Below are 72,089 nucleotides of genomic sequence, written 5' to 3'. Positions count from 1 at the left end.
CAGTTCCGGTAAAAGTAACAGGAGAGGCTTGTGAACAAAGATCATATCTGAGTCCAGTTCCATCACACAGAAACACAAACTCCAAAGTAGGGCCAACTGACATGGCACCGAACTCCATCTGCCATGACCATATAACCTGTGGGTCTCTGTAGACCTCAGAAGAACCAATACCTGGGGTTGTATCTACTTTATCTGCTCAGCCCTTTGACACCACCTCTAGTTCACTGCTTCACTAATTTTAACATGCAAAATAATTGTTCAACTGCAGATTATGCTTTAGTGTTCAGGGCAGGCCCTGAGAATCTGCATTCCCATAAGCTCCCAAATGGTACTGACACAATTGGTGAGGAATAACACTGACTATAAAGCTTTCATCTATACTGTCAGCAAGCTATCCAGGTATTTCTGATCTAGTGAGATTTTGTTTTGTCTTACTGAGTAGATTGGCTTATTGACCTGGAAAATTATAAAAACATTTTTTTGTGTGTTTTACAGTAAACTTCAGTCAAACCATTTTGCTAAATATTCTTAAGAAAATAATATTGTTGAAAAACGCAATTTAAAAAAAAGTAGGGTAACTTAGGCTGGGTTCTAAAATATTTTTAGAACATTCCTAGTAGGCTACTTGAGCCCAGTCACATTCCAAGCACAGGAAGAAAATGAAACCAATAATCTAAGGTACCAGTCATTATAATGTTCATAATCAGTCATGTACGAAACTCCAGTTAAAAATACAATATAAATATAATTACATTGTGTAGTTTAGATGATAATTATGAGTTTTCCTGGAAAGAAGTTTATGAGTAATTAATCACTTAAGGGGTAATTTAGGAAGAGTTTCAGACTCAGGCCAGACCTGGAAGTATGGAAATTAGAGATGTGTGGAAGAGAAGACAGAACAGGGGTAACTTAGAAGACAAAACAGGTTGAGTAAAGTTTAGAAGTAATCAGATGGCAGTGCCTCCTTTTTGAAAAAGGGAATTTCTGTGCAGGAATGGTGCTAAACAAATCTGACATAGAGATTGTGATTAGAGTACATAAAGGCTCAAAATCTGAAAGACAAATGAACACCTCTTTTGCTCAGGAAAAGTCTCATTAGACCAAGCAGGGCTGAGGGCTCAGAACCTGTGACTTTAACTTGCACCCAACTTGACTCATACAACATGATTCTATGAGGTTTTTGAGCAGAAACATGACACAAGGATGAAGATATTTAGAGTATAGCAGTTGTCATTAATTACTGACTGGGTGTGGAAATTGATCTTTCCATAATTACCATCAGATATGAAGTTGGTGAAAATCATAAGTTATTCCTCATGTGGTTAATATGAGTTATTGAGAATGTCAGCACAGCCCCTTTCCCCTTCTCCAAATGAATTTCTTATGTGATTATATACGGGAAAGTTACTGTAGATCTGATAAGGGCTTGAAGTCAGAAAGCAAACTTGTCAAAGAGATTCTGAAAATAGAATCAATTGAGTTAAAAATTAGACAGTAGAGATAGTTCAACTTTGAAAAAAAATGCAAAGGAGAGCATGTACTATCTCCATTTGTGAAGTCATAAGACAAAGCATCCATAAGTTCCTAAATAAGGCAAAAAACAAACAAACAAACAAACCCCTCCTTGTCATGCATCTTAAAGAGTTAGTGCACATCTCTAGCAAGATAAATAATTGTAGGAAACTACTGCTGTTACATGTCAGTAACTTCAAAGACATGTTTATCATCTTTCAAATGCTGACTTGGTTCTGTGCCTTCTTTGTTGAGACTCAAGACCATATACCACCCTGCAACGCTCTGGGTGGATTCTGTGGCTGCCTTGAACCAACTCCCAAATTGTGAGCTCACGAATAAGCTGTTACTACTTTGCTATTTAGTGTGGCCTATTTCTTTTTTTTTTGGTCCTAAATGCCCATCAAACTTTGGTGGAACTGATTCCATTGGTTCATGATCAGTCACAGAGAAGAAACAATTCAGCATAAAAATGTTTGTTTTAATTCACATAAAGTCAGAACTATGTAAAAATATCCTGTGTTCATTTCATTTAACCAATTTTTATAGCAGACTCCTAGGTGTCATATCATGCCCTTTAAATTGGATTATTTGACTCAGTTCTCATGGATCATAATGGGAAATGGCAATATTCAAAGCCTACACTCTTTCCATTATGTCTTGCTGAACTGGTGTCAATAAAATCCACATAGAAATCCTATGTCAAAAACAAGGAATGGTCAAAAACAAGCATAGATAAAATGAAATCACAGGATGACCTCGACTGTACTCATTCATGGAGACTACATAGGAAAGTGACAATATTCTACACTGATGCACTTCTTAGAACAAATAGAACAAAATGCACTTTTTTACTTCTTAGAACAGAATTTCTAGCAAAGTATGCCTTGGATAAGGGGCAGGAGCACTTTGATCTGCCCAATCATGAATGTAAATGGAAGAAAGATGGCAGAACACTGAACTTACAGGACAGCATGTTGAGGTTCCAGGTCTGCCTACTGGGTCCAGGCATGCAGAGGATTTCTCTTCTAGACAACTGAAATGACAATGCATCTTAGGCCACCTGCAAGCTTTCCCTGCAACTGGCTCCAAGCTCTCCCCTCCCAGGGAGAAATCCTCTCTGCCATTCAAACCCACAATGAGCACTGGTCTGTCTTGCTCCTTTGCTTTATCTGCTCCCAAGACCTTATGTGCCTTTACTTGTATTTTGTGAGATAACAAAAAGCATGGGGTAAGGAGTTTGTCTGTCTGGCTTATCCCTCTTTAACTAGCACCTAACACAGTTTCTTCACATAATAGATGGGTCTCAACTGAATGCATAAATATTTAGTTTCGAGCCTCTTAAGCAATTTCTTTGTGTAGAATTAGTGAATTCATAATCAGGACAACTTTAATGTGTCAATTGTTCCTTTACAAAACTTTTAAATCTTTCCTTTGGCTGTTGATTTTTTTTTCCTTGTAGCATATTCTGCTAGCTAATATATATAATTATCAGTTAAGCTAATGGAAGTACAGAGGGATCCACCTTATATACATTTGAAAAGATGAGACATGGATTTATCATAATGGTAAATTGTTTGAGACTTAGTGTCAAAACTTTTAAGCTTCTTTGCTTCTAATTTATATCCTCAGTTTTCTCATTTGTAAAATAGTGGTAAGTATATCTGACTTACTTTTCTCACCGTGATGTTGTGATGAAAAAATAAGATAGCATATCCAAAATGCTTTATGGCTTTGCAGACATTATAAAAATAATAAAAACGAAATTATTGCAGAATTGTTATGAAAATAAGTTGACAGGTGTGTTTCTTGAGGTTATTTATTTAGAAATTTGTATTTATTAGCTGCCTTAATTATATTTGGAAAAATGCAGTGTCATGATGTTTAGGTCTTACCTTTATACTGATAAATTATTTCCACCTCCTGGAAGAAGAGGCTATTTTTCTTAAATATTTGCATCATTCTGAATTAAGATCAGGTTCAAAAAGTGATGCCAGATTCCACAGATTTGGAAGAGTAAATATTTGCTGTGCAACAGTACTTGTAATTGTTCCCCAGTCCCCAAAGCAATTTAAAGTTGGAGTAAAAGGTATGTGGAATGGAGAAACTTCTTGATGCTCCAGGGACAGTGTCCACAGACCTAATTATGAGTGGCATTGAAAATAAATTGTGCTGAATAAGAGTTCAAAAACACAATACAAAATTCACCTGCCCATGTGACTTTTAGAAATAATGCAAATATTTACCAAACTAATGTTAGGAAATACGAAAATATTCAAATTCAGAATATATTTACCAATCCTAATTAATTAAACGTATTGCATAATAAATCAAATGATAATTTAAAAAGTCAAATGCTGAAATTGAGAAATCATCTAGATACAATAAATGAAATAAAACACGATATTGCTTTAATTATGATGATTTTCTTTTAACTTTTTTGTGGACTTCATCTACCATGATTTTAAGCAGATAAGTTCATGCAGGAAACAAACACAACATTTTGGAATGAAAAGAAATACAGAGAAGACATAAAATTTAAAAGTCTGTAAGACAACAATGAATCGATAATTTTCAGGCACACAAAAAATTAAGAATCTGGCCCTTAATTCAAATAGGTATTGCATATTATTGTGGTAAAGTGTTTTAGAAAAGCCTATTTAATATATCAACACTTAGGTTCTGACTCTAATACCCATAGAGATGACATGTTTCTCTGTAAAATTTGGCTTCTGAAAAAAACAACTTAAGAAAGGAGTCTTATTTAGGCATCCTCCTAGATATTCACACAAATACCCCAAACCTACTAGGTTTGCATCAAAATACAAATGGAAATATGCCTGATATACCTGCTTTTTATATTATAAAGTCATGGATGTTTAGAGCTGTGAAATTCTTTACTAATTATATAGTGAGCCATACCTTTCTATAGATGGGTACATTGAGGTGTGAAGAGTTGAAATATGGTTTCAAAGTGACACAGTAATATTGAATAAGTAACTATTGCAAATGTCTAATTATCTGAATGAGAAAACAGAAACTTTCTTTATTATCTCTCCAATTTGTCTGCAAATTGAAAATAACTCCAAAAGAAAGTCATTCAAAAGAATACAATTAGTCATGCCTGGCGGGATTATGTTTTATATTTTTAAAATCTCAGTGTCATTAAAGTTAAGAGTTGAAAACACTGTAGAAATTAACTAAGATTCCACTTTCAATAGGTGAGAAAGTATTCAGGGATAGAGTAATGAAATAATGTTCAAAGGATACAGAGTCCCTTAATATTTTCATTAGTAATTTCTACAAAGTCTACTATTATAGATGACAAAAAATTATTTTAAAACAACTTCTTATATTTGGAAACAGGGTTTGTTATATTTTAAAACTGAAAAATTTTATTCTGCTTAGTAGATTAATTTGAAAATGAATAGATGGGTGTTTACTGAGAACCCCTATGTGTCAGATATTACAATATCACACTGACATTACAAAAAGAAATGAGTGCTGGAAAAAGTGACTTAAATATACATAACATAATAGCCAAATTATATAAATTATAAAATAATTAATACTTCTCACAAACTCTCACAGTAGCAACATTTTATTTCAAATCAACATGGTTTTTAAGAAATGTTAGAGATTCCCATTACTTTGAGGGAAGTTTTACATGAACATTTTATGAACAAATATGACATTTGAAATAAAGTCTTAGATAATTCTCAATATAACACTGTAAAATTGAAATTGAAGTGAGTTGTATTATTACATTTTTTTTCCTTTTTCTTCCTCAAGGAGAAAATACAGTGTTTTTTATAAAAATACCAGTGAAATTTCATTGATTTATCTCTGCCAAGTTTATATGAACCTTAAGAGATAATTTTAATGAAATGGTAGTTTTATCTTTATATCCCATGCTATTCTTCTTTTTTAAATTCTTCTTTAATAGTAACAACTGACACAATAGCGTTCATAAAATCTGTTCCTATCCATTAGTGCATATAAGCAACATTACTGAATATCTCACATTGCAAGAGAATGGAGTTGTTACAATCACTGTCTTAAAGAGATCTGAACATAGTGAGATAAGTAGACCTGCAGAGTAATGAATGTAAGACAATTTGAAGGTTACCAGGCCATTAGTAAACTTGCCTGGATTCTGTTGTAGTTTTCCATGAATTTAATTTTAAGGTTCCATAATATTGAGACTCGGAGACATCCAAAAGATCTTCTATATTCCAGGAACACACTTCTTTATCTCCTCCAATAAAAAGGACAAATCATCCCAGGCTGTACTGTAACTCCCTTCATTGCCTATTGATTCAGAGGCATGAGCAGCTCAGAGTGGCTGGGTGGTCATTTTTTTTTTTATTGACTTTGTAATAATATTACATTAAAAATATATATGTGAGGTCTCATTCAACCCCACCCCCCCTCCCCACCTCTCCCCCCCCCCCCCCCCAGCAACACTCCCTCCCATCATCATGACACATCCATTGGATTTGGTAAGTACATCTTTGGGCACCTCTGCACCTCATAGTCAATGGTCCGCATCATGGCCCATACTCTCCCCCATTCCATCCAGTGGGCCCTGTGAGGATATACAATGTCCGGTGATTGCCCCTGAAGCACCATCCAGGGCAGCTCCATGTCCCAAAGACGCCTCCACCTCTCATCTCTTCCTGCCTTTCCCCATACCCATCAGCCACCATGTCCACTTTTCCCAATACAATGCCACCTCTTCTATGTGGACATTGGATTGGTTGTGTCCATTGCACCTCTATGTCAAGAGGAGGCTCAGATTCCACATGGATGCTGGATGCAATCCTCCCACTTTCAGTTGTAATCACTCTAGGCTCCATGGTGTGGTGGTTGTCCTTCTTCAACTCCATCTTAGCTGAGTGTGGTAAGTCCAATAAAACAGATTGTAGGTGCTGGAGTCTGTTGAGGCTCAGGACCTGGTTATCACATTGTCAGTCCAGAGATTCAAATCCCCTAAATATATCTTAAACCCCAACATTAACTCACCTCCAGCAAATTAGCATGAAAGTCTTATGAAGGGAGATCCCATCTGAGTCCAGATTCATCACACATAAACACCATTTCCAAAGAGGGGCCATCTCAACAGTGGGCTCTTGATACTAATGGCTACACTTTTGAGCCTATGCACCTGCAATAAGAACAAGGCCTAGAGTAGCATTGTGCCTGGGGGTTTCCTCCTGACAGCCTTCATGTTACTCAAATGTGGCCACTCTCACAGCCAAACTCAGCGTGTAGATGTGATGCATTCCCCCCAGCGTGGGACACGACACCCGGGGATGAGCCTCCCTGGCACCGAGGGATCACTACCACATACCAGCTGAAGAAGCAACTAGAAAATGACCTTGAATTAAAGATTCAATGCGGAACAGCAGAATATACCTGTCTACATATAATAACATGACTTCGGGAAGCAGTTTGACCTAATGTAAGGGGGAAATGGAAAGGAGAAATGAGATTATAAGGCTGTGAGTCTCTAAAAAAGAGTCTGGAGGTTGTCAGAAGGAATACCCCTATGTACAACTGAACAGAGTCTAAGAGACAGATAAGGTAGATACAACCCCAGGTATTGGTTCTTTTGAGGGATAAAGAGACCTACGGGTTCTATGGTCATGGCAGAAGGGGTTCACTGCCATGACAGATGGCCCTTCTTTGGAGCTGGTGTTTCTGCGTGATGGAAATGGACTCAGAGGGGATCTCTTTTCACAAGACTTGCATGCTACTTTATTGGAATTGTAGTTGGTGCTGAGTTTAAGATATATGTAGGGGATTTGAATCTCTGGACTGATAATATGACACCCAGGCCCAGAGCCTCAACAGACTTCAGCTCCTACACTTTGACTTATTGGACTTACTCCACTCAGCTAACATGGAGTTGAAGAAGGTCAACCACCACAACATGGAGCCTAGAGTGTCTACAACTAGAAGCGGGAAGAGTGCATCCAGTACCCATGTGGAATCTAAGCCCTCACTTGACATAGGTGTGCAATGGACACAACCAATCCAATGTCCACAGAGGAAATGTGAAATGGGTGTGGGAACGGTAGCCATGGGGGCTGCTGGGTGTGGGGAACGGGAGGAAGAGATGAGATGTGGAGGCGTTTTCGGGACGTGGAGTTGTCCTGGATAGTGCTTCACGGACAATTACGGGACACTGTAGATCCCCCCAGGGCCCACTGGATGGAACGTGAGAGAGTCTGGGCTATGATGTGGACCATTGACTATGGGGTGCAGTGATGCTCAGAGATGAACTTACCAGGTGCAATGGATGTATCACGATGATGGGAGAGAGTGTTGCTGTGGGGGGAGTGGGGGGCGGGGGCGGTGGGGTTGAATGGGACCTCATATATATTTTTTAATGTAATTAAAAAATAATAATAATAAATAAATATTTAAAAAAACAAAAAAAACAAAAAAAAACAAAGAGGGGCCATCTGACCTGGTAGTTAACCCCATCGGCCATGACCATAACTCCCATGGGTCTCTTTAGCCCTCAAAGGAACCAATATCTGGGGGTTGTATCTGCTTTATCTGTCTCTCTGACTCTGCTCAGTTGTGCATAAGGGCAATCCTTCTGCCAGCCTCCAGACTCTTTAGTAGAAACTCGTAGCCATATAAACTCATTTCTCCTTTCCATTTCCCCCTTACTTTAGGTCAAACAGCATTTTAAAGTCATGTTATTTTATGTAGACAGGGATATTCTGCTGATCCGCATTGAACCTTCCGTATAAGGTCATTTTCCAGTTGCATCATCAGTTGGTAGTTGATAGTGGTCCCTCGGTGCCAGGGAGGCTCATCCCCGGGTGTCATGTCCCATGCTGGGGGGAAGGCATTGCATTTACATGCTGAGTTTGGCTTCGAGACTGGCCACATTTGAGTAACGTGAAGGCTGACAGGAGGAAATTCCCAGGCACAATGTTGCTCTAGGCCTTGTTCTTATTTTAGGCTTATCAGCTCACAAGCATAGTCATTAGCATCAGGGGCTCACTGTTGAACCCTCACTCCCTCCCGGTTCCCGCCGCTGTACCTGGGAGACTGTCACTGCTCCCCTAGGGACCACGACAGAGCACCACTGGCCAGGAACCCAGTACCCCCCCTGCTGTGGTTTTTAATTGTTACCACTATGAGTATATCCAAACATTACCATGCACCCTGGACATATGTTCTGTACAGCTCCCTGTCAGCCATATATCACCTGTCAATGGCATCCCATACCAGTATCCCTCCATTGCCATTGTTGAAACACTCTGTGATCCAGAACTCCCCGAAATTTGAAGCCCAATATAATGTCATGGTCCCTTACTAGGGAATGGCATATAGCGATGGGTTTAAAGGATAGATAAAGAACTTGGATAAAGTTAGATAAAGAACTTAGATAAAGAATGTTGACTTGAAAAAATTCCACATCCTATCCTTTCCCCCCCCCCCCTAATTATTCAGCGTTTCTTTGTAGGAGTCCTAGACCACAGCAATGCATATATATAATATACAACACTCCCATACATTCACCACAACACCTTTTTCCTTCCACAGCGATACTCTTACACCCTATTCACATCATATTTACTTAAGGTGATGTACAGAGTCTGAGATATTAGCTTTCTAACATGGTAATATCTGTGCTTACATTATGGTGCATACTTTAGGATACACAGTTCTTTACATTTTTAGTTCTCCTATGTTTTACATTATGGTTTACATTATCAGTCTGTCGTCTCCTATATGTTATGGTGTAATATTACATGTTTTATATCCATCCTTGTGTACTCTCAAGAAACTCCTCCCTTGCCCCCCATTTACTTTGGTTCCACACATTTAACGTCCATTTTCCCTTCCACCTTGGTGCCCACAGTGACAGTCAACCTCCGTTTCCTGAGGAGCCACTTCCAGAGATAGATGGAATAGTGTTTAGGGCCTAACTTGCTCATCTGCCCCAATGCCCTGGGAGCCACCCTTTCTCTTGAGGGATAGAGTTCCCTCTATTTGGTGGCATTAGTCCTCCCCAGGATGTGGGTCCACCCCCACTCTCACTACTTGGGATTCTACCCCATGGTGTCACCCACTCTGGCAGAATGAGCATTTAGACATTCCCCAGGAGCCCGTCCTGCATCAGACCCTCCCCTCCGAGCATTCTAAACAGGTAACCCTCTTTATCAGACCCTCTCCTGTGTTCGTATGCTACCCCTCCCTCCCCCCACTTTTGGGCAATGTTACCCATCCGTCCCTCCCCAGCCACCCTCAAACCCGCAAAGCCCCAACCAAAGGCAACCCCTTGCCCCCCTTTTATCTCTTCTTTGTGTTCATACTTACCACCATCTCGTCTTAAATTCCACCCCTGCAGACATTGGCTCACATCCTTCCTCCACCCTCCAATTTCCTGTAAGCCTATCGTTCAGTCTCTTGCTATCTAGGGCAGCTTGGTTATTTCATATCATTGAGGTCATGTAGTATTTGTCCTTCAATGTCTGGGTTGCTTCACTCAACATAAGGTTCTCAAGATTCATCCATGTTATCACATGTGTTTGTAGTGTGTTTGTTCTTACAGCCGAGTAGTATTCCATTGTGTGTATATACCACATTTTATTGATCCACTCATCTGTTGATGGGCATTTGGGTTGATTCCAACTTTTGGCAATAGTGAACAATGCTGCTATGAACATTGGTGTACATATATCGGTTTGTGTCCTTGTTTTCAGTTCTGCTGGGTATATACCCAGCAGTGGTATTGCTGGGTCATATGGCAAATCTATGGCTAGTTTTTTGAGAAACCGCCATACTGTCCTCCAGAATGGTTGGATCCTTCCGCATTCCCACCAGCAGTGGATGAGTGTTCCCCTTCCTTCACATCCTCTCCAGCACTTGTATTCTTCTGTTTTTTTCATAGCTGCCAATCTTATGGGTGTAAGATGGTATCTCATTGTAGTTTTGATTTGCATTTCCCTGATAGCTAGAGATTTGGAACATTTTTTCATGTGCTTTCTTGCCATTTGTATTTCTTCTTCGGAGAAGTGTCTGTTTAAGTCTTTTTCCCATTTTTTAAATGGGTTGTTTATCTTTTTATTTTCAAGATATAGGAGTTCTTTATATATGCAAGCTATAAGTTTCTTATCAGATATATGATTGCCAAATATTTTCTCCCACTGTGTGGGCTCCCTTTTTACTTTCTTGACAAACTCCTTTGAGGTGCAGAAGGCTTTAATTTTGATGAAGTCCCATTTATCTATTAGTTCTTTTGCTGCTCGTGCTTTTGGTGAGATATTCATAAATCCATTTCCTATTACAAGGTCCTGTAGATGTTTCCCTACACTGCTTTCTAAGGTTTTAATGGTCTTGGCTCTTATATTTAGGTCTTTGATCCATCTTGAGTTGATCTTTGTATAAGGTGTGAGATGGTAATCTTCTTTCATTCTTCTACATATGGCTATCCAGTTCTCCAGGCACCATTTGTTGAATAGGCCACTCTCTCCCAATTGAGAGGGTTTGGTGGCTTTATCGAATATTATGTGGCTGTATATGTGAGGTTCTATATCAGAGCTTTCAATTCGATTCCATTGGTCTATGTGTCTTTCCTTATGCCAATACCATGCTGTTTTCACCACCGTAGCTTTATAGTATGTTTTGAAGTCAGGTAGTGTGATTCCTCCAATTTCGTTTTTCTTTTTCAGTATGTCTTTGGCTATTCGGGGTCTCTTTCCTTTCCAAATAAATTTCATAGTTAGTTTTTCTAGTTCCTTAAAGAAGGCTGCGTTGATTTTTATTGGGATTGCATTGAATGTGTAGATCAGTTTTGGTAGGATAGACATCTTAATAATGTTCAGTCTTCCTATCCATGAACAAGGAATAGTCTTCCATTTATTCAGGTCTTCTTTGATTTCCTTGAACAATCTTGTATAGTTCTCGTTGTATAAGTTCTTTACCTCTTTAGTTAAATTTATTCCTAAGTATTTGATTTTTTTATTTACTATTGTGAATGGTATTTGTTTCTTGATTTCCTCCTGATCTTGCTCATTCTTGGTGTACAGAAATGCTACTGATTTTTGCGCATTGATCTTATAACCTGCGACTTTACTAAACTCATTTATGAGTTCTAGAATCTTCGTTGTAGATCTCTCAGGGTTTTCTATATATAGGATCATGTCATCTGCAAATAATGAAATTTTGACTTCTTCCTTTCCAATTTGAATGCCTTTTATTTCTGGTTCTTGCCTCAGTGCTCGAGCAAGTACTTCTAAGACAATGTTAAATAGGAGTGGAGACAGTCGGCATCCTTGTCTTGTTCCTGAGTTTAGAGGGAAGAAGTCTAGGATTTCTCCATTGTAAACAATATTAGCTTTAGGTTTTTCATATATACTCTTTATCATGTTCAAAAAATTTCCTTGTATTCCAATCTTTTGGAGTGTTTTTATCAAGAAAGGGTGCTGTATTTTGTCAAATGCTTTTTCTGCATCAATAGATATAATCATGTGATTTTTTTCCTTCAATCTGTTTATATGGTGTATTACGTTGATCGATTTTCTTATGTTGAACCATCCTTGCATACCTGGGATGAATCCCACTTGGTCGTGGTGTATAATACGTTTAATGTGTTGTTGAATACGATTAGCAAGTATTTTGTTAAGCATTTTTGCGTCTAGGTTCATTAGAGAAATTGGTCTGTAATTTTCCTTTCTTGTGATGTCTTTGTTTGGCTTTGGTACTAGGGTAATGTTGGCATCATAGAAGGAATTGGGTAATGTTCTTTCTGTTTCGATGGTTTGGAATAGTTTCAGCAGGATTGGTGTCAGTTCTTTCCGGAATGTTTTATAGAATTCACCTGTGAAGCCATCTGGCCCTGGGCTCTTCTTAGTTGGGAGATTTTTAATAACTGATTCTATCTCTCTGCTTGTGATTGGTTTGTTAAGATCATCAATTTCTTCTTTTGTCAATATGGGCTGTTTATGTGTTTCTAGGAATTTGTCCATTTCCTCTAGATTGTCATTTTTGTTGGAATATAGTTTTTCAAAATATCCTCTTATGATAGTCTTTATTTCTGTGGGGTCAGTGGTGATATTGCCTTTCTCATTTCTTATTTTGTGTATTTGCATCTTCTCTCTTTTTTTCTTTGTTAGTGTCGCTAAAGGTTTGTCAATTTTGTTAATCTTTTCAAAAAACCAGCTCTTGGTCTTGTTTATCTGTTCAAGTGCTTTCTTATTTTCTATTTCATTTAGTTCTGCTCTTATCTTTGTTATTTCCTTCCTTCTTCCTGTTGGGTTACTTTGTTGTTGTTTTTCTAATTCCTTCAAATGTACAGTTAGTTCTTCAATTTTTGCTCTTTCTTCTTTTTTGATATATGAATTTATGGCTATAAACTTCCCTCTCAGTACTGCTTTTGCTGCATCCCATAAATTTTGGTATGTTGTGTTATTATTATCATTTGTTTCAAGGTAGTCATTGATTTCTTTTGAGATTTCCTCTTTAACCCACTGTTTTTCTAAGAGTGTGCTGTTTAATTTCCAAATCGTGGTGTGAAATCTGGGCTTCTGTCCCTTGCAAATCTCCAGCTTGACTCCACTGTGGTCAGAGATAATGTTTTGTATGATTTCAATCTTTCTGAATTCGTTCAGCCTTTCTTTGTGGCCTAGCATATGATCTATCTTGGAGAATGATCCATGTGCGCTTGAGAAAAATGTATATCCTGCTGTGTTTGGGTGTAGCAATCTATATATGTCTATTAGATCCAGCTCCTCTAATATACTATTCAGATGTTTTGTTTCTTTGGTGATTCTCTTTTGAGATGTTCTGTCCAGAGTTGATAGTGGTGTATTAAAATCCCCCACTATAATTGTAGATGTATCTATTCTTTCACTTAGTTTTTCCAGCGTTTGCCTGACATATTTAGAGGCACCCTTGTTAGGGGCATAAATATTTATGATTGTTCGATCTTCTTGACAGATTTTCCCTTTCACTAAAATGTAGTATCCTTCTTTGTCTCTCAGAATTGTTTCACATTTAAAGTCTATTTTGTCTGATATTAATATAGCTACTCCTGCCTTTTTTTGGTTATTGTTAGCTTGTATGATTGTTTTCCAGCCATTCACTTTCAATCTCCATGCGTCTCTGGGTCTAAGATGTGTCTCTTGTAGACAGCATACGGATGGGTCATATTTCCTTATCCAATGTCCCAGTCTGAATCTTTTGATAGGTGAGTTTAATCCGTTGACATTCAGTGTTATTACTATCAAGGAATTATTTGTGTTAGCCATATTTTGATTGGATTTGTGTTTGTCATATTTTGTTTGTATATTTTTTTGTCTTTTTTTGTTGTTGTTGTTGGTCTTATACTCTCCTCCAACTCTGCCTTTCCTGTTTTTTCCTTTCTTCCTGCAGAACTCCCTTTAGAATTTCTTGAAGGGGAGGTTTCTTGTTGGTATACTCTTTCAGTTTCTGTTTGTCTGCGAATATTTTGAACTCTCCATCATGTTTGAATGCTAGTTTAGCTGGATAGAGTATTCTTGGTTGGAAATTTTTTTCCTTTAGTACCTTGACTATATCATACCACTGCCTTCTTGCCTCCATGGTTTCAGAAGAGAAATCAGCACTTAATCTAATTGAGCTTCCCTTGTATGTGATGGTTTTCTTTTCTCTTGCTGCTTTTAGGATTTTCTCTTTGTCTTGAGCATTGGATAATTTGACAAGTATATGTCTTGGAGTGGGCCTGTTGGGGTTTATGACTAGTGGAGTGCGCTGTGCTTCTTGGATATGTACATCTGTCTCTTTCAGTAGATTTGGGAAGTTTTCAGCCATTATTTCCTGCAACACTCTTTCTGACCCCTTTCCCTTCTCTTCACCTTCTGGAATGCCTATAGTACGTATGTTTGAGCATTTTGCATTGTCATTCAGGTCCCTAAGTCCTAACTGGATTTTTTCTATCTTCTTATTGACCCCTTCTACTATCTGTTTGATTTCTGATGTACTGTCTTCCACATCACTAATTCTCTGCTCTGTCTCTTCTAGTCTCTGATATTTGCTGCAAGTGTATTTTTGATTTCTTGAACTGTGGTGTTCATTCCCATCATATCTGTTATGTTTTTGCGTATGTCTGCAATTTCCCCTCCAAGTGATGTCTTCATGTTGTTAACCTCTTTCATTACTTCGTCAAATTTGTTGGTGATAAATGTTCTGAGATCTTTCATTGCTTGTGCCAGGTTTTGCTCCCCTTCGTGATTATTGGTTTGTTGATTGGATTCAGCCATGTTTTCCTGATTACTGGTTTGGTTTGTAGATTTTTGTTGCTTTCTGGTCATCTCTTTATCTTGACGGATTTAATCAGTTCCTTAGCTTCTTTGTCTGCTCTTGGAGGTTAATTAGCTGTTATTTTTGCATAGGTGTTATATCTTCTCTTTGTCACTTTTTTCTTCTTATTTTAGTTTCTTGTTGTTGGTTAAGTTCACTTTAAAGGAAAGTATTAGTGTTGGGGGAAGGCAATTGTGTAAGCAAGGGAAAAGTGTAAAGTAGTATTGGTGATATATGTTAACAAAGCAAGAATATGAGATCTGGGAGGATGGAGGTTAGATTCATGTAAATTGTGTAGAGTTATAGCAGTAGGTAGAGTACCTATTATGAGGTAGATGATTGAATATGGGAGGAATATGGTATGAACCGAAAAGCTATTGATTTCATGAGAGAGGGAAAGAGAAAAGAAAGGTAATAGTTTCAAGAGTGGATAACAGACAGAAAACAAAACATAGGTATTAGAAATTAAGACTTAGACCCTTCGTGGATCGAAGAAAGGGAGGTGGGAGGTGGAATATAGGAGAGCCAGTAGATGGTGACGGATATCAAGATGTAGGGGAAAGAGGATAGTGTAGGTACCCTAAATCAGTTCACACAGAAATGAGGCAGTGAAGGATGAGAAAACCCAGCGAATGTGAGGTGTTTCCTGCCGCACCTATTGTATAATTGAGTTAAAATAAACTAAGTAGAATATGAGGGACAAGAGGGAGAGAGACAACAGAAAAAAAAGGGAGAGAAAAAAAGGGGGGGGAGGAAGGGACGAGAGGAAGAAAGGAAAAGAGGGTGTGCAAGGGGTGGGGAACAGGTAGGGAAAAGAAAAAAAAAAACAAAACAGATATACACGAACCAGAATTAAAACACCCACTACACAGCACCTACCACACACACAAAAAAAAACCTTAAATAACTGAGTAAAAAAAGACTTTGGGGGATACGCTGTGAGAGAAGACTAGGGGATAATGCGGTGTTAGCAATCAGGAAATTGAAAAAAGTAAAGAATAAGTCAAAATGAAAATAAAAACAAAACAAAATGAAACGATAAAGAAAAAACGCCAACGTTGAAGGCTAGGGCATTTAAGGACCTCAGATGGACCTCAGTGCGTGATGGATTCAGGGATGGAAAGTCTGAGATATTGAGGACTCAAGAGGTGTGAGTCTCTGTAGTGTGAGCCACCAGAATTTAGGGAATTCAGACCTGGTAGCCTCCAATCTGGTCAACAGGAAGCCTGGGAGCCCCTCAGTGTAACACAGCCCTCAGGGATCCCCACAGCTGGGTGCCAACCCTATGGGGGAGGTCAGATCCGCAAACTCTATATTGTGATTGAACCCTGCAATTCACTTACTTTGCTGGACTCATTGGTACGTTATCTTTCACTTCAGCTTTTGGACAGCTCCCATCCTGTGATTCCAAACCACTACCACTAGAGGGCGCCTCTACACCGCAGCCACTTTACTAGTACAGATCCGAAGCCCGGCCTGTGACGCCGAAAACAGATTCGAAAACCGGAATTCTCAAACTTCGCAGAATATTCCCTAATCAGCTTCTAGACGTGTCCCCCCCCTTGCCGCAGCCTAGAACAATTTTCCAATTACTTCTCTTTATTGCCTACAGCCTATTTGGGTTGGAGAACGGTTGCCGGGCTTTTGGGGGTGGGGCTTCAGGCGGAAGCGCTATTGTTTATTTCTCACTCAAAAGTTTCTCCCGCTTCACAACAAAACACCGTCTATCTTCCCAAATCGATCCACAAAGGCGATCTGTCACATCAATCTGTCAACAGCTTGCCCAGAGCTCGCGAACTCCTTAGCCCTTCAGAGCCATCCAAAAGTGGAACCCCAGGACAGGACCGCGGTTCCCCCCACCCCCAACAGGGAGGAGCCCGTGCGCGGGTCTCACCTGCGGGCAATAGAACCCAAATTATATCTACTAGACCAATCCTCTCCGTTACCTTTCCACCCAATCGATGTCCCGGTACTTCTGCCCTGCAAAAATCCGGAAAAAGCCTCGCCTTGGAGAACCTGCCGCTGCGCCCAGCCGTCTCTTCCCGGGACAGACCACAAAGGCAAGTTCACTCAGCGACCATCTTGTCTCCTCTCCCTGGGTGGTCATTTTAACTTCCAGTTCAATGGAATCATTGTTGTGTCTCTTGGTGCAGGCACTCCTACCTTTGAAACTAAGACCTCAAGACCAGAGAAGCATAAGGTCACAAGAACAAGAAAGAAAAATTTTTCTAGTGGCTCACTAGGAGGTTTAGTGTGCGGTACCACTCCTGCTTCCATCCCTTGATTCCTGGACCTATGAATAATGGCTATGAAAGATAAAGCACCAGTAGATTGGACACTGATTTGGAACATATACTATTTCCTGTAGAACATTGCCCCAGCCCTGCAAGACACTGCCATCCAGTAGATTCCATCATTGAATCCTTAAATCGTTTAAGGTCATGCCACTATTCTATCAATCCACTTGCTTCAGGATGGTGGGAAAAATGGCAGGACCAGTAAATAAAAGTGGTATGGATACAGTGCCACACTTCATTAACTGTGGAGCAATGCTGCTTGGGAAACCATGACAGTGGAGAAGGCATGCTGTAAGTTCATGGGTGGTAGTTTTGGAAGAAGCTGCATGTGCAGGAAAGAAATTGATATCCAAAATTGTGTCTATTCCAGTAAGAACCAAACAGTGCCCCTTCCATGATGGAAGTGGTCTCAAGTAATCTGTCTGCCACAAGTGGCAGATCGAGCAACTTTAGGAATGGTGCAATTAGAGGAATGAATGATGGTCTCGGCAGTGGGCAGGTTGGGCACTCAGCAATGGCAGAAGTCAGGTGGGTCTTGGTGAGTGAAAGTCCATACTGCTGTCGCCATGGATAAAGTCCATCTTTACCACCATGGCCAATTTGTTATTGAGTACATTGGGCATAAACGGACTGGCTGGGGAAAGAGGCTGACTTGGAACATTCTTTCCACTGGGTTATGAAAATCCTCCTCTCATGAGGTCACCTTCTGATGACCATTCACATGGGACACATCTATCTTCTTTATTGTTGACCTTTCAGAAAGTCTATCCACATATTGCTAGCACGGATTTCTTTGTCACAATTTTTCCAATAATTTTCCTTCCAAGTCCCTGAACACACAGCCAAACCCTTGGCCACAGGCCACAATTCAGTACAGAGATGCACCTTCAGCAGTTTCTCTATCTGAAAAACGAACCTCAGGTGCAAGGCTAGAAGTATTGCCAGCTGGAAAGATGTTCCTTCACCACTGTCCTACAGGGGTGTCTGCAGTACTAGAACTGCAGCTGTCCAGTTTCCGGTGGTACCTCCATACTATACAGAACTGAGTTTTACCTTCTTTAAGAAATGATTATAGGGAATTCCCGAGGAGTTTATACCTGAAGGCTGGGAAAGAGAATGCAATGTGGCAGGAAGGGAGCCATGGGCATGTGTGCCATTTTGTCATTCAACTTGCTTGTGCTTCATGGCCTGCTCAAGCCAAATCTCATATATGCCATTTCCATTTGATGATGAAATGCTGCACACACAACTTTATGGCTTGGTGGGATAAACAACAGTCAGTTCATGAGGGAAAGTCAAGAACTCTTGGTATGTAGGTGGCCTATGGTTAAGTGTTCAGTCTTTACTAAGGCCCAATAGTAGGCTGAAAGCTGTAACTCAAAGAGAAATTTATCTGCAGAGAATGCCGTAGCATTGCTACAAAATCCACTGTGAAGTTCCAATAAGGTTCTGCCAAAGGCTCCATACAGGATTTCGATTTGCCACTGACACTTTAACACCATTGGATCTTCTGGATCACATGGCTGAAATGGCAGAGAAGCTTGCATCGGAGCCTAGAATTGCTAGAAAATATCCTTTTTCTGGTCCCAACTAAGTCCACTAACATTTAGTTTCTCTGTAAATGGGCTGGAAGAGCATACCGCAATAAAGAATATATTGTCTAAACTCCAAAGAAATCAATTAGAAGTTGTGCCTTCTTTTTGTTTGTAGGAAGGATGTAAGGCAACAGTTTATCCTTCACCTTAGCAGGGATATTGTGACATTCCTTATCTTGCCTTTGGTGATTATGTATTGTCACTTGGTTCTGCCAGTCCAGGTTCTCAGCTGCCACATTGTGTTTAAGGATCCACGTTTAGTAGCAGCAGACCCCATGGTAATATCTGACCTACAGAAAGGAACAAACACAGACTCTTCAGGGATGATGGAACTACTATGACAAATTTATTCTTCACAGTCATGGTGAAAGGTGTGCCTTCATACATTTCTCTGGTGGGTGAGAAGATCTTACATAATAAATTCCCTCTATCATTCCAATCTCACTAAGCCTTTGAATACATTTGTCTACAGTATATGATAGCAGTGCTGGAATTTCAAATTCCCTCAGTGTAGGGCACCTTTTGTCTGTTTCGGCCAACTAACAAGCTGAAAGAGACATTTCTAACACCTCAAGCTGTAACATTGTATCTAGTATCTCTGCTTCGGTGGCCCACATCAGTAGATTCAGTATTTCACAATGATACATCCTGTCTACTGTTATCCCATACCCTAAATATCCACTCTCACACATAGCCTTCTGGCATCTGCATGTATAAATTTGAAAAATCATGTAGTTCTTTTGGAATGTAGACTCCTCATGGACTCCTCATGGGTCACACTATGCACCTTCCGTTTTGGGACTTGTCAGGACTTCTATCTAGTTATGGGTCTGGAAGTAAAGAAGCGTTGTGGGGTGGGTCCAGAAAGAAATTAGCAAAGTCTTTCAGACTCACTGCCTGAGGGGAATACATTTAGAGTTCATCTGGTGAAACAAGGTTAATCTCTTCAAATGGAGGCTGTTTCCTTAGAGAAGGCAATTACAGGTTTATCAGGCAAAGAGCCTTTATCTCTTCCAATGGATTTGGGATTACTGATTGCTCAGCACAGACCATTACAGATTTATCTGGCAAAGAACACACAGGAGAATTCAAGGTTTTCAATTTACCTCCTCCTTATCATGTTCAGTCCATATGTTTCCCTTCCAGTTTCCAGGATTACTTCCCTTCCCAAGCTGTGCCCTAACTTTTACAGCAGATACCCTGCAATGTTGGGAATGCAGTTTGTGTTGTAATACAGTTATTTGCATCATGAAACTGCATTTTGTTTTCAGAAATCTAGGGATCAGGCCTCATTATCGAAATACACTGTCCAACTAAAGAAACCAAGGAAATATGATGAATCCTAGGACTTGAGATAAAAAGGTACAAATGAGCTTCTGTTAGAAAGTAAGGAAGTTTTCCAACAGGAAACAGAATCTAGGTTGAAGAAGATGCCAATGAGAAAACCTGGGGGGAAATGAGCATTAAAATTAATCATTGTAGATCCAAGGTGGCAGAATAGGAAATAGCACGTGCATGCATCCACCAGAAATGTCAAGAAGAGAGGCAAGCTTGCTGGGGCCACAGGAAGCAGTGTGGGTGGCTTGTGAAGGAGGCTTTGCTGGAGACAGGGAAAAAAGCAGGGGAAGCAGCACAAATGATCTGTGAGAGAGGTCTTGCCAGGCACAGGGGCAGCAGTACAGATGGCCTATGAGAGATCTTTCTGGGTGCCAGGGAAGCAGCTGGGGAATAAGGGAGGTGGCACAGGTGGCTCATGAGGGAGGACTTGCCAGACACAGGTGAAAGTGGTACACACAGCTTGTGAGGGAGGCCTCACTAAGCATAGGTGGCCATTGGTGGGAGCAGGGGGAAAGGGGATGATGGTGCTTGGACCTCAGAGACCAGAGGACCATGGTACAACACCCAGAAAGGAGCAAGATAGGAAGACTGGGAGAGGTCACTGCAGAGGAACTGGCTCTTTGTAACTGGTCTTTGTCCTCTTTATGGGTCCCTGGCCTGGTTTGACCATTTGAACATAGAAAATTCTAAAGATTTAGAATAACCTGTACCAAGTGTCAAAGAAGAGCATTAACACAAAGGCAAAGAACAATAAAACCCTAGGCAAGTAGAGAAACTGGCCATTAGAGTAAACCCATCCAGATAATCAGACACCTATATATCAGCAAAAAATTACACTCCATACTAAGAAATGGCAAGATACGGCATAGTCCAAGGAGCAAATTAAAAAGTCAGAGGAGATGCAGAATTAGAATGACTAATTAAAGACATCCAAACAAATCTCCTAGATCAATTCAAGGAAGTGAAGGAAGGGATAAAGGATATTGAGTCACTGTATGAGTGTACAGAAGAAAGAGTAACAACATAAAAAAAAAAAAAAACAACAACAACAATAAAAAAAATAGGACGCTGGTGGGACCTGTACCAGCCTCTCTGTGTAAATTGCACATATATTTAGCTGGCATGGACTGAATAGTCAGACACCTGGGGCTCCTTCCCTGTACCCCTAATAAGATAGGAGAAGATATGTGTTTCCTCAGCCCTCTAGGCAACTATAGGCACTTTCAGCCCACAAAAATTGGTTTGGTGACTGCCTTCAATTCCAACTCCACCTCTCCAGCCCTATAGAATAGGAGGGAACTGTGGTTTCTTCAGCCTTTCTGGGAAACTGAAGACACTTTCAGCCCACACAGACTTGATACATGGGCACCTATAGCTCCATCCCCACCCCCACCCCATAGGATGAGGGGAGCTGTATTTCTTCAGCCCCTCTGGGTAACTGCAGGTGATTTCAGCCCACACAGACTGAACAGACAGACAACTATAGCTCCATTCCTGCCCCCAAGTAAGGAAGAAGGCAAGTTGAGTTGCCTCAGACTTTCCAGCAATAGGAGGTACTTTTGGGCTTCATAGTCTGAACTAGTGGGTAGTGGATCCACCCCAACCCCCCAGTAGGATAGGATGGGACTGGTGTATCCTCAGCCTCTCCAGACAATGGCAGGTATGCTCGTCATACAGGGACTGAACTGTTGGGTGCTGGTAGATACACATCCACCCCCACCACCCAATAGGATATGAGGGGGCTGTTTTTTTCCTCAGCATCTCTGGACAAAGGCAGATACTTTCAGCCTACACAAAGTGAACTGTTGGGCATCAGTTGTTCCATTCCCCCCACCCTAAAAGGCATAAGGGACAGTACTACCTCATTCTCTGAAGACAACTGCAGTATCCATCCCCTCCCTGGCATGGAGTGGGGTGAGGGGGAGCCAGTGCTACAGTAGTCGACCTGGGCAACTACAGTCATTTTGGACCTGCATGGCATAGATTGCTGCCTGCACCTGCAGCTCCATCCCCACCCCAGGCAGGAGAGACAGGGGTGTGAAACTTCATCAGACTCTCTGGGCAACTACAGATGATCTTAGTCCACATGGCTTGGATTTTTACACATTTCTGTGGCTCTGTCCCTATTCCTGGCAAAGGAGAAATTTGGGAAAAGCTTCATTGATACCTGGGGCAACTCAGGAAGCTTCAGACTCCACAAATTACTGCACCAGCTACACCCTCACCTCCTGCTACACAACCAGCAAGGGAGAAAGGGCAAGAAAGTCCTGAATGACAGAGAGAAACAACACCCAGAATAAACACATATACTAAGTCAGATGCTAAAACACCAACAAAAAGCTATGAACCTTACCATTAAACAGGAAGATATGGTCCAGTTAAAGGAACAAGATAAGCCTCCAGGTGACATAAAGGATTTGAGACAACTAATATCATAGATGTTCAAATAAACCTCCTTAAAATTTCAATTAGATTAATAAAGAGATTAATGATATTAAGAAGACATTGGATGAACACAAAGAAGAATCTGAAAGCAAACATAGAAAAATAGCAGAACTTGTAGGAATGAAAGGTGCAGTAAATGAAATTAAAAATACACTGGTATCATGTATCAGCAGATTTGAGGAGGCAGGAAAAAGATTGGTGAGCTTGAAGACACAACCTCTGAAAACAAACATAAAAAAGAACATATGAAGAAAATGGAAAAAAAATGAACAAGGTTTTGGGGAACTGAATGACAGCAAGAGACAAGCAAACATACATGAGAAGGTAAAAGGGGCAGAAGGAATATTTGAAAAAATAATGGTAGATAATTTCCCAACCCTATTGAAATACATAGATATCTGTGTTCAAGAAGCACAATGTATTCTGATCTGAATAAATCTGACTAGACCAACTCCAAGACACACACTAATCAGAACTTCAAGTGCCAAAGATAAAGAGAGAATTCTGAGAGCAGTAAGAGAAAAACCAGGCATAATATATAAGGGATATCCAATAAGATTAAGTGCCAATTTCTCATCAGAAACCATGGAGGTAAGAAGACAGTGGTAGGATATATTTAAGATATTGCAAGAGAAAAACTACCAGCCAGGAATCTTATATCTGGCAAGACTGCCTTTCAAAAATGAGGGCAAGTTTAGAATATTCACACATAAAGAGAAACAGAGAGTTTATAGCAAAGAGACCAGGTTTACAGGAAATACTTAAGGGTGTGTTACAACCTGAAAAGAAAAGACTGTAGAGAGAAGCTTGGAAGAGAGTCTAGAAATGAAGATTATATCACTAAAAGTAGCTAAAAGTATCAAAAGAGTGGTGAAAATAAAATATTACAGATAAAACCCAAAGGACAAAATGGGTGAAATTAGAACTGCCTTTACAGTAATAACATTGAATGATAATGGGTTAAACTCCCCAAACAAAAAAGGCACAGACTAATAGAGTTGTGTAATGGATGAGAAAATACAAGCCATCTATATGCTGTCTACAAGAGACTCACCTTAGACCCAAGGACACTATACTCTAAAAGTGAAAGCCTGGAAAAAGATAGTCCATACATTTGGTAATCCATAACAACAACAACAAAAAAACAAAAACAAAAAAGCCAACCAGATTAACTATACTTATATCAAATGAAATAGACTTTAAAAGCAAAACTATTATTAGAGACAAGGAAGGTCATTATATATTAAGAAAAAGGGCAATTCACCAGGAAGTAATAATGATTATAAATGTATATGTACCTAACTAGAATGTCACAAGATACACAAGTCATACATTGGCAGAACTGAAAAAAGAAAAAGATGTCTCTACAATAATAGTTGGAGACTTCAATTTACCACTCTCAGCATTGGATAGAATATCTGGGTAGAGAGTCAATAAAGAAATACAGAACTTGAATAACATGATAAATGGATTAAACCTAATAGACCTATACAGAACATTGCATCCCAAAACAATAGGGTATATATTCTTTTCAAGTGCTCATGACTCTTTCCCTAGGATAGACCATATATTTGGTGATAAAGCAAATCTCATAAATTCAACAAAATTGAAAATACACAAAGGACTTTCTCTGATCATAATGGAATAAATTTGGAAATCAACAAGAAGTGGAAAAAGGGAAAATTCACAAATAGATGGAGATTAAACAGCACACTCTTAAATGATTAGTGGGTCAAAGAAGAAATTTCAAAAGAAATCAATAAATATCTCAAGGCAAATGACAATGAGACCACAACATATCAGAACCTATGGGATGCAATGAAAGCAGTGCTGACAGAGAAACTTATAGCCCTCAATGCTTCCATTAAAAAAGAAGAAAAAGCTAAAATCAATGACCTAACTACACAGCAGAGGAACTAGAAAAAGAATAGCAAACTAGTTCCAAAGCCAGTCGAAGGAAGGAAATAACAAAGATCAAAGCAGAAATAAATGAATTTGAGGAAAAAAAAATGGAGAGAATTAACAAAACCAAAAGTTGGTTCTTCAAGAAGGTTAACAAAATCACCACACCTTCAGCTAGGAAGACAAAGAAAAAAAAGAGAAGACACAAATAAATGAAATAAAAAACAAAAATGGAGACATTACTACTGACCCCACAGAAATAAAAGAGATTATAAGATGATACTATGAGCAACTGTACACCAAAAAACTAGACAATGTAGATGAAATGGAAAAGTTCCTAGGAATGTATGAACAACAACACTGACCCTAGAAGAAATAGAAGATCTCAAAAAACCAATCACAAGTGAGAATGAAGCAGTCATCAAACAGCTCCCCAAAATGAAAAGTCCGGGACCAGATGGTTTCACAGGTAAGTTCTACCAAACGACAAAAGAAGATTTAATGCCAATCTTCCTCAAGCTCTTCCAAAAAATTATACAAGAAGTTACATTACCAAACTCATTCTATGGAGCCAATATCACCCTAATACCTTAATACCAAAGCCAGATAAAGATATTACAAATAAAGGAAACTGCAGACTCATTTCCCTATTATGGGGGCAAAAGTCCTCAAAAAAATACTTGCTAATCTTGTAACACACTACAAAGATTATTCATCATGATCAAGTGGGTTTTATACCAGGCACTCTAGAGAGGTTCAACAAAAGAAAATCAATCACATTAATAAATCAAAGAAGAAAAATCACACGATCCTGTCAATTTTTGAAGAAAAGGCATTTGACAAAATACAGCATCTTTTCTTGGTAAAAATATTACAAAAGATAGGAACTGAAGGAATCTTTCTCAACATGATAAAGGCCATATAGGAAAAACCCACAGCTAGCATTGTACTCAATGTTGAAAGACTGAAGCCTTTCCTGTTGAGTACAGGAACAAGATAAGGATATCCACCATCACCATTGTTGTTCAGTATAGTGCTAGGGGTACTAGCTGAGCAATAAAGCAAGAACAAGAAATAAAAGACATCTAAATCAGAAAGGAAGAAGTAAAACTTTCATTATTCACAGACGATATGATCCTATACCTCAAAATCCTAAAAAATCTATAACAAACTGCTAGAGATAATAAACAATTTCAGCAGAGTGTCAGGATATAAGTTCAATATTCAAAAATCAGTGATGTTCCTAGACTCTAGTAATGCACAATCTGAAGATGTCAGGAAAAAATTCTACTTACAATAGCAACTAAAAGAATGAAATATTTAGGAATAAACTTAACCAAGGACATAAAGCACTTGTATTTAGAAAACTACAATGCATTGTTAAAAGAAATAAAAAAGATCTAAATAATTGGAAGAACATTCCATGCTCATGGATTAGAAGACTCAAATTGTTAAGATGTCGATTCTACCCAAATTGATATACAGATTCAATACAATCCCAATAAAAATTTCACAAACAGTTTTTAAATAAATGGAAAACACAATTATCAAATTTATTTGCAAGGGTAAGTGGTCCTTACCCTTGCAACATCTTAAAAAGGAAAAGCAAAATTGGAGAACTATCACCTCTGGACTTTAAACCATATTACCTAGCTACAGTGGTAAAAAACATCGTGATATTGGCATAAAGATAGACACATAGACCAATGGAACCAAATTAATGGTTAAGAAATAGACCTTCACATCTATGGTCAACTGATTTTTTTACAAACTTGTTAAACCCGCCCAGCTCAGGCAAAACAGTCTATTCAACAATGGTGCTAGGAAAATTGGATATCCATAGCCAAAAGAAAGAAAGAGGACCCCTATCTCATACGTTATATAAAAATTGCTCAAAATGGTTAAAAAACCTAAATATAAAAGCAAGAACCATGAAGCTCCTGGATAAAATGTAGGAAAACATCTACAAGACCTAGTGTTAGGTGGTGGATTCTTAAACCTTACACCAAAAGCACAAATCATGAAAGAAAATATGGATAAATAGGAACTCCTCAAACTTAAACTCTTTTGATTCAAAGGACTTCATCAAGAAGGTGAAAAGGCAGCCCAGACAATGGGAGAAAATATTTGGAAATTATGTATTCAATAAGAGTTTGATTTCCATTCTATATAAATAGATTATACAACTCAACAATAAAAATACAAGCAATCCAATTGAAAAAAATTTCAATAGACATTTCTCCAAGGAGGAAATTCAATTGGACAAAAAGTACTTGAAAAATGTTCCATATCACTAGCTACTAGGAAAATGCAAAGCAAAACAACAATGAGGCATCATGTCACACTGCATAGTATGGCCATTATTAAAAAACAAAAACAATAAGTGCTAGAGAGGATGTGGAGAAATAGGAACACTCCTTCACTGTTCATGGGATTGTAAAATGGTGCCACCCCTGGGGATGACAGTGACAGTTCCTCAGGAAGCTAAATACAGAGCTGCCATATGATCCAGCAATTCTTCTACTAGGAAGATATTCAGAACTGGAAACTGTGACACCAACAGATATCTGCATGCCATGATCATTGCAGCATTATTCACAATTGCCAAAAGATGGATGCAAACCAATGTCCATCAACCAAAGAATGAATAAGCAAACTGTGGTATATACATATAAAGGAATACTATGCTGCTGTAAGAAGAAATGAAATTCAGACACATATGATAGCATGAATGAATCTTGAAGACATTATGCTAAGAGAGGTAAGTGAGAAACAAAAGGCAAATATTGCATGGTCTCATTAATATGAACTAAAAATGAAAAATAAAGACATGGAGTTAAAACCTAGAGTACTGGTTGTGAGAGGAGGGCTGAGAAGGACTACTGATGCTTAATGTATGTAGAAGTTTTAATTAACTTTACTGTAAAAGTATGGAAATATATAGAGTTAGTGGTAACTGGTTTAGAGTAGCAGCTGGTTTATAAATGGGAATGTGGCTGAAAAAAGTAGTTTAGAGATGTAAATATCAGTAGAAAGAAAGCTAGAGAATATATAGAATTCTCTATATATTATATATTATATACAATATACTATATATTATATATAGACTGAATAACACGGTGAACCTAGAGGTGGATGAGAATTGTGGTTGATGGTACAGATGCAAGAGTGTCCTTCTGTGAGTTAGAGCAGATGTATATCACAGTTGCAGGGTGGTAGTGCAGCAGTTTGATATGTTTATGAATTCCGAAAATAGATATTGGGTTATGCTTGTAATCTAATCTGTACCTGGGCATGATTGAGTTATAATTTGGTTGTCCAAGGGACTCACAGATAAAAGACATGGCAAAAAACAGAGTTGAGGGTTTCTCATGTTGGAGTTTGATGCTGAAGTCTTAGGCTGCAGCCCTGGGGAAAGAGAGCTGTTTGCCAGAGAGTCTATGGCTGACCTTGTGGAGAGAGGCAAAGCCTAGAGAGCCTCATAGTCTACAGCTGTCCTTGTGGACAAAACAGGAGCTGAGCCCAGAGGAAGGCTGAACCCTCACAGACGTTGGCAGCCATCTTGCTCCAACACATAAAAATAGACTTTGGTGAGGGAAGTAACTTATGCTTTATGGCCTGGTATCTGTAAACTCCAACTCCACATAAATACTTTTTATAAAAACCAACCAATTTCTGGTATTTTGCATGAGCACCCCTTTGGCTGACAAATACAGGTAGGAATGTGGAGATGCATGGGAAAAATGTAACTGGAGTGACCTACAGACTGTGATTAACAGCAATACTATAATCTTCATGCATCTATTCTAAAAATGTACTGTGTTGATAATGGGGGACTATGGAAAAAGAGTGCCAAATGCATGCTATGGACCATAGCGGTGGTAAAAGTCTGATGATATTATCTCATAATATGTAACAAATGTTCCACCATGGAGTGGGGTGTTGATGAAGGGGTGTTATGGGATTTCTACACATGTGCATGATTGTTTTGTAAATTCACAACATCTGTAATAAAAATATATTTTAAAAAATAGAAGAGAGGGAGTGGATGTGGGTCAGTGCTTGAGCACTGGCTTCTCACATATATGAGGTCCCCAGGGAGGGGAAGAAGGAGGAGGAAGGGGAGGAGAAGAGGGAGGAGGAGGAGGAAGAGGCGAAAGAGTGAAAATCAAAATCAATGACCTAACTGAACAGTTGGAGGAACTAGAAAAATAACAGAAGACTAATCTCAAAGTGATCAGAAGGATTACAAAGATTATAGCAGGAATAAATGAAATTGAGAGTAAAAAACAATAGAATTAACAAATCCAAAAGCTGGTTCTTTGAGAAGACTAACAAAATTGACAAACCCGGAGCTAGACTATGAAAAAAAGAGAGAAGATGCAAATAAATACATTCAGAAATGAGAGAGGGGACATCATCATTAAATCCACTGAAATAAAGGGGATCATAAGGTGATTATATGAACACCTGTATGCAAACAAATTAGACCACTTAGACCACTTAGAGTAAAATGGATGAATTCCTAGAAACACACAAATATTCCACTGACCCTAGAAGAAATAGAAGAGATGGATTACAAGTAAAATGATTGAATCGGTCTTCAAAAACCTCCCAAAAAAGGAAAGCCCTGTACCAGATGATATCACACATGAATTCCACAAATCTTTCCAAAAAGAATGAATACAAATCCTGCTCAAAGTCTTCCAAATAATGGAAGAGGGTACATTACCTAACTTATTCTATGAAGCCAACATCACCCTAATACTAAAGTCATTTAAAGATGTTACTAGAAATGAAAATTACAGACCAATTGCTCTAATTAATTTAGATGCAAAAAATCCTCAACAAAACACTTCAAATCAAGTACACATTAAAAGAATTATAAGCTATGTTCAAGTGGTGTTTGTCCCAGATATGCAAGAATGGCTCAACAGAAAAATAATAAATTAATGTAATATACCACATGAACAAATCAAAGGAGAAAAATCATGTGATCATCCTATTGTCACAGAAAGGGCATTCAACAAAATTCAGCATCCTTTCTTGATTAAAACGCTTCAAAAGATAGGAATAGAAGGAAACTTCCTCAATAAAATAAAGGGCATATATGAAGAACCCACTGCTAACATCACACTCAGGGGTGAAAGACAGAAAGCTTTCTACTTAAGATCCAGAATAAGACAAGGATGCCCACGGTTACCACTCTTACTCAACATTGCATTAGAAGTTCTTGCTTACATAGTTAGGCAAGAAAGTACAATTTTCACTCTTTGCATATGACGTGATCATATATATAAGATTTTCTGAAAAATCTACAACAAAGTAATTAGAGATTATAAACATATTCAGGAAAGTGGAGGGATATAAGATCAACATGTAAAAATCAGTAATGTTTCTATGTAGTAGTAATGAGCAAACTGAGTAAGAAATCAAGTAATAAAATTCCATTTTCACAATAGCAAAAAAAAGAATCAAATACCTAGGAAAAAACTTAACTAAGGATGTAATGGACATTGCTAAAAGAAATCAAAGACATAAATAAATGGAAGGACATTCTGTGTTCATGGATTGGAAGACTAATATCATTAAGATGTCAATTTCACAGAAATCTATCTGCAGATTTGACACAATAGCAACAAAAATCCAACAGCATTTTTTGCCAAAATGGAAAAGCTAATGGTCGAATTTATTTGTTAGGAAACCAGCCCTGAATAATCAAAAAAAAAAAAAAAACAATTTGAAAAAGAATGCAGTTGGAGGACCCCCACTCCCTGGCTTTAAAGCATATTACAAATCTACAGTGGTGGAAAAAGTATGGCATTGGCACAAGCATAAATATATTGACCCATGTGATCAAACTGAGAATTCAGAAATAGACCTGCATATCTATGGCCAACTGATACTTGATAAATCTGCCAAGTCCACTCAACTGGGGCCAAATAATCTCTTCAAAAATGGTTCTGGAAAAACTGGATATCCATATCCAAAAGAAAAAAAGAGCACCCCTATCTCACTCTCTATACAAAATTAAATCAAGATGCATTAAAGATCTAAATATAAGAGCCGGGACCATAAAACTCCTAGAAGAAAATGTCAGGAAGCATCTTCAAGATCTTGTGGTAGGCCATGGTTTCTTAGAGTTTACACCCAAAGCATGAGTAATGAAGAAAAATTAGATAAATGGGGCCTCCTCAAAACTAAAAAAACTTTTGTGCTTCAAAGTGAAAAGGCAGCCTATTCAATGGGAGAAAACACTTGTAAACCACATACCTGATAAGGGTCTAATACCCAGCATCTGTGAAGAAATCCTACAACTCAAAAATAAAAAGACAAAAAATCCAATTAAAAATCAGCAAAAGGCTTGAATAGACAATTTTCTAAAGAAGAAATGCAAATGGCTAAAAAGTACATGAAAAGATGTTCAACATTACTAGCTATTACAGAAATGCAAATCAAAAATACAAGGAGATATCATTTCACACCAACTTGACTGGCCACTATTTTTTAAAAAAACATAAAACTACAAGTGTTAGAGAAGATGGTTGGAATTTAGAATGGTGAAACCATTATGGAAGACAATTTAGTTCTTACTCTGGAACCTAAATATAGACTGCCATCTGATCCGGCAATCCTGCTACATATTAGGTATATACCCATATGAACTGAAAGCAGAGAATCAAACAGATATTTACACACCCATGTTCATAGCAGCATCATTCGCAATTGCCAAAAGGTGGAAGCAATCCAAGTGTCCATCAACCAATGAATGGATAAACAAAATGTGGTATATATATATATGACAGAATATTACTCAGCTCTAACAAGGAATGAAATAATGACACATGGGATCACATGATGAACCTCAAGAACCTTATGTTGACTGAAATAAGCCAGACACAAAAGGCCAAATATTGTATGGTCTCACTAACATGAATAAGCAATAATAATAAGAACTCATAAAGGTAAAATCTAGAACATAAGTTATCAGAAGATAGAATAGGATATAGGGAATAGAGAGCTGATACTTAAACTGCAGAATTTTTAACTAGGATGCTTCTAATGATTGGAAAATGGACAGAGGTGATGGTAGCATAATATTGAGAGTAAAACACTACTGAAGTATGTGTATGAACATGGTAGAAGGGGGAGGTTTTGGGTCTTATACCACTGGAAGGAAAGCAAGAAGCTAAAACATGGGATTTTATCACATTGAGAACCCTGTGGTAGATAAGGATTGTGGTTAATTTTGCAAATATAAGAAAGTTCTTTCAGTATCTAAAAACTATGCCACTAGTAAAAGGTGTTAATAATAGGATGCTACATTGAGAAAAATGTACCCAATGTAAAATACAGGCTATAGTTAGTAATATTTTAACATTCTTGCATCAATTATAACAAAGGTACTGCACTGATAATATGTGTAAACAATAGGGGGGTTATGGGAATGTTGCATTTTTTTATTCTTAGAAAAATATTATGACACAGAAACAACCAATTTCCTTGTAAGTTTTACTGTTTTACTCTGAGGCTTCTCTAAATGTACATGCATCTAGCTGCAACTCAAACTTCATCTTCAGAAAAATAAGAACTCGATATGAGCCAGAAGGCAGGTAAATAAATTATGTTCTACCTTCCAATGAACAAAACCCTGGTAAGAATGTAAATGTGGGACATGGTCAGTTGTCTTGACAGACAGGACTTGTTAAATATCTTAAGCCTTATATAGCTAAATACTCCTATGGGATATAAACGTGTCCTTGTTGCGATAGGTATGTTTTCTGGATAGGGGCCCTCAAAGTAGGTAACAAAATATTAAACTTCCCTGCTGGGAAGTCCTACTACTTTCCCAAATAAAATGGCCAAAATATATACACCTTGCCTAATAAAAGAAAACAGGCCAATAAGCCAAGCTCTCAATATTAATGCTTGCCTTTATGAACATTATTCCTGTAATAATGAAACTATGCCTAATTATAATTAATGCCTAAGACTACCACCTGAAAACCCCCTTGTTAATCAAGTGTGCTCTCTCCTCAAGCCAAACTGCAAAGAAACTCACTACCATCCCCCGGCGTGGGACATGACTCCCAGGGATGAGGCTTCATTGGCATCAAGGGATTATTACCAAGCATTAATCAACAATGCATTTGAAGAAAAACCTTAATCAAAAGGGGGAAATATTAAGTAAAATAGAGTTTCTATGGCTAAGAGATTTCAAAATGTGTCTTGAGGTTATTCCTAAGGTTATGCTTATGCAGGTCATAGCCAGACTTCACAAACGGCCACAGTTAACAAAGCCTCAAACCTAAGTGTTCCCGAGGGCTATAGGGACATCTGGACACTATGGGCAAGTCACACAGCCACATGAAATTAACAGCCCCTCAGCAGGCTCTACCCAACAATATATGAAATACTATTTCCCCTAACATAGTTATACTCCTTAGAAATCCCCTAATCACGTATCTGCTGCTTCTTTTATTTGAACCTATAATTTTCAATATACTTGTTCAGTATATTTCTCAGAGACTTAAAGCCTTTGGATTTTTCCTACACTGGTTGAGTCCTGAAACCCAGCAGATGTGTAACCAATTGCAACTCTCCAGTTCTTCAAGCTTGCCCTGGACAACTAACAAAACAATGAGGATGGACCAGCCCCATCCCCAAAACAAGGAGTATCTTCAACTGCAAGTAAAACAATTCCATTCCTCTGCTCCATGATGTCTATGTTCCTTCTCAGCCTGAAGCAGAGTAGACATCATAACAAATCCCTCAAGACTGAGGAAAGAAAAAAATTAATGGAGGAGTATAACCACTGACTAAAGCAGATTTATTGTATTGAAGTTATCTTGTATTTATGACTAACTTGTAACATTGACATAAAAGTAAATTTTAATTATAAAAAAACTAATCGTAGGGAAGCGGCTGTCACTCAATCAACTGGACTCCCATCTACCATATGAGAGGCCCTGGGTTTGCATCCTGGGGCCTCCTTCTGAAGGCAGGCTCACCTGCACGATGCAGAGAGCTGCCTGGTCTACAAGCGCTGTGGAGTGCTGCCCGGCCCGCAAGTGCGGTGGAGGGCCAACTCAGCAAGGTGACACAACAACAACAAAAAAAGGAGACAAGCAAAACACAAACAAGCACAGAAGAGCACACAGAGAATGGATACAGAGAGCAGACAGCATGCAAAAAGTCACAAGGGGGAGAATGAAAAAACCCTAATGGTATAATGTGCTATAACCCATTTTGAATACAATGTGACCCCTTGGATCAAAACTAATTTAAATTAATAGATGAAAAAAAATGAAGCATAAAGAAAAGTTCTTCCTTGGAGTAAAATGGCAATGGATAACTGAGGAAGGAACAATGCAGTTAGAAATAACAACATATGACAGCAACTTAACTGTGGGGATCCAGGACATGGGCTCCCCCTAAGTCCTCAGCACATAGCCACCTGCATTATCTAGACAGAAGTTAAAATAAAGGTTAACAACCCTTCCCAGAGGAAATGATGGTATCATAAACCATAATCTCCTCAGAGCAGTAAACTTCATTCCTGTGATAACATCATGAGACCCTAAGAGAAATTCTGTTCTGTAACCTATGGAATGTTTTTGTTCTGAAACCGTTTATATTACCCCTGATTTTCCCATCTCTGTACATAGCACACTATCTTCATTCACCGGACTGTCAGCTCTGGAGACTCCTGTTTGTAAGTCCAAATAAAACTTATGTCTGACTTAGTGCCAAGTATGTTCTTTGGTCCCAGAGCTGTCCCAACTCGTGCCCTTCAGGAGCTGGGTTGGAACAAGAACAAAAAATTGACTAAGATAAGAAACATCAATGGATGCCCAAATTGGTGGGTGACTGTTCATTGTTACAGAGGTTATTCACAGAGCCTCAATGTATCTTCCCACAAGATACATATCATATTTTGTATTAGACAGGACTCCCCAGGGTGACATGAGATATATTTATAAATATAGTTAATATTATAAGATTTATTGCAGGAATTGGCTCAAATACTGTTGGGATGGGAAAGTCCCAGTTGCATAAGGCAGGCCACAAGCCAGGAGGACCTACACAGGTTTTCGATGAATTCCCTAGGAAAAACTGAATGGGTTAATAGAAATGGAAATTCCTCCATCTGACTGCTGAAATCATCAGTTCTCTTTTTATTTTATTTTATTTTTTATACCTACTTTACAAATTCTTCTACTAACATAACATAATAAATATAATAACAATAAAGTTGCTGGCACAATATAGAGCTCAGTAAACAAGGCTAGTGAAGTCAAAGAAAAAATATTTCTTTCTACCTGTGGTTTCCTCCATGGAGGATACACATTGATTTAGTTAATAAAGCCATCTCTCTGCAAATTACCCAAAGATTGACATTTACCATTTATCTTATTGGATAGATTTGCAGGTCAAAAGATATTTTACAGCCTCTTTTACATCCTTATTCCTCAAGCTGTAGATTATAGGATTCAACATAGGAGTCATTGCTCCATAAAACAGGGACATGAGTTTGTCTAAAGTTTGAAATTTCTCTTCCGCAGGTTGGTCTTGAGACATGGGCTTTGCATACATAAAGAAAATGGTACCATAAAATATTATCACCACAGTCAGATGTGAAGAGCACGTGGAAAAGGCCTTGCGCCTCCCTGTGGCTGATTTCATTCTCAAGATCGTGTAGAGGATGAAAACATAGGAGAAGAAGATGACCATCAGTGGAAGAACCAGGAAGGCTATATTAGACACCAGCATGGTGATAACATTCAGGGATATGTCAGCACAAGCTAACTTGAGGACTGCTAAGATTTCACAAGCAAAATGATTGATAACATTATTCCCACAAAACGGCAGCCTCATGGCAAGAGCTGTTTGCACAATCGAGTTGATTCCACCAGAGAACCATGATATGGAAGCCATCAGCACATAAACCACCTTGCTCATGATGATGGAGTATCTCAGAGGGTTACAGATGGCCACATAGCGGTCCAAAGCCATCATGCCAAGGAGGAAGCACTCTGTTGACCCCATGGCAAACACAAGGAACATCTGCACTGCACATCCATAGAAGGAAATGCTTCTTTTCTTTGAAATGAAGGTGATCAATGTTGAGGGAATTGAAGCAGATGTATAGCAGATATCCAGGAAAGAGAGGTTTCCCAGGAAGAAGTACATGGGGGTATGAAGACGAACATCAAAGATACTGGCTATAATGAGGACACTGTTGCCAAGTACAATAACTAGATACATCACTAGAATCAGAGCAAAGTAAATGATTTCAAGTTTTGGATGGCCAGAAAGACCCAGAAGAAGAAATTCTGGCACAAATGTCTGGTTATACTTATCCATGTCATCTGCTTTCAGGTTGTCAGAGGGAGACATAGCCTTAAATACATTCAGTGACAAGCAATAAATGTTACAATTCAATTTTCAGACTGAATAAAAGTAGTGTTTGCTTGAAATTCTGACATATAAGAACCTTCAACAAAGCATGTGATTAAAATACAACGAAACTGGAAATGTCAGATGTACCTATCCCCATAGCTAATGTGTGATGCTCTATGATCAGACATAGATCCAAAAATAACCTCTCCTACCACTGAGGACACATTTATGAGTTGAAGATTATGAAAAGTTTGGATGATTACAGACCTCCAACTATACATCTTCATTTCATTAGGCCCAGGATGCAGGAAGTGGCAAAGGCAAAATTAACCTCAACGAGGGAGGAATTTTGATCATTAATTAGTCTACATGGTCAAAATTTCAAAGGAACTTTATTTTTGTTTATATTCCAGTTGGTTGTATTGTATATGTTATAGATATTTACCCATGATAAATTAAATCACATGCACTACATTTTAAAATCAAAAGAAGGCAAAGTCCATTGTTGATTTCTTATTGAACTCCACTCTTAGTATATTGTTTGATTGTTCTTATGACAAGACCACTTAATAGACCAATTCTGCTTGGATATGATGGAGACTCTTTAGAGAACATCAAATAATCTCTTTGCTTTTCTTATTTTGTAGCTTCAGAGTTTCTCTTCATAATTTACTTAAGTCAAACTGAGAAAAGAATAATAATATTTAAATATGTTATTTGTGTATATGATGTGTTTTACTAATAATCATTCTTATATTATCCAGATTTCTTATTCTTGAGAGGAAAACTTAACAAAAGTCAGTGAACAAGTAAATAAACAGAGCTTGAAATTCAGATGTTTGATGCCAAATCTAGTTTACTGCTTCACTAATTTTAACATTCACGTGAATTGTCTTATGGACTTGTTGAACTGCAGATTCTGTTTGTGTTCACAGCAGGACCTGAGAATATGCATTTTTAAAAGCTGCCAGATGATGTTGACAAATTTGGTCAAGCATTAACTTTTCAATCTACACTTAGATGGCAGACTCTCCAGATATTCTGATCCAGAAAGATTTTCTTTTGTCTCATTATGTGGATTGGCTTAGTATCTGGATAATTACAATAACAAACTTCTTTTGTGTTTTACAGTAAAATACAGTCATATCATGATGTAAAATACTCTTAAGAAAAATATACTCTAAAATAGTTTTAGGACATTCCTGACAGTCTACCTGAGGCCACTCATATTCCAAGGACAGGAAGAAAATGAAACCAATAATTTAAGGTAACTGTCATTACAATGTTCACAATCAGTTAGTGATGTAGGGAATCTCCTGCTGAAAATATAACATAAATATAATTATATTGTGTATTTTGGCTGAAAATCAGGAGTTTTCCTGGAAAGAAGAAGTTTATGAGCAATAAATCACTCAAGGGATAATTCAGAAGAATTTCAGCCTCAGGCCAGATATGAAAGTATGGAAATGATTAGACAGGTATGGAAAAGGAGAGAGGACAGGGTAATTTAGAAGAGAAATCAGTTGAGCAAAGTTGAGGGGTAATCAGACAGCAGAACCGCCTTTAAGAGAAGGGAATTTCTATAGAGGAGTGGTGGCAAACACGTCTGAGAAGGAAAGTATTTCTAGAGTACACAAAGTCTCAAAAGTGTGGCAGAAAAATGGCCATCACTTTGGGTGGGGAAGTGTCGCATTAGTAGAAAGCACTAAGCAAGGGTAAGAGCTCAGAACCTGTGACTTTAACTCACATCCCAGTGACTCTTACAATCTATGAAGTTTTTGAGCAGAGACATGACACAAGGATTCAGATATTTAGAGTGTTGTGGTTGTCATTAATTACTGACTAGATGTGAAATTTGATCTTTCCATAAACACTACCAGATATGAAGTTGTCCAAAATCATAAGTTATTCCTCATGTGGGCTAATGTGAGTTATTGAGAATGTTAGCACAGCCCTTTTCCCCATTCTCCCACTGAGTTTCTTGTGTGACAGAAGATGGTAACTTACTCTAGAGCAGATATGGACTGGAAATCAGAAACCAAACTTGACAGAGAGATTCTCAAATTAGAATCAAATTTAAAAATACCAAATAGAAATATTTCAACTATGAAGAAAGAAACAAAAGAGGGAATGTGCCATCCCAGTTTCAGGGACAAAATATTGACCATAATAAAATGTTTATTTTTTAATTTATACATATAAAAGTCAGAGCTACTTTAAAATATCCTATGTTTATTTAATTTAGCCAATTCTTATTGCAGGATTGTAGGTGTCATATGTCTTTGACATTAGTTTATTTACCTTGGTGTCAAAGAAGATAACGGGCTGTGACAAAATGCAAAGTCCATCCTCTTTCTACTACTACTCAATATCTGGTGCCCTTAAAATACGCAGAAAAATCATATGTTAACAAGAGAGAATTGGTCTTGTCCTGGATTGTTAAAACGAAGTCCCAGGACAAGCTTGACAGCAATCATTCAACAATGCCCAGAGGAAAGCGACAATGCTTCTACACTGATACTACAATACTTCTTATAATAAACCAAATTTCTCCCCACATCATGTTCAGAAGTTAATCAAAGGATGCCTGGAAAAGGATCAGGAACACTTTGAAATGCTTAATCATGAATGTAAATGGAAGAAAGATGGCAGGACACTGAACTTACAGGAAAGCATGTTGAGGTTCCAGGTCTGGCCTCTGGGTCCAGGCGTGCAGAGGATTTCTCTTCCAGACAACTGTAATGACAATGCATCTTAGGCCACCTGCAAGCTTCCCCTGCCACTGGTTCCAAGCTCTCCCCTCCCAGGGCGAAATCCCCTCTGCCATTCAAACCCACATTGAGCAATAGCCTGTCTCACTGCTTTTGTTTTTTCTTCTCCCAACACCTTAAACTGGTTATCTTGTATTTTGTGAAATAACAGAGACACAGAGGAAGGACCCTGTCTGCTTGCTTACTCATCTTCAACTAGTGACTAACTCAGTATTTGTAAATAATAGATGGGTCCCAACTTAATACATAAATATTTAATTTCTAGGCAATTTCCTTGTGCAGAATTAGTGAATTCATGATCAGAACAAATTTAATATGTGCCAATTGTTCTTTTGCTCAAGCTTTAAATTTTCCCTTCATTCATTTCTTTTTTTTTTTTTAGTATCTTTCAGTCAGTACAAACAAGCTGGGAGATGTTATGTATAATCATCAGTTTAGGAAATATAAGTACAGAGGGGTCCTTCATATTCATTTGAACAAATGTGAAGTGGATTTAGCAGAGTGGTAAATTGCTTGGGACTTAGTATCAATATTTTTGTTTTGATTGGTAGGTGTTTTGCTTCAGGTTATTCATTTAGAAATTCATATTTATTAGTTCTTTTATTTATAATTGAAAAGGTAACAGTTTCATGATATTTAGGTCTCTCCTTTATACTGAACAATTATTACCACCTCTTGGTAGAGCAGGTTATTTTCCCTTACTATTTGTGTCATTCTAAACTAAGATCAGGTTCAGAAAATGATGCTAGATACCACAGATGTGGAAGAGTAAATATTTGCTATGCACCTATTTTAATTGTTCCCCAATACTCAAAGCAATTTTAAGTTGGAATGAGAGATGTATGGAATGGAGAAACATCTTGATTTGTCGGGAATAGTGTCCCACAGTTCCAATTAAAAGTGCTTTTATGAATAAATTGTACTGCATAGGAGTTCAAAAAATGAAATAAAATTTGCATACCCGTGTAAATTTGGAAATAGGGCAAATATTTATCAAATAAATGTTAGTGAATATAAGAGCTCTCAAATTCAAACTGTATTTACTACAGCAAAATTAATTAAGCATTAGTGCTCAATAAATCAAATGACAATTTAAAAGGTCAAATGCTACATTTGAGAAATGATCTAGATCTTATAAATAAGACTTGTAGAGTAATGAATATAACACAATTTGAAGGCTACCAAGTCATTAGTAATCTTGCCTGGATTCCATTCTTATAGTTTTCTATGATATTATTACAAGACACCATAATACTAAGAGACATCATAAGGAATACTGTGTATTCCAGGAATATACTTCTTTACCTCCTTTGGTAAGCAGGACAACTCACTCCAGTCTGCACTGTAACTCCTTTCTTTGCCTATTAAATCAAAGACATGAGCAGCTCACAGTGGCTGGGGTCATCTTAACTTCTAGTTCAATAGAATCGTTGTGTCTCCTGCTGGAGACACTCCTATCTTGGGAATATTTCCTCTAGACCAGAAGAGCATAAGGTCATGGAGATTGGAAAAAACTTTTTCTAGTGGATCACTAGGGGTTCCCATTTCCACCCCTTGATTCCTGGATCTATGAAAACTGGCTAAGAGAGATACAGCAACATAGAATGAATACAGTTTTGGAACATAAAGTCCCCTGTAGAACACTGCCCCAGCCCTCCAAGATATTGTCACCCAATTCATGCCATAACTGAATTCTTAAATCCTTAATTGCCATTCTACCATTCTTTCAATGCAGTTGCTTCAGGATGATGAGGAACAGAGTAGGACCAGGAAAATTCATTGGCATGGATACATTGCCACATTTCATTAACTGTCAAGAAATACTGCAAGGAAACCATAACTGTGGAGAAGGTATTCTGTAAGCTCACAGATGGTAGTTTTTGTAGTGACAGTTTATGCAAGGTAAAAATTCCGTATCCAAAATCCTATCTATTCCAGTAAGAAAACAATGTTTCCCCCTCCACAATGGAAGGCATCAAATGTAATCTATATGCCACCAGGTGGCAGCCAGAACACCTTTAGGAATGGTGGACTATGAAGAATGAGTGATGATCTCTGCAGCTAGCAGACTGGACACTCAGCAGTGACTATAGCTAGGTGGCCCTTTGTAAGTGAAAATCCATATGGCTGTCCCCATGCTTAACCCTGTACTTACCACACAGCCTTTTTGTTCATGAGTTCATTGGGCAATGACAGGACTAGCATGGGAAAGAGACTGATTTGTATTCACAGAATGGGACATCCTTTCAACTGGATATTAAAATCACCCTCTGCTGAGGTCATCCTCTGATGAAATTGACATGGGACACACATCTTTCTGATATTTGCCCATTTAGAAAGGATTATCCACATTCCTCTATGATACATCTCTTTGCCACCAAATTGCCAATCATTTCCCTTCCATGTCACTAACCATACAGCCACACCCTTGACCACAACCATGAATCAGTGTGTAAATGCACTTCCAGCCATTATTTTTTCCAGCAAAATAAGCAGTCAGGTTCACTGCTAGAGGTCCTGCTCACTGGGAAGACATTCCTTCACCACTGTCCTAAAGGGATGTCCCAGAAGGAGTTCTAGTACTGTAGCTGTCCAGTTTTTCATGATATCTGCATATTACATACAGCTTTGTTAACCAGGCCTGACTTTTCTCTTCCTCAAGCAAGGATTTTAGAAAATTCCACACAGGTTATAGCTTTATTCTGTGAGAACGAAGGCATTGTGGCAGAAGTGAGGGTTATGGGCATTTGGGCCATTTTGTCATTCAACTTACTTGTGACTTCAATGGCCTATGCAAGCCCAATGTCATATATAGCACTTCTATTTGGCACTTCTATTTGGCACTTCTATTTGCTTTTGCACACCCAACGTTATGGCTTAATGAGTCAGACAAGAGTCAGTTCATGTGGGCAGCTCAGGCCTCATGATATCTTGGTGCCCTATGTTTAAGTGTTCAGTCTCTACTAAGATCCAATAGCAGACCAAGAGCTATTTCTCACAAATACAGTAGATATCTAAAGAGGATGCCAAGGCTTTGTGCCATAATTCTGTATGTCTCTGCTGTGATGCTCTGTAGGGATCTGCCAAAGGCTCTAAACATCATCCATCCCTTTTGTCTTTGACACTTCTAGCATGGTTGGATCTGCTGGACCACATGGCTAAAATGGCAATGAAGATTGCATAGCAGCCTGGACCTACTGCAGAGCGTTCCCTTCTTCCAGTTCCAACTCAAAACTACCAGTATTTCGAGTCACTCTGCAAATGGCTGGAGAAGTACAGCCCAATGAGGAACTCCAAAGAAGTCACCTTCTTTTTGGTTGTAGAAGGGATCAGATGAAACAACTGTCCCTTCAGCTTAGCAGGGATATCTCAACATTTCCTATGTTGTCTTAGATGATTAGATGTTGCTCCTTGGTTCTGCCAGTCCAGGTCTGATCAGCCCCTTTGTGTTTAAGGATACAAGTTCAATAGTTGCAGTTCCCACAGTAATAGCTGACCTATAGAGAAGTTCAACCACAGAGTCTTCAAGGATGATGGAGCTGCTCTGGCAAATTTATTCCTCTAGTTGTAGTAAAAGGTGTGCCCTCTCACATTTCTCCAATGGGTGTGAGCCATCATGATGCAATCACCCTAATATTTCAATCACTCTCTGTCTTTGAATATCTTATCAGTGTTGGAGTTTCAATTTCACTCAGTTTAAGCCAACTTTTAGTCAATGCTTCATGCTCTAAGCAGAGACCCTCTCAAGCTACAGCCTTTGTCCAGTATCTTACTTAATTAGTCTGTTACAGTTTGAAGATTTTGTGAATCCTAGAAAAGATCATATTCTTGGAGCTAATCCACTCCTGGTCCAGTCCTAATTCAAACTACTAGCATACCAGCTCAGAGTTAATTTGTGAACACATGGCGAAATGCCACAAGAAGCACGGTATCCTTAACAAACTGGGCCCAATATGATACCTCCCTTAGGAAAATGGTGAAGAAAATTGAAATCAGCCAGCATGCCAAGTACACTTGCTCTTTCTGTGGCAAGACCAAAATGAAGAGAAGAGCTATGGGAATCTGGCATAATGGCTCCTGCATGAAAACAGTAGCTGGTGGTGCCTGGAACCACACCACCACCTCTGCAGTCACAGTAAAGTCTGCCATCCGGACCTGAAGGAATTGAAAGACCAATAAAAGTGCCACAATTTGAAATATCTCTCAGCTGTAATAAATGGCTTAATTTATGTAATTACAATAGAAAAAGGAAGTGAGTGTAGCTCAGTTAGTTGAGTGCCTGCTCCTCATGTAGGAGGTCCTGGGTTTAATCCCTGATGCCTCCTAAAAAAATTAAAATAAAATGAAATACATTTTATTAGATTGGACAAATTTGGGGGCCTTTGATTGGAGTAGTTCAGTGACCTGTGACCCTTGGTGAGTCTTGGCCCTCTTCCTGGAGTCCTTTACAAATGGGAGAAACATACAGAGAGACAGAGAGAAAGAAAGTTACCATTTTACCTTGCCATGTGTAAGAGGACTCCAGGATTGCTGACAGCCAAAGAAAGAGATACCCTGAGAGGCTGAGAGAGAGGCCAGACCCTGGAATCAGGAGAAGTTGGAAGAGTCATATGATTGATCACCCACACCTGAGTTCAGAGAGCAAGTGAGTCTGGAGGAGAAAGCAAAGACTGGCTGCCATTTTGCCTTGTTTCATGGCAGGAGACAAGAATCATCACCAGCAAAACTTTGGTTAAGTAGCTTCTTTGATGATGCCTTCATTTGCACACTTTCAGAGCTTCAAAACTGCAAGATTTTACCCTAATAAATTCCCATTATAAAAGCAAACCCATTTCTGGTACTTTTGTATTGTCAGCCTTTAGCAAACTAAGAGATGGCCTATACCAATAAATTTAGCATGACAACTTTATATTCTGTCCACCATTATTTGATACCTGTAATATCAATTCTCAAACATATTACTCTGATATTTGCATGTACAAATTTGAAAAATCATACATTTATTTTGGATATAGTGCAACTCTTCTAGTTATATGACTGAAAGAAGAGAGGTATAGTAGGATTGGGCAGAGAGAGAAATTAGTAGTGTCTTGCAGGTCAATTACCTCAGGGGATTCTGTTACACCCCCACTGGTGAAAAAGTTATTTTCTTCAGATGAACACTGTTTCTTCAGAGGAAGCAAGTACAGGTTCATTGGAGAACACTGTTTTATTTCTTCCAATGGAGATTGCAGGCCAGTCTACATTTAGGTGACAATGAAATCTCAGCAGAATTTACAAGTCAATACCCCATGTTCATCATGATCAGACCATATATCTCCATTTTAATTTCCGAGATCATTTTTCTTCCCCTTCAGAACCCTCACTTTAACAGCAGACACCATGTATGTTGGGAATCCATTTCATGCTGCAAGATAGTTACTTGCATGATGAGACTTGCATTAGGTTTACATAAATCTCAAGTGTGCAGATATAAGAAATAAGAGTTTCTTTCAGGGCACATGTAGAAACTTCGACATTATTCATGTAGTGCTGAGCTGGGAATTTGAAGCCCTGAGCTCATCCTTTTAATGAATAACTGATTCAGTGCATTTAAAAACAACCAGTCATCATTTATAAGTGCTCCAAGGGGTGTATTCTATAGAATACAATGTGAATGGTGGCCTAGGATTTGAGCACTTTGTGAGTGCCCTCAGTACTTACTAGTTTTTATTGTCTCCTGATGCAGGATGAGTATTACTGGCCCTTCATACCAAGCAGTCTTCCTTTGGTCATGCTAACCTGTCAGGACCTTTCATTTACTTCAGAATTAATACCTGATTTCAAGTCTATATTGTATTAATTTTAAGATGTTTATTATACTTATAATTATCACATATATGTCTCTTCAACTAAAAGGGCTTCTATTTGTTACCAATGTCATTTCTTACTTGTTTTTATTGTTCATGTGCCATTTGCAAGGTGTACAAAATTCATGTTTAAATAAATGTTTGTTGAATTGAATTAAATGTACTTGGATGAGATGAGATGGTTTTATTGTTCTTAACACATGCTTTTTAATTTGGTAGTTTAAGGTTTTCTTTGATCTGAATTCAATGTTTTTTTGAAGAAAAATGGCATTTAATATCGGGTTTTTAAAGCATTGTTAAGCTATGAAGACAGATTGTCACATGAGATGTAATACAGAGTAATTTCTCAAACTTATAGATTCCAAACTTCTCTGTTTTAAAACTACAAGAAAGAGCTTGGGGAAAGGAGGCTCAGTTTCTTCATCCCCTCAGTTGTCATTCAGTGAGATATACCACTGCAAACAATGGCTATAAATATTAACGCATCATATAATTTCATAATATACAAAATACAGAGGAACACTTGAGAATCTATAAGTATGTGATAAAATTTTCCATCAAACTAAGTATATGTGCTGTTTGCCCTGCTCAAAACTTGTCTTGTGGTAGTGCTACGATGAAGAAAAATTAGTAGGAAGATTTCTACCATTAAGTAGATTTCAGTTTTTTTTTTTTGTGAATCTTGACATATGTATCTATTTCAGGCAGCAAACAATGAATGCTAAGGGCTGATGAAGCAGTCTACCTAAACTGCTGATAACATAAAGATGAAAACAAAATCAGGAAAACAGGGGGGGGGGGGGAAACTTTCTTTGATATGTTCTGTATAAAATTGCTTTTAAGAATGTTGAGGTAAAATATCCAGATAGCAAAACTACAAAGAATAGATTCTATTCCCTAGGACTAGATAGGATCTAGCAATTTTTTAACCTAACAAAAGAATCTGTCAGTCATAAAAGGATCTGGTCAGTAATGAAACTGGAAAAAATACTTTTTTCTAGAGTCATTTATTATCAAACTGAAACACATTATGAGTTTTCCAGACTTAAACAAATTAGTAAGGAACTCTTGAGGATAAATGCATAAATGAAATTAGAGGGACAAGAAAATTAACATTCTGGGGGGAAGCACCCAAAAAACCATAGTAGAATTTCTCATTTTTGGGAAATACACACTAAGTAATTAGGGTTAAAGAAAGATACTGTCTTTATTTATCACTTAAAGAGTATCTAATATCATTTAAGCAGTTTGCATTGGAGCAGAATTTCTATCTTTGCCTGTCTATCTCTAAATTGATGTGTGATTTTTTTTCCAATAGGTTGACACAGAGTACAGCAGAACACACATTTCAGATATCAACAAAGGTGAGATACTAACATAATTCATTGCCTTGAAAATCTCAATCAGAACATGTTTGAAGCTGATTATTGATAGCAAACTATAGGCCTCAGTGATTCTAGGTAAGCAAGGTTAGTAAAGGCAAAGAAAAAAATTTATCTTCCTAACTATAGTTTCCTTATTGAAGTTGTACAGGATGAAAATATAGGCAAAAAAGATGACAAGCAGTGAAAGAACCAGGAAGATCTTGCCGGACACCAGCATGGTGATAACATTCAGGGATATGTCAGCACAAGCTAACTTGAGGACTAAGTTTTCACATCCGAAATGGTTGATAACAGTTTTCCCACAAAACAGCAGCTGCATGGCAAGAGCTGTTTGCATAATCGAGTTGATTCCACCAGAGAACCATTATATGGAAGCCATCAGCACGTGCAACACCTTGCTCATGATTTCAAGGTAACTCAGAAAGTTACAGATGGCCACAGAGCAATGAAAAGCCATCATGCCAAGGAGGAAACACTCAGTTGACCCCATAGCAAACACAAGTAACATCTGCACTGCACATCTATAGAAGGAAATGCTTCTTTTCTTTGATATGATGGTCACCAAGGGTGATGGAATAGGAGCAGATGGATAGCAGATATCCAGGAAAGAGAGGTTTTCCAGGAAGAAGTACATGGAGGTATGAAGACAGGCATCAAAGATGCTTGCGGTGATAAGGACACCTTTGACAAATGCATTCGCTAGATACTTCATGAGAATCAGAACAACATAAATGATTTCAAGTTTTGGATGACCAGATAGACCCAGAAGAAGAAATTCTGACATAAATGTCTGGTTATACTTATCCATGTAATCTGTTTTCAGGATGTCAGAGGAAGATATAACATAAAATATATTCAATGTCAATGAACAAATGTTGCAAACTACCTGAGAAATCATTTTTTAGGGTTGAATAAAAGAATTTGCTTGAAGTTCAGACATCCAAGTACTTTCAGCAATGTGTGTGACTAAAATATAATGAAACTTGGGGTGTCGAATGTATACCCCATAGCTTATGTGTGATGATCTGTCTATGATCAAACAGATATCCAGAAGTAAACTCTTCTGTTCTTGAGGACACTAATTCCTGAGATGAAGAGGTAAAATCCATGGATTACTACAGATTTCAAACCAGACTTCTTCATTTCATCTTGCCCAACAAGCAGGCTGTGGCAACAGCAAAATACAACTCAACAAGGACTAGAATTTTGATTTGCTAATTAGCCTACAAATTTGAAATTTCAAAGCAACCTTGATTTTGCATACATTTCATTCTATGCTTCAGCTTGACAGTGTCTACCACATTCCAGTCAGTTTCCTTTTGATATATTATAGACATATAACCATGTTTTATCTCACACACTTAGCATGTATTTAAGACAAACTTAGTTTTAGATCTATTCATTCATTCTTAGTATTTTGTCTGCTTGTTCATATAACATGAATACTTAATAGACCAATTATACATGCATATGATGGAGAATCTTTGGAGGCCATTACATACTATTTTTGCTCATTTTATTCTGTAACTTCAGAATTTTTCTTGATAATATATTGTCTTGTGTCAACCCAAGATAGAATAATTATGTTTAAGTTCATTTTTCATGTATGTATGTGTATATGTGTTTGTATTTCACTTGATGCTTTACAAATAATCATTATTCATAATATCCTCATCTTTTTTCAGTTTGAGAGGGAGAACTTAATGAAGGTCACCAGGTTTAGAAATAATTAAGTAGAGCATGAAGACAAATTTTCAACACCAAGTTTTATTCACTTCTTCACTTAGTTCAATATGCATATGAATCATCTGGTGATCTTGTTAAATAACAGGTTTTCTTTCAGTCTTTAGGGCAGGACCTAAAATTTTACATTTCTAATAAGCTCCTGGGTGATGCTGAGAAAATTGGTGTAGAAATATCACTGAGTATCAAGGCTTCAGTCAACACTGAGTAGGCAGATTATCTGGATATTTCTTTTTTTCTTATAATAAAGTTTGGGTCAATGACCTGGAAAATTCAAGAACATATTTCTTTTGTACTTTAATAAAAATTCCAGGTTTACCATATTATTAAATAATCTTAAGAAAAAAATACATTGTTGATAAGCACATTTTTCAAAAGCAGGGTGACTTTGGCTAGCCTCTAAAATAATTCTAGGATATTGATGACAGCCTGCCTGGGCCTAGTCATGGTCCAAGCATATGAAGAGAAAGAAAATAATAATCTAAGTTATCTGCCATTACAATGTTCAAAATCTGTTATAGATATAGGAAAACTACACTTGAAAATATAATAAACATATAATTATATTATGTATCATTCATGAAATTTAGAAGTTTTCCCAGACAGAAGAATTTCATGAAAAATAAATGGCTGAAGGGATAATTCAGCAAGAGTTTCAGAATCAGGCCAGATATGGAAGCATGGAAAAGATTAGACAGGTGTGGAACAGAACAGGGAAAGAGGAGTATCCGGAATGGGAGAAGTTGGCGCACACTTAGGAACAAGGAGACGGCAGCTCATACATCAAAACAAGGGACTTTCAATAGGGGAGTGGTGACAAGCCTATCTGAGAAGGAGAATTTGCCCAGAGTACACAAAGGTTCAAAAGTCTGGCAGAAGGAGGTGGGGCAAGATGGCATCTGAGTGATTGCACCGTCATCATCTCTCCTACAAAAAACTGGCTGAGTGGGGACAGAATCCTGCCTGAGAGGGCAGATTTGGGAACATACAAAGCAGGAGGTATCTGGACATCGATCTGGAGAGACTGAGACAAAGGTAGTGCTTGCTCAAGGTAAAATCACGGCTTTTGAAGCTGTGGGAAGGCAAAATCCTTCCCCTAGGACTCAGAGCCGCAGCATTCCCTGAACACCATCGGTCACAACATGGTGGCATTCCCGAGCCCCGTGTTCTACAAACAACGATCCCTGAACCCGTGTTCCCTGAACCTCAGGTTCCCGGATCACCACATTCCGCATAACCCACATTTCCTAAAGCCACGTACCCCAAGCCCGCATTCTCCTAGGCCCACATTCCCCGAACCCAGCACTCCCTGAACTCCAGCATTCCCCTAGCCCTCCAGTCTCCAACTGTTGGAAAGGAAAGTCCTAATGGTCTTGCAGGAAGAGACGTGCTGTTTCCATAGCTATGCTTTTAATATAAAGAATGCAGCAACTAAGCCTTTCGGGTCAACAGGACAAAGTTGTCAGGGGCAGGGAGAAAAATGAGCAAACGCACTTTGTAGTTTAAAAGAAACACTAAGACCTTGTACTTTGAGATATGATCTGTAAGTTCTTTAATTTATGAGTATTATTAGTGTGTAGCTACATTGTTACTGCTTGTTCTCACAATAGTTTGAGCATATATAAAGCCACTTGTAGATAATAAAGTTGTCTGATGAGTCTCTACTCACAGACCCCCTGATCCCTCTCTCTTTGTTTCATTCCCAATACCCTTCAAGCTGAGATTTCTAACATCAAATAAACTCCAGGAATGTGAGGGTTTTGGTGAGGGGTACAGAGGGGCCCAAGGAGTACAGGGTCAATTTTTTGGTCCCCCCTTTTTCTGAGCTTGGAGGAGCATACCTGCTGGCTTGGGGAGAGGCTAGGAAGAGAGGAGAGATAAATCTGCTGAGAGAGCCCGATTTACCTAAACACTCTGGGATAGGGAAACTTGGTCTGGGAGAAGGTGGAGTCAGGAAATTAACTAGCTCCCCTTAGCACACCTAAGGGAGAGGGAGAGTAGGATGTGCTTTGTAGGCTTTCAGTAACACATTTAGGGTTCCTGCAAGGTGTGAGTGCTCTTTAGAAACTAAGAGTCATTAATTTCTGTGGTGAGTTGGTTTACCAGGGTCCCATTTGAACTCCTACGGGAACCCACACACAACCTTCCTGATGCCCTGGGAGAGAGGGAAGTGAGGAAGGGAGAAAGGGAGAAGGTCATATTCCTAAGCAGTTTATTCAATTGCAAAGAGGATTCCTTGCTTGTGGACTTGTCTGGTCCTTTTTTTGTTTTCTTTTCTTTTTTTTTTTTTTTTTTTTTTGGCTTGCTTACATTTCTTTTCTTTTCCCTTTTTTTCTTTCTCCTTTTTTCTTTTTTTCTATTAGGCACTGCAGGCAGTGTTTCTTAATTGCTGTATGTCCTCACCCTCAATTTCCTATTTTCTGTGTGTACTGATTTTGACTACCAAGGCTATCCCCTTTGCTTTACATCTTTCTATACTCCATCATCTATTGTTTCTCTTACATTCTACCTCTTTGTTTAGCCCCCAATTTTTCTGACTTTTTATTTCTAACACCTCTATCATGTTTTTTATCATTTATTCATTCATTATGTCATTATCCCTCTTTTTTCTTTCCCCTTCTCCTGACCACACTGGCCTTTAAATTCATACTACATTCTTCCCCATAATCAGTTTACCACCTCTTTGTAGGTACTTCACTTTTATACTGTTATAACTCTATGCAGCTTACATGAGTTTAATATCCATTCTCCTAGATCTCACATGGTTCTTCTGCTAACACTTAGTATCAATTATATTATTACTATTATACTTTTTCTTTTTTTATCCCTTTTTCTTTCCCTGGCCCTAATATTTTCCTTCAAGGGAACTTAGACAACAAGATGGAAGTAGAATAAAAAGAACAAAGTGTCAAAAAGAAGAATTAACATGCACATAAAAACAGCACCCAAATAAACCCCAAGACTAGATGGAGAGGTTAAGCAACTGAATAAACTCATCAAGATAAAATGATGACCAGACAGCAACAAAACTTACAAACCATACAAATAATCAGGAAATCATGAACCAATTCAATGAAAAAACTAAAAACCAGGAAGAGGAACAGAACATTGAACAACTAATCAAAGATCTCAAAACATATATCATAGACCAATTTAAGGAAGTGATGGAAGAGATTAAGGATATTAAGAAAACACTTGGAGAGCATACAGAAGAAATTGTAAACATATGCAAAAAGATAATGGATATGATGGTGATGAACAGCACATTCCAAGAAATCAAAAATACACTCTCAGCAAATGACAGCAGATTTGAAGAGGCAGAGGAAAGAATTAGTGATGTGAAAGACAGTACATCTGAAATCAAACAGATAGTAGAACTGATCAATTAAAAGATAGATAAAAATCCAGCAGGAACTTAGGGACCTCAATGACAGCACAAAATGCACAAACATACACATTATAGGCATACCAGAAGGAGAAGAGAAGGGAAAGGAGACAGAAGGGATGTTGGAGGAAATAATGCCCAAAAATTTACCAAACCTATTGAGGGAGATGGATGTACATGTTCAGGAAGTACAATTCACCCCAAACAGCATAAATCTCAACAGGTCTTCCCCAACACATATACTTGTCAAATTATCCAATACTCAAGACAAATAGAAAATACTGAAAGCAGCAAGAAAAAAGAGAACCATCACATACAAGGGCAACTCAATAAGATTGTGCTGATTTCTCATTTGAAACCATGGAGGCAAGAAGGCAGTGATATGGCATAGTCAAAGTACTACAAGAAAAAAAATTTCCAACCAAGAATACTCTATCCTGCAAAGTTAGCATTTAAAAATGATGGAGAGCTCAAATATTCACAGATAAACAGAAACTAAAAGAGTATGACAACAAGAAACCTGCCCTTTAAAAAATACTAAAGGGAGTTCTGCAGGAGGAAAGAAAAAACAGGAGAGACAGAGTTGGAGGCGAGTGTAAGAACAACTGAAAAGACAAAAAGAGAAAATAAAAGCCATATGTCAAACACAAACCCAAAGAAAATAACACTGACTGTCAATGGATTAAATTCACCTGTCCAGAGACACAGATTGGAAGAATGGATAAGGAAATATGACCCATCTATATGCTGTCTACAAGAAACACATCTTAGACCCAGGGATTCATGGTTGATGAAAATGAATGGCTGAAAAACAATCTTACAGGCAAACAATAAAAAAAAAAGGCAGGAGTAGCTATATTAATATCAGACAAAATAGACTTTAAAGGCAAAACTATTGTGAGACAAAGATGGACACTACATATTAGTGAACGGGATAATCTTTCAAAAAGAAAGAACAATCATAAACATTTATGCCCCTAACAAGGGCACCTCCAAATACGTGAGGCAAACACTGGAAAAACTAAGTGAAGGAAAACAGTGGGGAACTTTATTACACCACTATTCAGTTACAGTGGGAAACTTTAATACACCACTATCAACATTGGATAGAACATCTCAACAGACAATCAATAAAGAAACAAAGACTTTGAACAATATATTAGAGGAGCTGGACTTAATAGACATATACAGAATATTACACCCAAATATAGCAGGATATACATTCTTCTCAAGGGCACATGGATCATTCTCCAAGATAGACCACATTCTAGGCCACAGAGAAAGTCTCAGTGAATTCAGAAAAATTGAAATCATGCAAAATAATTTCACTGACCATGTGGAATGAAGCTGGAAATCTGCAAGGGCCAGACACCCAATTTGGCAGCAAGATATGGAAGCTAAACAAACACTCTGTGACAAACCGTGGGTCAAGGAGAAAATCTCAAAAGAAATCAATAACTACCTTGAAACTAATGAAAATGATAACACAACATATCAAAACTTATGGGATGTTGCAATAACTTTACTGAGAGGAAAATCCATAGCCACAAATTCATATATCAAAAAAGAAGAAAGAACTAAAACTGAAAACCTAACTGCACACTTGAAGGAATTAGTAAGAAAACTAACCCCAAAGAAAGAAGAAAGAAAGAAATAACAAATATCAGAGCCGAACTAAATGAAATAGAAAATAAGAAAGTGCTAGAAAAAATAAACAAAACCAAGAGCTGGTTCTTTGAAAAGATCAATAAAATTGACAAATCCTTAGCTAGACTAACAAAGAAAAAAAGAGAGAAGATGCAAATACACAAAATAAGAAAGGAGAAAGGGGATATCACCACTGACCCCACACAAATAAAGATAATCATAGGAGGATACTTTGAAAACCCATATTCCAACAAGAAGGATAATTTAGAGGAAATGGACAAATTCCTAGAAACACATAAACAACCTACATTGATGAAAGAAGAAACTGATGATCTCAACAAACCAATCACAAGTAAAAAGATAGAATCAGTCATTAAAAACCTCCCAACTAAGAAGTGCCCTGGGCCAAAAGGTTTCACAGGTGAAATCTACCAAATGTTCTGGAAAGAACTAACACCAATCTTGCTTAAACTCTTTCAAAATTTTGAAAAAAAAAGGAACATTGCCAAACTCATTCTATGATGCCAACATTTCCCTAATACCAAAGCCAAACAAAGACACCACAAGAAAGGAAAATGACAGACCAATCTCTCTAATGAACCTAAATGTGAAAATCCTCAACAAAATACCTGCTAATCGTATTCAATAACACATTAAATGAATTATACACCATGATCAGGTGGGTTTCACTTCTGGTATACAAGGATGGTTCAACATAAGAAAATCAATTACTGTAATACACCAGATGGAAGGGGAAAAATCACATGATCATATCTATAGATGCAGAAAAAAAAACATTTGAAAAAATACAGCACCCTTTCTTGATGAAAACACTGCAAAAGATAGGAATAGAAGGAAACTTTCTGAACATGATAAAAGGTATATTTGAAAACCCACAGCTAACATCATTTACAATGGTGAAATCCTAAAATCTTTCCCTCTAAGATCAGGCACAAGAAAAGGATGCCCACTATCACCCCTTCTCTTTAACATTGTGTTAGTAGTACTTGCTCAAGCACTGAGGCAAGAACCAGATATAAAAGACATCCAAATTGGAAAGGAAGAAGTTGATATTTCACTATTTGCAGACAACATGATTCTATACATAGAAAGCTCTGAGACGTCTACAACAAAGCTTCTAAAACTTATAAATGAGATTATTAAAGTCACGAGATTTTGAACCTTTGATAATGATGACTATGCTTATGAGCCTGTGCATCTGAAATATAAACTAGGCCTAGAGCTGCAGGGTGCCTAAGTGTTACCTCCTGATAGTTTCCCTGTTGCTCAAATGTGGTCACTCTCTAAGCCAAACTCAGCATGTAAGTTCATTACCTTCCCCTCAGTGTGGGACATGACTCCTGGGGATTAGCCTCCCTGGTGCTGAGGGATTACTACCAATCACTAACTGGTGATTCAACTAGAAAGGGACCTTGAATAAAAGGATCAACTCAGACCAGCAGAATATCCCAGCCTACATGTTGGATCAAGTGTTAAAAACTGCTTTTTGATCTTGAATAAAAAGGGGAAATGGCAAAGACAAATGAGTTTATATGGCTAAGAGTCTTCCAAAAAGCCTCAAGTGGTCATCAGAGGGATCATGCTTATGCACACCTCAGAAGGACCCAAGAGAGAGCCAAAGTAGATATAACCCTAGGTGCTGGTTCTGAAGACTACGGAGATCCACAGGGTATATGGTCATGGCAGATGGATTTTGAAGTTCTGTATCATGTCAGAGGGCCCTACTTTGGAATTTGTGCTCCCGAGTATGATGAAGCTGGACTCAGATGTGACCTTCCTACACATGCCTCTTCTGTCACTTTTACTGAACTTGTGGTTGGTTCTAGGGATGGTGCATACTGAGGGGACTTGAATCTCTGGACTTCCCATGTGCCAGCTGGGCCCTGAGCCTCAGCAGAATTGTAACTCCTACTGTCTGATTCATTGGACTTACCCAGGCCAGCTAACAGGGAGGTGAAGATGGTCAAACACCACACCAGGGATTCAAGAGTGCCAACAACTGCAAGCAGAGGAATTGCATCCATCATCCATACGGAATCTAAGCCCCTTCTTGATCTAGAGGTGGAGTGGACATCACCATCCCAGGGCCCACAGGATGGAGGAATAAAATATGGATTAGAGTGGACTTATTGATATTCTACTAGAAAACTATTGCGACTAGTAATAGAAGATTGTAGCATTGAGGTGGAGAAAGTGGCCACAATAGTTGCTGAGGGCAGGGAGAGGGAAGAAGAGATGTAATATGGGGGCATTTTGGGGACATTGAGTTGTCCTAAATGATACTGCAGGGTCAGATGCTGGACATTATATATCCTGCCATAACCCACTGAATGTACTGGGGGGGGGGGCTGTGAACTACATGGAAAACTATTATCTATGTGGTGCAACAGTGCTGCAAAATGTGTTCAACTAGTGTGATGAATGTGTCACAATGATGGAGGAGGTTGTTGGTGTGGAGGAGTGGGGTGGGGGAGTGGGGGGTATATAGGAATCTCTTATATTTTTTAATGTAACTTTTTTGTGATGTATATATCTTCAAAAAATACAATTTACAAAAATGATGGGGTGGGGAAGTGGGGAGTGGGGTATATGGGAACCTCTTATGTTTTTTATGTTTTTTAATGTTTTTTAATGTAATATTCTTTGTGATCTATTAACTTTAATAAAAAGGGTAGAAAAATAAAATAAAATAAAGAACATAGTCAAAAAATAAATAAAATAAAGTTGGAAGTTTTAAGATCAATGCACAAAAATCAGTAGCATTTCTGTACACCAATAATGAGCAATCTCAGGAGGAAATCAAAAAACAAATACCATTTACAATAGTAAATTAAAAAATAAAATACCTAGGAATCAATTTAACTAAAGATGTAAAATACTTAAACACAGAAAACTAAACAACATTGTTCAAGAAAATCAAAGAAGATTTACATAAATGGAAGAATATTCCCTGTTCATGGATAAGAAGACTAAATATCATTAAGATGTCTGTCCTACCAAAACTGATCTACAGATTCAATGCAATCCCAATAAAAATCAGCACAGCATTTTTTTAGTGAACTAGAAAAGCTATCTATGAAATTTATTTGGAAAGGTCAGAGGCCCCGAATAGCTAATGACATATTGAAAAAGAAAAAATGAAATTGGAGGAATCATGCTACCTGACTTCAAAGCCTACTACAAAGTCACAGTAGTGAAAACAGCATGGTATTGGCACAAGGATAGACACTGACCAATGGAACAGAACTGAGAATTCTGATACAGATCCTCATATATACAGATATCTGATATTTGACAAGGCCGCCAAATCCATTCAACTGGGAGAGAATGGCCTCTTCAATAAATGGTACTTGGAGAACTGGATATCCATATGTAAAAGAATGAAAGAGGATTACCACCTCACACCTTATACAAAAATCAACTCAAGATGGATCAAGGACCTAAATATAAGAGCCAGGACCATAAAGACCTTGGAAAACAATGTAGGGAAGCATCTACAGGATCTCGTAATTGGAAATGGCTCCATGAACTTCACACCAAAAGCACAAGAAGCAAAAGAACAAATAGATAAATGGGACTTCCTCAGAATTAAAACCTTTTGCACCTCAAAGGAGTTTGTCAAGAAAGTGAAAAGACAGCCTACCCAATGGGAAAAAAATATTTGGTAACCATATATCTGATAGGAGACTAATATCCCATATATGTAAAGAAATCCTATATCTCACAAATAAAATAACAAACAACTCATTTTAAAAATGGGCAAGAGATTAGCTCAGACTTTCTCCAAAGAAGAAATACAAATGGCTAAACAGCACATGAAAAAATTCTCAAAATCACTATCTATTAGGGAAATGAAAATCAAAACTACAATGAGATATCATCTTACTCCCATGAGACTAAGGGTTATCAAAAAAAAAAAAAAAAAAAACCACGGAAGACTACAAATGTTGGATGTTGGAGAGGATGTGGAGGAATGGGAACACTCATCCACTGCTGGTGGGAATGCAGAGGGATCCAGCCATTCCAGAGCACAGTTTGGCGGTTTCTCAAAAAACTAGCTATAGATTTGACATAAGACCCAACAATCCACTGCTGTGTATGTACCCAGAAGAACTGAAAACAAGGACACAAACTGATATATGCACACAAATGTTCATAGTGGCATTATTCACTATTGCCAAAAGTTGGAATCAACCCAAATGCCCATCAAGAGATGAATGGATAAACAAAATGTGGTATATACATAAAATGGAATACTACTCAGCTATAAGAAGGAATACAGTACAAACACATGGGAAAACATGGATGAACCTTAAAGACCTTATGCTGAGTGAAGCAAATCAGGCATTGAAGGACAAATATTACATGACCTCTCTGATATGAAATAAGCAAAACAAGCTGTCTCAGAGAGCTGGAGACTAGATGATAGGCTTATAGGAAATTGGGGGGCAGAGGAAGGTTGTGAGCTGATGCCTAGATTGGTGAAATCTCTGATAAAGTTGAGGTAAGTATTTGTACAGGGAAGGGATAAGATGGGGTCATAGAGTTATCTTTGGGTGGGGCTTTGTAGGCGTGAGGGGGGCTAGGGTTGGGAGGATGGTTCAGATGACCCAAGGACTTGGGGGAGTGACTGGGGGGAACAGTTGAACATGGGAGATTTTTTGGGTATGTGGTTGAAACTATAATGTTGGGACAACTCTTTAGAAAATATTATAAGGAAGAATTACCTGTTTAAGATGCTTAAGGGGGGTGGGGAGTATCTGGCACAGGGGCAAGTTTCTAGGGGGTGTGTGAGTGCTCATCTTGTCTTAGTGTGTTATATCATTGGGTGGAGACCCATAAAATGAGTGGGAAGTTGTTCCCACATCCTGGGGAGGCCTGATGTTCTGAAATAGAGGAAATTGTGTCTCTCAAGAGAATTGGTGGCTCCCAATGGGGGAAGACAGTCTAGTATGTCAAGCCCTCAGCATCGTTGCAAGTATCTGTGAATCTGGTCCTTCAAGCAGTGAAGATTGATTGTCAGTTTGGGCCCTGAGAGGAGGGGAAGAGAGGAATAGATGGAAGCAGGGTAACTGGGGGGAGGGGCAATGGAAGTGTTCCACAAGATAGTGCAATGATGGATACAGGACACATTAAATTACACCAAAAGTCTATAGCTTAAAATATAAACCATAATGTAAAACATAAGGCAAATAAAAATTTAGAAAATTGTACAGTCTAAAATATAAACCATAATGTAAACCAAAATGGAGCCATGTTTGATAGCTATGTGTCAATATCTGTACATCAGCTGCAGCAAATATAACATGAACATGTAAAAAGATCATTGCTGGAGAAGGGGGAAAAGGGTTTGCTGTTGGATATATGGGAACCCCTATATTATATATGTGACTTTACTGGGATCTAAAAAATTTATGAAGACAAAATTAAAAATTAGAAAAAAAGAAAAAAGAAAGGATGTAGACACTGAGGAAGAAATGGAAAAAATTGCCTTGCCACTGTACATACAGGGCAACACTGATTACAGTGATGAAATGCAAAACATCAAAAGCAAAGTTTTATGATATTTTTCATTTTTAATACCCCAATTTATTTTTACTTTATTTTAGTTTTTCTAAATTAGTATGTACGCTATTTCTAATCTTTAAACCTACCACTGCTATTTCATTTTCCTATTAATTGTATTTGGTGATATTTTAGACTTCGTTTTTTAAAAAGTTTTGGATCACAGAGGGGTTCAACTCTGGCAGGGGTAGAACACTCATATGGGGTGTTATTGATGGGCAACACATGGTTGGGAGGGAGTTCTCCAAGGCACATATGTAGGGTACATAAATATGTTCAGATATATGTTGGGTATTTTCATAGTAGATACAGTTACAAACAACAATGGAGGGAGTGTGAGTTCCTAGCCGGAGGAGCTCTGTCACATTCCCCAATGGACCAGCAACAATCCCCCAAGTGCAAGGGTAAAGACAAGTGAAGAAGGATGGTCCAATGATGAACCCTTGATACTGACGACTATGCTTATGAGCATGTGTGTCTGAAATTTGAAGTAGGCCTAGAGCTGCAGGGTGCCTAAGAGTTACCTCCTGAGAGCCTCCAAGTTGCTCAAATGTGGCCACTCTCTAAGCCAAACTCAGCAAACACATTACCTTCCCCCCACCATGGGACATGACTCCCGGGGATGAGACTTCCTGGCACCAAGGGATTACTACCAATCACTGACTGGTCATGTGAGTAGAAAAAGACCTTGAATAAAGGGGGGGAATGGTAAAGACAAATGAGTATATATGGCTAAGAGTCTTCAAAAAGAGTCAGGAGGTCTTTAGAGGGCACACACTTTTGCATGTCTTAGCAGAATCTCAGAGACAGTGAAAGTAGATTCAACCCCTGGTAGTAGTGCTCCTGAGGGCTGTGGAGACACACAGGTTCTACAATCATAGCAGTTTACTCTGGAGTTCAGTAGCTTAGCAATGGGCCCACTTTGGAATATGTGTTCCTAAGTGTGATGAAGTTGGACTCAGATGTGAACTTTATACACATGCCTCTTCTGTCACTTTTACTGAAACTGTGGTTGGCACTGGGGTTGGTGTATACCCAGGAGATTTCGATCTCTGGACTGGCCATGTGCCAGCTGGGCCCTGAGCCTCAGCAGAGTTGCAGCTCCAATTCTCCGGTTTGTTGGACTTGTACAGGTCAGCTAACAGGGAGGTGAAGATGGTCAACCACCACACCTGGGAACTGAGAGTGCCTAGAACTCCAAGAGGACTATCACATCCATCAACCTGGTGGGATCTAAGGCCCTCTCGATATAGAGGTTGAGTGGACATCACCAACCCAGGGTCCACAGGATGGAGGAATAAAATTTGGATTAGAGTGAACTTACTGGTATTCCACTATAGAATTATTGTGACTAGTAATGGAAGAAACTGTAGCATTGATGTGAAGAAAGTGGCCACGGTAGTTGCTATGGGCAGGGAGAGGGAAGAAGAGATGAGATGTGGGAGCATTTTCAGGACTTGAAGTTGTACTAAATGATATTGCAGGGACAGATGCTGGACATTATATATCCTGCCATAACCCACGGAATGTAGTGGGAGAGAGTATAAAGTACAATATAAATTATAATCCACACAGTGCAGTGGTGCTCCAAAATGTATTCACCAAATGCAAAAAAGAAAAAAAGTCTGGCAGAAAAGTGGACCCTTCTCTTGGTGAGGAAGAGGCCCATTAGCACAGAGTGCCAAGTTTGAGATGAGCTCTTGGACCCCCCGACTACCTCTAAACTTAACAGTATGATTTTATAAAATTTTCAGCAGAAATGTGACACAAAGTTTAGATATTTAAATGAATTGGGTTGTCAGCAACTACTGACTGGATATAAGTTGATCTTTCTGAAATCTCCACCAGATTTGAAGTTGGTCAGAATCACAACTTAGTCCTCACGTGGGATGAGAATGTCAGTACAGCCACACTTCCCTCCCTCCCGCTCAGTAAGTTATGTGATAGCCATTGGGAAACTTGCTGTAGAACAAATAATGATGGAAGCCAGAGACCAAACTCAGCAGAGAGATTCTCACCACAGAATCATTTTAAAGAATACTCAGTAGAAAAAGTTCAACTTTCAGTAGAAACAAAAGAGGGAATAGGTAATATCAATTTAAGAGAAGAAAAAATTGAGCCTAAAAATATTTTTAAAACCTTATTCAGCTTAAAGACATACCACCTAAAAATCATGCCTCAATTTTATTCATCACTATTTTTTGCAGGCTTCCAGGTGTCATATATTGTCTTTGAAATTAGTTCACTTGGCCAAGGTCACATGGCTAATAATGAGCAGAGGCAAGATCCCAAGCCATGCTCTTTCCACTACCACCCTGCCTAAACGGTAATATTAAAATCTTTATCTTACATCAACAACAGGGAATAGTCATCAATAACCATATACAAAATGAGGTGACAACACAAAATTGACTGGGCTCATTCCACAGAAACCAGAGGAAAGTGACAATAATTCTAAAGCCACTCTATACTATTTCTTATGATAAATAAAACTTTTCCCCATATACTGTCCAGAAAGTGATCAAGGGCTGCCTTGGATAACAGACATAGGCACTTTTAAGCAATACAGTCCTGAATTCAAATGGAAGAAAATGGCAGGATATTGATTTCCTTGGAAACATGGTAATGTTCCAGATCTGGCCCCTGGTCCAGGTGTGCAGATCCTGCTGGTTTCCTCTTCAAGACAATTGTAAAGTAAAGGCATATCAGGTCACCTAAACTGCTTCTCCCTGCCACATGCTCCAACCTTTCCACATACAAGCAGAAGTCCCCTGAACAGTTCAAATGCACTTTGAGCCAGGTCTGTCTTGTTACATTCATATTCTTCTGCTCTCAGTACTTTAACAGGGTATCTTTTATTTTCTGAAATATAAGAAATGTGGGGGAAGGAGCTTGTAGGTTTTGTTCATCCTTCTGAACAGGTGAAGCTTGATTTTCTAGGCTCTTAAATTTCTTTGTGTCATATTTGTGGGTTCATGATCAGGATAAATTTAATGTGACCCAATCATTCATTTGTAACAGACTGTTTTTCTTTGTTTTGTTTCATTTTTTAGTACCTTTCAGTCCATACTAAGATGTCATCTTATACAGATAATCATGAGTTTAGGCAATGGAAGTACAGAAGAATCAGTTAATATTCATTTGAACAGAACGGCATGAATTGGCATAATGGAAATTTGTTTTGACCTAGAAATAAAGTTTTTGCTTTTAGAGTCTTTGCCTCTAATTCATAGCTTCAGTTTTCTCATATGTTAAATAGTGATTGAAAAAATACCTGCTTTGCTTGTCTCAGTGTTTCTGTGAGGAAAACTTATATAGCATACGTAACTTGCTTCATAGATTAAAAGACTTTTCACGGATATTTATAATAAAATGAAGCTTATAATAATAAATTTTTAGTTGTGTTTTAATAATAATAAGGGATGGTAATGGCATAAACTAAAAATGAACAATTCCTATATTCATAGCTTGAAAAGGTACATTCTCATGGTATTTATTAATTAATCTTACCTTGATACTGAGAAATTGTCTTTACCTCCTAGAAGAGTCCATTTAGAATTTTCTTAATATCTATGACAGCTCTCAGATGAAGTTAGGTTTTAACAAATCATGTCAGATTCCATGGAAGTAGAAGAGTAAATATTTTTTACACAACCATGATTTTAATTGTTCCCCAATTCCCATAGCAATTTAAAGTTGGAGTTAGAGATGTGTGGAATGGAGAAACTTCTTAGTGTGTCAGGAGCAGTGTTCCAATGACCCAATTAAAAGGGGAGTTGGAAATAAGAGTGGAATACAAACTCTAAAAATGAACTAAAACTCTTCTGACCATATAACTTTTGGAAACACAAGGTAAAAATGTCCACCAAACAAAATTTGTAAAATGTGAGACCTTTAAGCTCATCTTACATTTACCAAAAAATTACTAAATGCCAATTTCCTAGAGAAAGGTTAATTGTTCAAATAACAATTATCAAAGTCAAATGTTAGAATAAAAGGAATGATATAGATATTATGAAAATTGAATAAAATATTTAAATACAGCATCATTTAGCTCTTCTCCTTGCTTTTACTCTATTCTTTTTTTTTAAAGATTTATTTATTTATTTCTTCCCCCACCCTCCATTGTCTGTTCTCTGTGTATTCTTCTGTATCTGCTTGTATTCTCATTAGGCAGCTCTCGGAACCAATCCTGGCACCCTCCAGTGGGAGAGAGGCAATTATTCTCTTGCACCACCTAGCTCCCTGGTCTGCTGTATCTCTTATTGTCTCTCCTCTATGTCTATTTTTGCTGCGTCATCCTGCTGTGTCAGCTCTCTGTGTGGGCCATCACTCCTGTGTGGGGCAGCACTTCTGCATGGGGCAGCACTCCATATGGACCAGCTTGCAACATATGTCAGCTTGCCTTCACCAGGAGGTCCTGGGTATTGAAGCCTGGACCTCCCATATGGTAGACGGGAGCCCAGTTGCTTGAGCCACATCCATTTCCCTGCTCTATTCTTTTTGAGAAAAGATTCATGCAAGAGTTTATTGGAATGAAAAGGAATACAAATAAGCAATAAAATAAACATTTTTACAGGACCAAAGTGAATCCCTATTCTAAGGCCATAAAAGGAAAATTGAGAATTGAATGTTTGTTCCATGGATTTATGTAGATATCACCTTATTGAATAAAAATATTTCAGGAACTCTATTAAGTTATATTTTAGTTATTAAAACTTAGGTTCTGACCATAATTTTTCATATTTCACTGGAAAATATTTGGATTCTGGGAAATAACAGAATTCACTTAAGTAAGCAAGATCAATATTTAAGCATACATATAATGACAAACAGAATCACCAATAAACTATATGTTTTGTGCTTTAAAAAACAAAAGAAAATTTGTCATATAAATTCTTAAATGGTTAGGACAGGAAACCACTATTGGAGTCATCTATTTTAACTCTCCTTTCTACAGATGAGTAATTGAATGTATTTAATGGTAAAGTGATGCTCTAAAGTCATGCAATCACTGGTAATAAGTGATTCAAGTAACAATGACAAAAGTTTAGTATTCTAGAAAATAAGTGCTATTAAGAATGGAGTAACATTTTATATTTGGAGGTTGAAATATAACTGGGTTTATTTATTAAAATTTAAAATTTGAGAAAGTTTTTCCAATACCGTATATATTAAATTCTTCCATTAAACAAATATTTACCATGCACACTCTAAGCACAAAGCATTGTTCTTGATTCTGAGGATACAATATCTGATTGGGCATTTTTCAAGGAAATGAGTGCTAGAAAAACAAAGTTCTGTTAAAGACATATAACAGGTATATTCCAAGTATTTGCTATAGAAAATATTTTATATGATTAACAAAATTCTGAAGGATGCAACATTTTTCCAATAAGCACAGTGTTAAGAATTTCTTAGAAACTCCTATTATCTTATTTGCATATTTACGTCTGTATTTAGAATTGATAATGAAGTTTTAAATATAGCTTTGGACAATTCCATCAAAAACATTTTTAAAATGAAATAAGAGTGAGGCATGTTCCTGTAATTCTTTTCTTCCTAAAGCAGAAAATAAGGTACTTTTCACAAATGTCTCTGATATTTCATACTTTTGCCAAGTTCATATGTGTACCAGGATATAATTTTAATGAAATAGTACTTTTATCTTTATTTCTTAAGCTTCTGCTTTTTTAATACCTAACAGCACTTTAGAATCCATAAAATATGTTCATGTTCACTATCATATTTCAGAATATGTATCTCCACTGGATAATGGGGCTGTTATAATCCCTTTCCCCAAGGACATCTGAACAGAGTGGAATAAACAGACATATAAAAGAATAGAAATAACACAGTTTGATGAGCACTATAAAAAGATATATAGACGGAATGTAGATAAGTTGTAAGATGATACTAAAGCATCCCCTAATATTATGCCTTTGAATCAGGTGATGATTGACGTTATGATGAAAATCACTCTAACTACTGGGACTCCTTTTTATGACATTATGGTTGGGAAGGCAGAGTGAGGTGTGTGGGGTTGTCATGGATCTCCTAGCTTATATACATATATACAATTATAATTCTATACCTTATGTATAGAAATACATTTGAAATATTTTAAAGAAAGTAAATAAAGATAAAAGTAATGGGAAAAATTTAGGACAATCAAAGCCAGTGAAGGTGTTCAGACAATTAACTTAAAGTGGCATGAAAAACTAAATGTTTAACTGTGAAGCTGCTAAGGTTTTTAGTAGTTCACTGTAAGAGAATACCCAGTCAGGCTATCCCACTAAATTCTCATGCTCTATATAAATGCAAGGGATTGACTCAATTTATCCCAGGCTTGATGAATTTTAAAAATCTGATGATGCCACAAAAGCTCAATCAGTGCAATAAAGCAGATAATGATTACAAGTTAAGGAGACAAAAGAAAGGATTGTGATTCTGAGTTATAGACTGGTCTGAATCCCTTAAGCAACCCCCAGCAGGGGACCAGAGGTATTCTGAATTAGTGTGTTACAATGACCTGTGGGTTTCTGACTAAATATTCAGAATTTTCACACAAATGACACACAATGTACTATCATACTGAAAACTTCTAATGACCAGTTAAAGAGCAATACATTTAAGTTAGGGTGATAAAGTGAAGCAATTGTAAACAACTTAAAAGTTAAAAGTGTGAAGAATACAGTAGCAAAAATAATGAAGTAGAGAATGCCCAAAATCCATCTGTAGCTTTTTAATATTATGTATGAATTCCAAAAATTGATATTGGACAATGTTTGTGAACTTGTCTTTTCTCTGGGAATATTAGATTATGCCGGATTCAAAGGTTTCACTTTTACTTGATTGGGCCACATCACTAGGATGCTGGGTCCCTGCCCTCTTGGTGTGTGGGGACTCACAGAGAAACCACATAACAGTGAATGGAAGTTTGAGTTTTGAGCTGGAGCCCTGGGAAGTAAACACAAAAAGAAGCAGATATGTTATGCATGGCAGAGGCCCTGAGTAGAGACAAGCCATTTGCCTAATAGTCTATAGCTGATCTTGTAGAGAGACAAGAGCAGCTGACCCCAGAGAGGAATGAGCTCGAGGGGAGAGACAAGACTTATCTCAACCTACAGCTGATACAGGAAGAAGCTGGGACCACAGAGCCAAGAAAGGAAGAGGGAGCCTGAACACTTGCACACATGGGCAGTCATCTTGCTCCAATATATGGCAACATAATTGGGTTAGAGAAGTAACTTACACTTTATGGATTGGTAAATGTAAGCTTCCACCCCAAATAAATATCCTTTATAAAAGTCAAAAGATTTATGGTACTTTGCATCAGCACCCCTTTTGGCTTGCTAACACACCATCCCTCCAGAAATGAAACAATTAGGCTGGGGAAAATAATCAGAATGAACATTTTTTGAGCACTGCAATATAATAAAAAGCTTATAACAACAGGGGAATACTTATTGGAGAAAAAAACAACAGCAACAACCAGCTGATTCTCTGTCAAAGAGAATTGTGGCATTTTATCTTACCCTGGCCAAGTCCCTGGCATTACAGCTCAGTGACTACCATGTCCTAGGTGAGGGAATATTGTCCATAGACCATCTTGAAGGGGCTAAGCAGAAGTAGGTCTTAGCCAGCTCATTTGCTGTTTCCCTTCTGGTGGGAAGTGCTTATCCCTGGTAGGATGGTGTATTACTCAGCCAAAGGGGTGCTGATGCAAAATACCACAAGCCTGCTGGCTTTTATAAAGGGTATTTTTTTGGGGTAGGAGCTTACAGTTACCAGTCCATAAAGCATAAGTTACTTCCCTCACCAAAGTCTATTTCCACATCTTGGAGCAAGATGCCTGCTGTCATCTGTGAGGGTTCAGGCTTTCTGAGTTCCTCTGGACTCAGCTCCTCTGTTTTCTCCATAAGGTCAGCTGTAGACTATGAGGTGAACAGCTCTGTCTCTCTCCCTGGGGTTTCTGCTGTGTTTAAGGAGCCATCTCTATTCCTCTGTGTTCTTCTCCTGGCTCAGGTCCTCTCTTCCCAGGGCTTGCTTCTCTTTCCTCTATATGCTGACTTCCTGGGGCTCCAGCTTAAGCCTTCAACATCAGACTCGAGCATCAAAACTCCAACATCAGAAACCCTCAACTCTTTCTTTTGCCATGCCTTTTATCTGTGAGTCCCCACCACTTGGTGGGTGCACTAAAGATGTAGCCCAATCAAAGCCCTAATCATAATTTACACAGCCAGCATGTGTAGTTGACCTTAGAAGGAAGCTAGGAAGTTAAGCTCCATTATTTCACTGGCCTGGTGCGTAGGACCCTTTAGCACTATGAAACAGAACCAGTTTGGAGGCAACATCAGTTGTACATCTGGCCATTTTGAGCCATCACTGGCTTCTGCAAGAGTTCAAAACTGGAATGCAGTCTCCATCCACTTCAGGAGCACAACCAAAGATGTAGTAGATACCTTTATTGTTTTAGGGGTCAGTGACCAACCTAGCCAATAAATCAAATGGAGAGGCAACCTGCAGGGTATTGAAGGCCTGATTTGAATGCACAAGCATGTTTGACAATGCTAAAGTCTATCTCTTTTAATCTTTACACACTTATTATACATTTCCAATGCAATGTATACGCTTACAAAAGTAGATTTAGGCTCAATCTACCCAGTTATAATTTCAGTTATTATCCTTAAGCTGTGTTATAATATAAAGGCATTGATATAATGATTCTAACTATTAATTACAGTTTCTAATAAGTTTTTACTTTAAGGTGAATTGGGCACCTTTATTAACTAAGCAGCAAGAATTTACTAGTAAAAATTTGCTAAATTTTTCTGCTTTTCTAGCAGTTGAACTAAATCCAGTTGTGATTTATACATTAAATCCATTTTCAAGACAGTATTGAAATCTGAAACCTCATTCTTACGTTACCTTCCACAGTTATCCAATTCATAACAGGTGAACCACAAATCTGATTTTCTAGTTACAAGCAAACTGACAAGTTAAACACAGATTTCAAAGTTGAACACAAAGTTAAACACGGATTAAAACAGAAGAGAGAATTTTATATCCTTAGCATTTCTAGGAACTTTTTTTATCTTAATTGATGGCACAAAAGGTTTCTTATTTTCCAGGAGAGGTTTAGTAACTGGTTTGGGTCTTGATCCCTATTCACCCCTTTATTAGGCACAACTGAGTTAAAACTGAGAAGGTTGTTTCTAACAGGGACTTAATAGAAGTTTGAGGTGTATTTCCTCATTTCTTTAAGAAGACATGACATGAGTTTTCTGGCCCTCAGATCTATCTGTCCTCTTCCTTACACTGGTTTAAGTGGAACTCAGGGTCCCAAACAGAGGCTGCTCTTGGCTTTAATGTGTCCATGTAGACCAGCAGTAGGCAAATTTTCCCAATTCCTGAGAAGGTTCCAGATCCACCTATTGATTCCCTATTTTGTTAGCCTGCCTCAGCTGCAATCTAATAAAAAGCTTACAACAACAGGAGAGTATTTATTAGAAGAAAAAAATGGCAGCAACCACAGCTGACTCTCTGTAAAAGAAAACTGTGGAACTGTGTCTTGTCCAGGGCCACATCCCTGGCATTACAGTTTAATGGCAGCCTTGAAAAAAACAACCCACATCCCTGGTACAGTTTCTGAGTAAAAGGGACCAGCATGGACTTTAATCATTAAAAATTGTAGTGGTTTGTTTTAACCTACCTGGAAGTTCCCTGAAGAACTGGCTCAAAAAACTGGCCTTTATGTCACCTAAATTGGATCTCTCTTGGGGTTTAATTGACTGACCAGGAAGCATTTGCCAAAAACATTTAAAACCAAATGTATTAGATGCTGCCTCCTGGCACCAGGGACAGCAGTTGGGGAAGACAACCAACAATCCAAACTTTTTCGAAAGCAAGATTACAGAATGAGATGGTTTGGAGAATAAGAACTTTGTAGCACTCTCACATATTCCTGGAAATGCAGATTTCCTTATGTATGCACAGGAATGGGTGCAACATCAGAAAAGAAATTTAAAAGAGCAAAGTTCTCACCTCCAGCTAACTTTCAATCTATGCACAAGCAGGAAGTGAAAGTTATGGCTGAGTTGTAAACACCTGGTTGAATATCAGAGTCAGGCCTCACCATATACACAGAATCAATCTGCAAAGACTGGATATTTTCATTTTTTTAATTTTTGGTTCCAGGCATTTATGAAAATCTCTCTCAAAAGACTAGCTCACCACTAAGCTAATGGAACAGAGACCTCAGTGGTCATAAACAGCAAAGAATGCAGACCTCACAAAAGTGGTTCAGGAAAATAACTGAATAAAAAAATAACAACTACAGAAGTAGCAAAAACAAACCCTGGGGAATGAAAATTCTGATTTCAGGATTTGCCACATAATAATATTTAAATGTCCAGGTTTCAGTGAAATGTTATAAGACCTACATAGAAACAAGAAAGTGTAGCCCAAACACAGAAAAACAAAAGTAATCAATAGAAACTGTTCCTTAGTGTTTCAGGTTGCTAAAGCCTGCCAAGGTAAATACCAGAAACAGGTTGGATTTTACAATGGAGTCTTATTAACTTATAAGTATACAGTTCTGAGAGGGAGAAAAATGTCCAAATCAAGGCATCCGGCTAAGAGCTCTCCCTGAGCTGCAGCTGTGGGCAGTTAGACATAGGCAGTGTCAGCTAGACAACTCCCTCTCCTCTGGGTCTCGTGGCTTTTAGCTTCTGGCTAACATGGCTTCCTCTCAGTTTCTGAGTTCTGTTGATTTCACCTTTGGGTGCATCTCTGTCTCTGTAGCTTTTTTCAGTCTGTGGCTTTTTATAAAGCTTTTTATTCCTCAGTTTATAAAGGACTCTAGGAAGAGGATTAAGACTTACCCTGGGTCACCTAATCTACTCAAAGACCCTTAATTGAAGTACTTTAAACAAAAAATCCCACCTAAAGTAGGTTTACATACACAGGAATGGATTAGCTTTAAGAACCTGATATCCTGGAAAGCACTAAGCTTTAAACTGCCATACCCCACCTCCAGACCCCCAAAATACTGGTCTTTCCATGTGAAAAATATATTCATTCCATCACAATACTTCAAAAATCTTAAATCATTATAGTAACAGTATTAAGTATAAGTCTCATAAAAATCAGTTATTGGCATGTAGTCTGTTCTGGGGCAAAATTTGCCTCAGGAGGTCTGCAGTTCAAACCCTAGGCCTCCTTGACCCATGTGGAGCTGGCCCATGTGCAGTGCTGATGCACACATAGGGGTGTCCCCCGCATAGGGGAGCTCCACGCGCAAGGAGTGCACCCCATAGGGAGAGCCACCCAGCGTGAAAGAAAGTGCAGCCTGCCCAAGAATGGCACTGCACACTCAGAGAGCTGACCCAACAAGATGATGCAATAAAAAGAAAACACCAATTCCTGGTGCTCCTGATAAGGATAGAAGTGGTCACAGAAGAACACACAGCAAATGGACACAGAGAGCAGACAACGGAGGGGGGGGAGTGGAAATAAATAAAAAATAAATCTTAAAAAAAAAAAGAAACTTAGAAAACCAGTTATCTGCTTCTAATATACAAGGGAAGGAAAGTCATAGAATAAATATTTCCATTCCTATGGGAAGAAATTGGAAGGAAACCAGGAGTCATGGGTCCCAAACAGTTCCCAAAACCTGCAGGGCATCCTCCATTAGATTTCACAGTCTGAAAGTCATCTATAGAACCATGGTTTCTTGTCCTCAGGGTTTCAACCCTTTCCATGGGCTTTCCCAGTGGCTATGTTCTCAGCTTCACCATCATCAAGCATTAGGGTAGTGGTAGAATTCCAGGCTCTACCCTCTGGAACACAGGGGTAATGGTCAGACTCTTCCCAATTTCTGAAACACAGACTCAACCACCTCAGAAGAGGTGGAGTATGGGCCAAACTCTCCCCAATCCATAGGAAATGTGCTCCACCCTCTCTGAAGCCAGGGACAGCAACACTCTTCCTGAACAATGGGGTAGAAGGCCGACCCTCTTCAAGCTGTGGGCACACTCACCTTTTCCACACACAATGGTGGGTCTGCTCTCTAGGGTCAAGAAGATGTCTTTAGTCTAGACCTCAGATTCCATCATATTGGATTTGAAGTCATTTTCCTTCAATCTCTCCCTTTTCTGTCACTTTTAATTCAGGCTAGCAATGGTTCTGTTCATATAGATCTCTCAAAAGAAAATTGTTTCCACACACACTAAAAAGGAGTTCAAACTATCAGACAGTAAGACCTTCTACAGGTACTACTTGGATAATTGCATTTCCAATTCTGATTTACACTGAAAAAACTGACTGTTTCTATGTTCAGGCTTCACATGCGGCACTATTCTCCTGGATAGTTAGAAAATGACAATTAATGTCCAGACAATCAATGTTTGCTTTCGTTGTGCCCAGGAGTTCCGTTCTCAGTATATCCCTTTCCTTTCTGATTTTACAATATGCTGCAAGGAGAAGGCACACTATGCTTTCCACATTTAGTTTGGATTCCTCCTCAGCTAAATAGCTAAGCTCATCTATTGATTTCAAATTCTGCCTTTTGTCTAACATCCATAGTCTATTTTGTCAAGTTCTCTGCAGCTTTAGAGCAAGAATTACCTTCCTTCCAGTTTGCAATTACACCTTCATCATTTCTGTCTAAATCTTCATTGAAAACATCTTTAGTGTTCATATTTCTAAAAACAGTCTTTTCAAAGCAATCTAGACTTTTTCTTTTTTTTTCCAGTTTTTTTTGTCTTTATTTATTTTTTTAATATTACATTCAAAAAAATATTAGGTCCCAATATACCCCCCACCCCCTTCACCCCACTCCTCCCCCCATAGCAACAATCTCCTCCATCATCATGAGACATTCATTGCATTTGGTGAATACATCTCTGAGCACCACTGCACCTCATGGTCAATGGTCCACATCATAGCCCACACTCTCCCACTTTCCATCCAATGGGCCATGGGAGGACATACAATTTCCAGCAACTGTCCCAGCAGCATCACCCAGGACAACACCAAGTCCTGAAAATGCCTCCACATCTCATCTCTTCCTCCCATTCCCCACACCCGGCAGCCACCATGGCCATTTTCTCCACACCAGTGCCACATTTTCTTCAATTACTAATCACAATAGTTCATGAATAGAATATCAATAAGTCCACTCTCATCCATATTCTATTCCTCCATCCTGTGGACCCTGGAATGGTTGTGTCCACTCCACATCTATATCAAGAGGGGGCTTAGATTCCACATGGATGCTGGATGCAATACTCCTGCTTTCAGTTGTAGGCACTCCTGGCTCCCTGGTGTGGTGGTTGACCTTCTTCAACTCCTTGTTAGCTGAGTGGGGTAAGACAAACCAGAGTGTAGGAGCTGAAGTCTGTTGAGGCTCAGGGCCTGGCTATCATATGGTCAGTCCAGAGATTCAGATCCCCTGGGTATATATTAAACCCCAGCACCAACTACAGTTCTGGTAAAAGTAACAGGAGAGGCTTGTGAAAAAAGATCACATCTGAGTCCAGCTCCATCACACAGAAACACAAACTCCAAAGTAGGGCCAACTGACATGGCACTAAACTCCATCTTCCATGACCCTAGAACCTGTGGATCTCTGTAGCCCTCAGAAGAACCAATACCTGGGGTTGTATCTACTTTATCTGTCTCTGGGACTCTGCTGAGGTGTGCATAAGGCCAACCCCTCTGATAACCTCCCAGCTCTTCTTCCTGAATCTTCCCCTTACCCAATTAAAAGTCCTTTTTAACATTTTTGGTATTTGCATATCAGACTCACCCCATTCTTTTGGTACCAATTTCTCCTTTAGTTTGATAAAGCCTGCCAATGAAATTTACCATAAATGGGTAGGCTTTTATAATGGGGACTTATTAACTTACAAGCTTACA

General features: G+C 38.3%; 2 protein-coding genes across 2 annotated transcripts; both read right to left on the bottom strand.

The window, feature by feature from the left end:
- Positions 1-34,810: 34,810 nt before the first annotated feature.
- LOC101432262 (olfactory receptor 13C3-like) lies at positions 34,811-35,764 on the bottom strand. The gene has a single exon (XM_004462368.4). The coding sequence runs from the start codon at positions 35,762-35,764 to the stop codon at positions 34,811-34,813; it is 954 nt and encodes a 317-aa protein (XP_004462425.1).
- Positions 35,765-42,459: 6,695 nt separating this feature from the next.
- LOC101432713 (olfactory receptor 13C4-like) lies at positions 42,460-46,613 on the bottom strand. The gene is given in 3 exon segments (XM_071216543.1): positions 42,460-42,726; positions 43,677-43,811; positions 45,927-46,613. Coding segments are annotated over 3 exon segments (1,089 nt in total).
- Positions 46,614-72,089: the final 25,476 nt, after the last annotated feature.

The sequence above is a fragment of the Dasypus novemcinctus genome, chromosome 8 (genome assembly GCF_030445035.2).
Source record: "Dasypus novemcinctus isolate mDasNov1 chromosome 8, mDasNov1.1.hap2, whole genome shotgun sequence".
In the NCBI taxonomy this organism is placed as follows: Eukaryota; Metazoa; Chordata; class Mammalia; order Cingulata; family Dasypodidae; genus Dasypus; species Dasypus novemcinctus.
Note: the sequence above shows the minus strand (reverse complement) of the source record. Positions and strands in the feature narration are given on the sequence as shown.

Excerpts from the sequence above, each read along its gene's own strand:
- LOC101432262 (XM_004462368.4), bottom strand. The coding sequence starts at position 35,764 with ATGGATAAGTATAACCAGACATTTGTGCCAGAATTTCTTCTTCTGGGT.